Source organism: Euphorbia lathyris, chromosome 5 (genome assembly GCF_963576675.1).
Source record: "Euphorbia lathyris chromosome 5, ddEupLath1.1, whole genome shotgun sequence".
Lineage (NCBI taxonomy): Eukaryota > Viridiplantae > Streptophyta > Magnoliopsida > Malpighiales > Euphorbiaceae > Euphorbia > Euphorbia lathyris.
Genome location: NC_088914.1, coordinates 85938498 through 86010586, shown reverse-complemented (window position 1 = coordinate 86010586; position 72089 = coordinate 85938498). Strand labels below are relative to the sequence as shown.

Below are 72089 nucleotides of genomic sequence, written 5' to 3'. Positions count from 1 at the left end.
AAAGAGTAAAAGGGAGAGATGAAAAGAGAGAAGGGGGTAAAATTGGTATTATAAGTTTTAGATAAAATGAATGAGAGAGAGAACTAGTCATAAAGAGGAGTCAATGGTAATAAAAGCTGGTCAATAGTCATAGTGGCGATCAGTGTAAGAAAGTGTAAAGTTCAATGGCCACAATGTGAAAAGGGTATACTTCAGTGGCCATTGGTGTAATTTACCAAATTGTTTTACAACTTTTTTTTCAAGTCTTATGATTCTTTTTCAAAAAAAAAAAAAAAGTTCCATGGTTCACAATAATCAAATGTAAACATTTAATGTGTTTTTTTTTTAAACGTTAACCTTCTAAGTTGTATTAAGAGGGTGTTTGGTTACATACTTTTCACAGGTTTGCCTTTTCACTTTAAATGGCAGAGTTTTAGGTGTTTTATTAGACACCTCTTGTTCACCTTTTAAAGATAAAATAACCTTTTACAAATGTAGAGAATATCTGCTTTTTGTAAAAGTAGCATTTTTCGAAAAACAAATACCAAATAGGAACAATATACAGCAAGTAGCCAAACAGATCATAACTTTAATTCATTCTTATATATATAAGAGTCTCTTATTCTATTCTATTAAATAATAAATTATATATATATATATATGATATATATATATATATATATAAGTATTTGTATTTAATTAGAAATAATATATTCATACTTATTTAAATAATAATTCTTATTTAATATTACTTTTTAGTAATCTAACAATATTATAGATAACGAAATATGAACATTTTTAATAGACCAGACTTTTAATGTTATTAAATAATAGATTATTGAGTAAATGCAATAAGAAACTAATTTAAACCATTTAATAAAGAAAATGCTAAATTTAATTCTCACATTTAATGAAGACTTTATTAATAAGTTCAAAAGTATGACATTCATCTCATAATTTTTCGGTTCAACTCATACCATATCAGTAGATATGGCATGATCTGAACAGTCTCGAATCAATGTAGATAATTTTTATTTTTAGCAAGTTTTTGAGAATTTAAAAAAAATAATAAAATAAGAATATTTCAATTAAGATATTAATTTTGGACATGATAATATGATTTATATAACTAATGATTATAATTTCTATTCCATTTATATATTATATTTATATATTAGATATAATTATATATAATATACAAATAAAATAATATATTATAGCACGATAATTAAGATATTAATTTTTCTATTCGTATTTCAATGGCAAGTAACAGCGAAATATATTCATAACACATTGAGGAACTCAAATATGATAATATCAAACGTAATCAGACGAATTCAACAAATGGCTTTGGCTAATCATCCTGTGAAAGGTTTATGATATATGGTAGTTGGATTACCTTAGGTAATTTATAAATAATTACTTACTAGCATTAAGCTGGTTTCAAAAAAAAAAACCAAAAAAACAAAAAAAAAGGTTTAAAAAAAATAAGTTGGTTTCAGAAAAAACAAAAGTGATGACCATTAGATCCCACGCATGTCGCCACGTGTAATACATTCAAAAAAATTTCTTCTTTCTTTTCTTGCTGTTACCATATAATACAATCACCTTAATTTATTAATTTAATATATTTTTCCATATATTTTTTTTATTTCCATATATTTTTCAAATATATTCTACAACAGTAACATTGACTCACCAATCTCACCAGCGCCACCATTATGACGCTGGATTGCTCAGGATGTATCATCAATCCTATGCTAAGATGACGGACTCCATCACCTGGATGGGAAAGTCACTCCAGTTCATTCTCAGCGTCATCAGTTTGCATATGGAGATTCCGTCTACAGAAATGGCTGGTGCAATCCAGTTTTTGATGGGCTTAAACAAAGTACATCTCAACTTCAACAATACTCATCTGCCCTGACTCACACTGTTGATTAAGGAGATTCTATGCCGCTGTCCCTCAGCCTATTGATGGTGGCAAAAGGGGGAGAAAGATAAACAGCCGCCTGCTGGAACTCAACCACCCAAATCACAACCTTCTGGTTCCACCTCTGCTGTCCCTCATAGCACTCAACCCCAGCAAAACAAGACCAAGCCTAACCAAGTCTCCTTCAATATTAGGCGATAGATATTTGTTGTCTTGTTTACTTACTCATGTTATGTTATGTGCTAAATATCAATATAAACGTATCTTCATTGACTCAACCTTGTTATTTAATTACTTCGCTTTATGATCGTCTGCTGTGTTGAACTACTATATGTCTTCTTAACTGAATCCTATTGAACAAAGAACCACTCAGTCAACTCTAATACCTAAGAGTTGACCTAACTCTGAGAACTGACTTTAGACTTACTTGATTAAACCTTGAAATGTTTAAAGTAAAACTAATCATCAGCTCAACCCTTATGGGGGAGTATATTAGGAAATCAAGGTCAACTATCATGGGGGAGCTCAACACTGAGTTCCTTACTGAATATTTTTGCCAACATCAAAATGGGGGAGTTTGTTGAAACACCTTTCGAACATGATTTTGATTTGACAAAATTATTTATGTGAATGATAAAAATATTCTAACACATTAAATTTAAATGCTTTGATTTATTCATACTAATGTGTTTGTTCAATGTTGAGTTAATTGTTTTGAAAAGCCAATTCTCTAAATGGACCGAAGGCCCATGTTGAGAGATTTCCGCAAGTGCACGGTATACGCTTGTAGTAATAAAAGATATCGAACCCACATGGAACGCTTTTTAACTAAAAACTTATTTAATTCAGTTTTATTGGCGTGTTTAGGTTTAACAAAAGAAAATCGTTTGATTGATTGAATTGGTTCGGATAAATTAGGATTAGATAAGAATATTATATTGAGTTTAGAGAACAATTCCGTCTTGAGATTCTGATTACAAGACAGATACTTCCGTAATTGGAATAAATAGAAGGTATAAAACTTATTTTCATAAAGCAAAGAAAACAACTTTAACTTTGGTAAGATTATGGACATGTAATAATATAGGAATTTTATTCAATTAAATGGCTTTGAACTGTAGAAATCTCTCTGGATCGGAGCAGATTTCTACCTTAATCAAATTAGTATTTTATATCCGATAAGCTGCGATCAGCGATCATATCATCCATAAAAACTAAATCCGTCAAGTGTTCAACAAAGTTCTTATATGAATAAGATGGAAAAGAACGTTTTAATAAAAACACCAGTTTATCATTTTGAAAATCATTTTGTCAGAACAACATCAAAATAACAACAGGAAGAATGTATTGCATAAAATAAATATATCATTAATGAAATGTGAATCTTCACAAGTTAACAAAGAAGTAGAAACATGGAGAGCATTGCAACGAAAACTTTGAGATCCGGGTTGTCAATCTTTCCCTCAAACTCCGTAGGTTTGTCAGACCCTATACGCTTCAGCCGTTAATTCTTCTCGCTAAATCTTCAGAATAGAGACTCGTCAGTCTACTACCAGAATAAAAACTTGTCTCTGATCAACCTTTGAAACTAAACTAATACTGTGTTTATAACTAATCTAATAACAACTTGTGTACAGCAAGTTTGTTTATACAGAAATGAAATCTAACTTTTTGACTCATTTCTGAGTCAGAAACTCAACATAATAATTCTCTGATTTCTCTAACTTTTCTAACTTAACCAACCACTCTAATTTCTGAAATGGATCACTTATTTATAGTTGTTGAAGGGTTGTAATTGATGGGTCATGTCCGTTGGTGAATGGTCGCTTTTATCCAAACGAACAGACGCGTTTCTCGAATCAAAACATGTGAAATATGTGCAGATTTCTTCGCTGTCTCATATGAGATTCCTAAAATCTCAGTCGCGACAGGGGGTGCAGGGGCGAGTTAAAGATTGCATTTTTTCCCGTGACGGCTTTCGTATGTCGCGACTGAGATTCTGAAAATCTCAGTCACGATAGGGGCTTTTCTCCCCGTCTCTCGACTGCTTCTTGTCCTCCTTGAGCATTCTTCTGACTGATATGCATTCTTGGGACGTTTTTTAGGTTTTTCCTCCATTTTAGCTCCGTTTTAGCTCCTATTCGGATTTAACCAAATAATTAAGTACCTTGCATCAAAGAAGTAAATAAAGACGTAAAAGTACTCTAAATAGATATAAACAACACGATTTCAATGTAAATTTAACGTATTTATATATGATATTTTAGGTATATTTTGGGCTTAACAAACTCCCACACTTAAGCTTTTGCTAGTCCCGAGCAAAATTTCACTAAATTTATTCTTTAATCAATCTCTTTATAAATAGAACATGTATCCATATATTCCTCTTTGAATTGGTTAAATCGAAAGATAAACTTTTCATGGTAAATTTATACGCAAAGTATCAAACTAGCTTGTGTAAAAGAGATATATCATTCATCTTGTATCTCAATTTTTATATTGAAGTATTCAGGACGGTGTAAGCACGCATGTTTTTGAATCTTTCGTCTCAAGGCATTTCTAAGCACAAAATTTCCTTTCCCAAACCTAAACTATTACAAATGTAGATTTATTTAAGAACTTAGGTTTAATATATTTACTTAGTCACACTCGTGATAAGGGTGGTCTCGTCCATGATTTATATGAATTAATTTTCTTTTGTGTTCGTTTAAGAGGTACCGACCATGCCATGGGTGGACGCAATCGTTACTTAAAACTTTAAACACGTTTAATTTTGCTTTAATTTTTAACGTTCCTTTCATACCTCGACCGTGATAAGGGTGGTCGCAATCATGGCCAAAAGTAAACGGTACTTAATGTTCTTCCCTTTTATACCTCGATCGTGATAAGGTTGGTCTCAATCGTGGACAAAAGTTAAGAATACGACTACTTGATTTAAATTAACACGAGTTATAAAATGAAAATTATAAATTGGGAAAAGAAAAATAGTACATTCATCCTATATTGACTTGAAATTCAACATGTATTATGGCTAAAGTTTCCTTAAAAACTTCAATTGGTTTTTAATGTAAGACGAAAAATCATACCGAGCTAAAAAGCTAAATTTGTTAGTTTGATTTATGCCTATAAACCTAATTGAAAATTGAAAATCAGATTTATATTTATCATGAATTCATGATATAAAATAGAGATTTGAAACTAAAGAAATTTTACTTATATACATTTACTCGAGACGTTTTTGATAAAATCGTATAGGAGATTTGTAAAAATATTTCAAAAAGATATTGCCCGTATAGAAATATTATTTCTACCGATAATGATAACCTTAAAATATGTTTAAACATTATTTTGAAAGTAGAATTTATTTGAAACATATGAAATATAGACTAAACAAAAATTCACGTTTATGAAAAATTGTCATTATTTTTGAAAAATGTTGTACTTTATATAAAATGTTGCATTTTTGTTTTGAAAATGTTGCATTATATACTTTACTTTAAACTTGAATAACAACATGCATTTATACTTAAATAAATAACACTCATTCTCATTCATTGCATTCATTCGTACTTAAAATTAAAATGAATATGAAATATCTCCTCCCACACTTAATTTGGACCATGTCCTCATTGGTACAAAAAGCGATAAAACATGAAAAATAGTACGAAATTAAATCATACGAATAAGAAGTAAAAATATGGTACGATATCATCCAAACATAATAATAAAGATAATTGTACCAAACTGAATAAAGCATAATAAGAATGAAAATGAGTTATAGATGGAAAGGATAAAACCTATCAATGTGAACTCGGTGGTGATGTGATATCAAAAGCACAAGAGCATGGAACAAAGGAGCTTGGAGTTAAGGAGCCTAGTAGAAGCATGAGGGATCCATTGGAGCTGTCAATTGGACCTATGACGAAGAATCGTGCAAAGAAAGACCAACAAATGCTTAATGGACTCATCTTGAGCTTCTTTAAACAAGGAATGAATTCTAGCGAAGTCATTAAAGATGGTGTGTTTTTGTGTTGTATCCAAGCCCAAGCCCATAATAGTGATATGTAAAAAGGTTGATCATATTTTAAGAGAAGCTTTGGACTTGCATGTGTTTGGCATGTGCAAAACCCATTGGGACTCATTAAAATTAATGCTATAACCTTATAGGTTTGATTGGGCTTATTTCTAGCTAATTAAAAGGCCCAAATAATGTTAATTAGTGGGCTGAAATTGGGCTCTAAAGGACAAAAACGAATTTAATGTTTTTCCTTGTCTAATTAGGATTTCTTTTACCTTGGTGCACTAGGATTCAACTTCCTTTTTAGTTTAGGTTTAGGTTTATTTTGTAGCCTATATAAAGGCTTGTATTCTTCATTATTTTTATCAATCAGAAATCAATATTTTTATGAACAAAAGTTCTTCTTTTCCTTTGGGAATTATTTTCAATCCGGGATTGAATTCTTTATTGTGAGCTTGAGAGACCGGGTCATCATTCTTGCAATATTATCTTGATCGTGAACAAGTATTTTGGTAAGGTACTTGTGAATCGCCAAACACTCAGGTTCCAATTTAATTATTCGAAGGTGTAAGGTCAGATCTCCTTTCATTGTCTTTAATTCTTTGGGATTGGTTTGTTATCACCAATTTATGTTTGTTATTTGATTCTATTAATTCCTTAAGATAGATCGGGAAAACTTGTTGATTTGGTTATTATCTCTTTTTCATAACCAATATCACATCAATTGGTATCAGAGCTTTGGCTCTTAAGGAATTTGTTGTTTTTGTTTTGTTTGTCGAAATTAAAAAAAAAAAAATTACCCCAATCTAGAGTCTTTAATTATTGATCGAGTTCCTCATATCTTTGCATCTAGTTATTTAGGTTCTTAGTTGTAGCGAACTGATTATTTTTGGATTCTATTCTTACTAGCCAAACCCATTTATGTGTGTGAATTTCTTCAATTTTTTTTGCATGCTAAATCATTAGTGCAAGTTTAATTTGTTCATCAATTCCAATCTAGTTTAAAAAAAGGAAAAAAAAAGAAAAAAAAAGGAAAAAAAAGGAAAAAAAAAAGAGGAAAAAAAAGGAAAAAAAAAAAAAATCGGCTCATTGTTTGTACTAAAGTTACAAGTTTTCTAGAATTTGCATGCTAAACACACATTCTTAAAATTTCTTTCAAACATTTGTCTCTTCTTCGAAAATCGTCTTTTATTCTATTCTTAGTGTGCTAAACTTTGGTTATCGTTACAATATTAGTCTTCTTTGCTTCTAGTTTCTGCTCTACTTTATTTTGTCATTCTTTTGCTTCATTGGCATTTATATTACCCGAGATAATCCTTGTGATCTATCAAGATAATATAAAAGAGTGATTGAACCGGTTGTGAGGTACTTCTTTTACTTTCTTTTTCTTCTTTTCTTGCTTTAGACTAGATTTCACTTTTCTTTCATTCTTTATATATTTTGTCATGTCTAACGAACCTAAAAAGGACAACGTTAACGATGTTGATTCTAAAGAATGGCAACAAGCTATTGTAGGTGAGATGAAGAGGTTAGGGGCTATTGTGGCTGATTTGGTTTCAAACCAAAAGAAATCAAGCCAAAAGAAAGGAGGACGCGGGAGATTGAATTTTGATGATGAACTATCCGAGTCTGAAGAGGAGGAGCAGTTTGGATACCGAAAAAGGGGTAACGATCGAAAAGATAGTAATCTTAATGCTATCAAACTTAAAATGCCTACTTTTCGAGGAGCTAGTGACCCAGAGGCGTATCTTGATTGGGTACGAAAGGTTGAAACAATCTTTGACATACATGAGTATTCCGAGGAGAAGAATGTGAAACTTGTAGTATCCGAACTAACTGAATATGCGGCTGTTTGGTGGGACCAATTAAAGCGCACAAGAAAAAGAGATGGTGATGAACCCATAAGAACATGGGGTGAATTGAAGAAGGTCATGAAAAAGAGATTTGTGCCGGCTCACTATTATAAGGAGTTGTTGAAAGAACTCCAATCCATGTCTCAAGGTAACCAATCTGTTGAAGATTATCACAAACAATTGGAGATGGCACTAATCCGAGCTGATATACAAGAAGATGAGGAAGCTACCATGGTTAGATTTCTCATGGGAATGAAGAGGGAGATTCGCAACCCTCTTGAGCTACAAACTTATTTCCACATGGACGAGATGCTCCATAAAGCGATAAAAATTGAGAGACAACTTCAAGAGGTTGAGAAAGGGAGATCAAAGTTCAAAGGCACTACTTCCACTCCATGGAAGTCAGATCCAAGAGGTAATTTCAAAACTAAATCTGAATTTAGCTCTAAAAGTGACCAAAAGCCTCAGGTTGATTCAAAAGCATTTGGGAAGTTGCAAATTGGTGGAACTACTCCAAAATACAAAACTACTGAAAAACCCACAAGAACTCGTGAAATTGTGTGTTTTAAGTGCCAAGGGAGAGGGCACTATGCAAGAGAGTGTTCGAATCAAAAGGCGATGGTTATGAAGCATGGTGAGTTAATATCCGAAAGTGAGTCCGAACATGAATCAGATGATATGCCCACCTTAAAAGATTGTAGTGATATAGAAGAGGTGGATAGTAAAGGAGGACATGGAGTTAACTTAGTCACTCGTAGAACATTGAAGATGGGAGTGAGTGGTGACATTGAGCAACGAGAGCACATCTTTCATGCTCATTGCAACATACTTGGAAAAACATGCTTACTAATTATTGATGGAGGAAGTTGTTGCAACATGGTAAGCAATGTGTTAGCAAGCCGATTAGGGATATCAACAATTCCACATCCCAATCCTTATCGGTTACAATGGTTGAATGATAGTAACGAACTCAAAGTTACTAAACAGGTGCTTCTGAACTTTTCTATTGGTTCTTTTTCTGATGAGGTATTATGTGATGTAGTACCTATGCAAGCATGTCATGTGTTATTGGGGAGGCCTTGGCAATTCGATCGATCAGCACTACATCATGGTCGAACAAATAAATTTACTATTGCTAAGGATGGGAAGAAGTATATTTTGCCACCTTTATCACCTGCTGAAGTGTTTGAAGATCAGCTCTACATGCAAAGAATGTTACAAGAACAATCTGTGAGAAGGGAAAAGGTTAAGGCGAGAGAAAATAAGAGTGATAAAATCAGTGAGGGTGTGAAGAGAGAAGAGGTGAGTGAAAAGGCATTAGTGAGGTCGAGAAATGAGGGTGAGAGGAGAGAAAAAGAGAGGAGCATTAACAAAAGCCAAAATCTATCTTTATATGCTAAATTGAGGGATGTAAAGCAAGCTGATTTTGAAAACAAAAATTTATTATTATTTTATTGTAAGAGTTTTTGTTTATCTTCTGTAAGTCAGTCTAACCTTCCTTCTAGTATTTCCCCTCTTTTGCAGGAATTCAAGGATTTATTCCCCGAAGAGATGCCTAATAAGTTACCCCCGATTCGAGGAATTGAGCATCAAATTGACTTTGTTCCCGGAGCACAAATTCCAAATCGACCAGCCTATAGAAGTAACCCTGAGGAGACAAAAGAACTACAAAGGCAAGTCGAGGAACTAATGGCAAAAGGGTTGATTCGTGAATCTATGAGTCCGTGTGCTGTACCAGTCATCCTAGTACCAAAGAAAGATGGAACTTGGCGGATGTGCATCGATTGTAGAGCCGTTAATAAAATCACGGTAAAGTATCGTCATCCTATCCCTAGGTTAGATGATATGTTGGATGAATTAAATGAGGCTGTTATTTTCACTAAAATAGATCTTAAGAGTGGGTACCATCAGATTCGCATGTCATTAGGAGATGAATGGAAAACGGCTTTTAAGACTAAGCATGGTTTATATGAGTGGTTAGTTATGCCTTTCGGTTTAACAAATGCACCTAGTACTTTCATGAGATTAATGAATCATGTTTTGAGAGAGTTTATAGGTAAATTTGTTGTTGTTTATTTTGATGACATTCTTATCTATTCTAAATCTGAGGCAGAACACATAGAACATGTTAAGGTTGTATTAGATGTTTTGAGAGAACAGAAATTATACGCTAACCTTTCTAAGTGCTCATTTTGCATGGAGAAAGTTGTGTTTTTGGGTTTTATTGTTTCAGCACAAAGAGTTTCTGTTGATATTGAAAAGGTGAAAGCCATTCAAGAGTGGCCAACGCCAAATTCAGTTACCGAGGTGAGGAGCTTTCATGGCTTGGCGAGTTTCTATAGGAGGTTTGTGAAGAACTTCAGTACCATTGCCGCACCACTAACCGAGGTAATAAAAAAGAATGTTGGCTTTAAGTGGGGCAAAGCACAAGAGGATGCTTTTGAGATGCTTAAGGCAAGACTAACTTCTGCCCCCGTTTTAGCACTTCCAAACTTTGATAAATCGTTTGAAATTGAGTGTGATGCGTCGGGAGTAGGGATTGGTGCTGTTTTAATGCAAGAGGGTCGACCTATAGCCTTCTTTAGTGAAAAACTTAGTGGTGCAACCTTAAACTATCCCACTTATGATAAAGAACTCTATGCATTAGTTAGGGCTTTGCAAATGTGGCAACATTATTTATGGCCTAAAGAGTTTGTGATCCACACCGATCATGAATCCTTGAAACATCTTAAGGGTCAACAAAATTGAACCGAAGACATGCCAAGTGGGTGGAATTTATAGAGACGTTTCCTTATGTGATTAAGTATAAGCAAGGGAAGGAAAACGTAGTTGCTGATGCATTAAGTAGGAGAGTTAGCTTATTGAATGTGATGCATGCTAAGTGTTTAGGATTTGAGTATATCAAAGAATTATATGTTGATGATCTAGACTTTGCATCTATTTATAAAGCTTGTGAACTTACTGCTTTTGGAAAATTTTATAGACATGAGGGCTACTTATTTAGAGATAATCGATTATGCATGCCTAAATGTTCACATAGAGAATTTCTTGTGAGGGAAGCCCACGGTGGAGGCTTGATGGGGCATTTTGGGGTTGCTAAGACTTTGGACATGATTTCTGAACATTTCTTTTGGCCTCATATGAAACGTGATGTGGAAAGAATATGTGCTAGTTGTATTAATTGTAAGAAAGCTAAGTCTAGAGTTATGCCTCATGGTTTATACACTCCATTACCTGTGCCGAATGAACCTTGGACTGCTATATCCATGGATTTTGTGATGGCTTTACCTAGGTCTAAGAGAGGTAATGATTCCATATTTGTGGTTGTAGATCGCTTTTCTAAGATGGCACATTTCATACCATGCCATAAAACTGATGATGCTATTAATATTGCTAACTTGTTCTTTAGAGAGGTTGTTCGTCTGCATGGGATGCCAAAGAGTATAGTTAGTGATAGAGATCCTAAGTTTTTAAGCTATTTTTGGAAGACTTTGTGGAATAAATTGGGGACTAAACTGTTGTTTTCTACTTCTTGTCACCCTCAAACTGATGGTCAAACCGAAGTAGTAAATAGAACTTTAGGACAACTTCTTAGGGCAGTTATTCAAAAGAATCTTAAGTCATGGGAAGAATGCCTACCATTTATTGAGTTCGCTTATAATAGGGCTATACATTCATCTACTAACTTCTCACCATTTGAAATTGTTTATGGTTTTAATCCTTTGACACCATTAGACTTGATCCCTTTGCCTGTTGATGAAAGGAAAAGTTTAGATGGAAAGAAAAAGGCATAAATGGTGCTTAAGTTACATGAACAAGTGAAACAACAACTGGAGAAGAAGAATGAGCATTATGCAAAGCAAGCTAACAAGGGTCGACAATGTGTTCTATTTGAACCCGGTGATTGGGTGTGGTTGCATATGCGCAAGGAAAGGTTCCCCGCTCAGAGAAAATCAAAGCTACATCCTAGAGGCGATGGTCCATTTCAAGTAGTCGCACGAATTGGGGATAATGCCTACAAGCTCGACTTGCCAGGTGAGTATAGTGTGCATGCAACTTTTAATGTGGCTGATTTATCTTTGTTTGATGTAGGAGATGAAGATTTGAGGACAAATCCTTTTCAAGAGAGAGGGAATGATGTGATATCAAAAGCACAAGAGCATGGAACAAAGGAGCTTGGAGTTAAGGAGCCTAGTAGAAGCATGAGGGATCCATTGGAGCTGTCAATTGGACCTATGACGAAGAATCGTGCAAAGAAAGACCAACAAATGCTTAATGGACTCATCTTGAGCTTCTTTAAACAAGGAATGAATTCTAGCGAAGTCATTAAAGATGGTGTGTTTTTGTGTTGTATCCAAGCCCAAGCCCATAATAGTGATATGTAAAAAGGTTGATCATATTTTAAGAGAAGCTTTGGACTTGCATGTGTTTGGCATGTGCAAAACCCATTGGGACTCATTAAAATTAATGTTATAACCTTATAGGTTTGATTGAGCTTATTTCTAGCTAATTAAAAGGCCCAAATAATGTTAATTAGTGGGCTGAAATTGGGCTCTAAAGGACAAAAACGAATTTAATGTTTTTCCTTGTCTAATTAGGATTTCTTTTACCTTGGTGCACTAGGATTCAACTTCCTTTTTAGTTTAGGTTTAGGTTTATTTTGTAGCCTATATAAAGGCTTGTATTCTTCATTATTTTTATCAATCAGAAATCAATATTTTTATGAACAAAAGTTCTTCTTTTCCTTTGGGAATTATTTTCAATCCGGGATTGAATTCTTTATTGTGAGCTTGAGAGACCGGGTCATCATTCTTGCAATATTATCTTGATCGTGAACAAGTATTTTGGTAAGGTACTTGTGAATCGCCAAACACTCAGGTTCCAATTTAATTACTCGAAGGTGTAAGGTCAGATCTCCTTTCATTGTCTTTAATTCTTTGGGATTGGTTTGTTATCACCAATTTGTGTTTGTTATTTGATTCTATTAATTCCTTAAGATAGATCGGGAAAACTTGTTGATTTGGTTATTATCTCTTTTTCATAACCAATATCACATCAGGTGGAGAAGGTGTAGTCGCAATTCATTGTGATATTGACATCCACCGTGTTTATCCTCAAACTCATTTCAGTATTGTTGGCAACGACTTCATCTAACCACAAATTCATGTGACGGTTATGCTCGTTCATTTGGTCCAAAACACATTGTCATCCAACTTGTTCTTCAACATTCGGTTCCACATTTGTTTTCTCGTTGGCATTAACATCAACATGTTCCTCCTCCTCCTCCTCTTCATCAAATTCCTCTTCATCTTCCTCATCATCATCTTGGGCACCTAAACCTTGAGAACTCGAAGCTTCACTACCCAAAGTAGCAAAAACACGTCTTGTACGATCCTCATAGGAGATAAATGCGGGTGGTCCCAATTTCTTCAATAAATTGGCTCTTTGAAGTGTCGTGATATCCAAGGAAGGTAAACCAACATGAGGCATATTTTGATAATCCACTAATTCACCCCGAGCACCCAAAACAATACCGTTAATTAAATTACCCATTGGCACTTGCTTATTACGTGAAGCGGAAGCTCGGACCAAATTAGTAAATATCATTCTGATACTATCAATGGTCAAATTCTTAAAAATGCAATCTAGCACAAACAAATCACGGACTTGCACCTTTGAACTTTCAACCCGACCAAATAAAGAAAAGTATAAAAATTTGTGAAAGAAAAAAATATAATTATCCTTAATTAATTTGCTAGACGTGTTCTTCGGATGAAAAACATCTAGGTCGGTTAAAGATTGCCAAACCGTGTGTGCATTAAAAGTCTTTGGTTTGGAATAAAAATTTCGAGTAGGAAAACCAAACCATCGGTTCATTGCCGCATTCCCGACTTCAAAACAAATCCCATTATTTCGAAAAAGGATAATACATCTCTTCTTATCATAAGTTAGAGTGACGTTTCGGTGTCAAGGAAAGGCATGTCGACGAACTCTATTTGGGTATGTGAAAAGTGGCGAAATTTTCGTCCTTCGGCTTCCGTCGCAATATCAAACAGTGCTCCATATTGAACCCGTAATCTATTGACTTCAGTGGCCTTAGCTTTGTTAGCAACGGCCTTTTGTCTAGGTATTTTTGTTTGTGAAATTTAGTGAAAGAGATGAAGAAATTATGAAAGAATGAAAGGAAGAGTAAAAATAATGGTGGTGAATTAGGGAAGAAGAAGATGAATAGGGTAAAGATTTATGGGGAAGGTGAGTGAATCTTGTTATTGGGAAGAGAAAAGATGATTGATTGGTGCAAAAATAGGTGATTTAAATAGGTGTAAGTAATAGGTATTGATTAGGATAGATGAATAGGTAAGTAATTAGTGTAGGAATAGGAAAAGATGTAAAATTCGCCCCCATATCCCGTCCCTGGAAGTCGCGTGTCGCGACTGAGATTATCAAAATCTCATTCGCGACAGCAAGCTTGCAAGGGGAGTAAAGATGAATAGGGTAAAGATTTATGGGGAAGGTGAGTGAATCTTGTTATTGGGAAGAGAAAAGATGATTGATTGGTGCAAAAATAGGTGATTTAAATAGGTGTAAGTAATAGGTATTGATTAGGATAGATGAATAGGTAAGTAATTAGTGTAGGAATAGGAAAAGATGTAAAATTCGCCCCCATATCCCGTCCCTGGAAGTCGCGTGTCGCGACTGAGATTATCAAAATCTCATTCGCGATAGCAAGCTTGCAAGGGGGGCAAATTTTCCTGAAAATTGCTCTTTTGCTGTCTCAACGGAGATTTCAGAATCTCAACTGAGATTCTGGAATTTCTGGGTAAAAATTGGACTATTTTTAACAATTTGAACATGACTAATTCAATTCCTCTTGTAATTAAGTGACATTAATGCTAAGTTTAATTCCTGAAACTGAGATAAACAAAACTGAAACATTAAATTAAAGGAAAACCAAAGGTTGTTCCTTAAATAAAAGAAATAAAACAAAGAACTAATGTACTTTCATTTATCATGATCAAAATATAAACAATACCTTAATATATATATTTACATAAGATCATCTTACTCATAAAAACTCAAATTATAAACAAACACTCATATACAATAAACAACAGAAACTCAAATTATATCCCTAAGAATTGGAAAAATGACGTGCATTGGCCCTGTTAATCTTCGTTTGAACGAAGATTTCTCTTTCTGTAGGAGAAAGAAATTTTGGACCAGAACGAAACTCTCTTTTCTTTACAAGTTCCTCATTTTCCAGAAACTCGTAATTCATTATGGGAAATGGTTACTTATCAGTCCAAGGAACAGAAACTGATCCTTTGGTTCCTAGGATTATTCCACATATAATACTCTCAAACCCTATTTTCCGGTTCTTCGAACGTGAAGCGGCAACTAATCCCTCCATCAAAATTTTTGAGGAATTAACTGCGTTACCTTGGAAAATATCACCTAGTACATACAAATCAGTATCTTGGACGACACTGCTTCTGACTCGACCAAATAGACTATGATAGAGAAACTTATAAAGAAACAGCATAGAGTTAGAATTTATCGATTTGTTGTCGGCAAGACTTGGATTGAATCGGCAAAATCCCGTCAACATTCTCCATATATTTGTAAAAGTCATATCTCTTCCTAGGATGATGTGGAGTGGTGTCCCGTGGTGGAAAACCAAACCAATTATGAAGTTCAGGATATCCAAAAGTGAACATCTTCCCTTCACAACGAAAACTGAGATGAACACGCCTCTTATTAACGAACCAAACGGTAGACATAGACTCTAATACCCAGTTTCCATTAATAGGAAACTTCATTGATGCAAACTTGGTCCATCCCAAATTTGTCAGATAGCGATTCATGTCATCACTTATCCCGAGTTCTTCGTTCAGGAACTCGTCCAGATACAGCATGCCACAAAATTGTGCATATCTAAACTGCAAATAATGTTTCCCCTCATCATGATTGTAGATTGGAAACCATGCTCCATAGCGATAAGAGATATCAACTCTCTTGCTTCGAGCAGAAGTGTTCTTCCTAACATTTTTTAGAGATTCGGTCATGTTTATGAAATAAAATTGTGCCTGTAGGATTTAGAATTGAAGAAAGAAATTCAAAAATCTGAAAGAGATGAAATGAAATGGAAGAATTCTGAACCTACAGGAATATATAGGTTACATAAGTGAAAGGTTGTGTCTGTTTAAGAATAAAAGATGTCAAATGATACCTCTTGGATTTAAGTGACAAAATTTTTGAAATCAGATGTCTGTAATCTCTTACAGTTACATCAAAATATTAAAATACTGAAAATCTCAACTGAGATTTTCGAAATCTCAACTGAGATTTTCCAAATCCTGAAACATGGAGAATCTCAACTGAGATTTCGAGATATATAATTTTTCTCAAAAACACTTAACACTTTATTAAAATTTTCAAAACATGATTAGATTAGAATTTAATTTTACAAAAACTTATTTGTACACAAAACTAAAAAAAAAATTAAACTAAAAAATGAAAATAAAAATAGATTAATTAAAAAAGAAATAAAAATGAAAACTATGAACAAAAAAATAAGAAAAACTAAAAATTAAAAATATGAAAACTAAATAAATTAATTTTCATAGAACAAAAGATATCTTATTGAAAATTATGCGTGTCATGGTTGAGAAATTGGAATATCGATCGCGACACATCTTGCCCATTTGCAAGGAATGCTTGGCATTGGTCCTACCTAGTTCTATAGAGAATTGTAAAATCTCAGTTGAGAATTAAAAATTCTCAGTAAGTTCAGAAATTTGTAAATGTCAAATAAAAATCACTGTAGAGATTTGTTTTAAAAATCTCTATACAATCAGAAACTTAAATTATGTGTGATTTTAATTCAATTGAGATTTCTTTAAATATAAAGACACTTTTCTCATTAAGTACAAATATTTAAGATACATAGCATATTTTCAATATCTTTCAAAAAAAAAATTTATTTCTAATCTAATCATTATTGATAAACTAAAGATGAATATAAAAATTAATATAAAAATTAAACTAAAATAAAATGTAAAAATTAGAATATGAAATATTAAAAACTAAAAATGTGATAATCCTTAAGAATTCTCAAGGAGAATCAAAATTATGGACAAAGTCAATTACCTAGACCGGTTCTAAATAATGGTTATGTTTACTTACCTGGGAATGATTTCAAGAAGGAATAAAAGAAAGTAGAAATGTACCCCCAACTTGAAATTATTATTATATTTTTTTCTTTTTTTTTCTTTTTTTAAGCGCTTTCTTCTTTTACCGTTTTCTCAATTTAAGGATCTAATGATTTCGGTTGAATGTTCGAACTTCTGGTTCTGGCCTCGAACAAAAACTACGCACATTAACTGAAACTTTCAAAACAATATTAAAAGTATACAATTCCTTCTTGGTGGATAAGGTAATTTCATCCTACTTCTGATATATCTTTCTTGGATTAGCTATTTCTTAGAGAGATAAATGTAGGTATTTGTAAGGAAATGATAAAAAGGGAAATTATTTGGGTTTAGTGTAAGAATTGAATAAATTTCTTAACAAAGAGATATGATGTTTTGGTGAAGGACTAAGTGTATAGAAAAGAGGTAAAGGTTTCTGGAAAGATTTTTTTCTTTGGGAAAAATTATCTGTCTTGTTCCTGCTACTGCAGTTGCGGAACCTGATATGCAATTTGAAAAATTTCCATTCCCTTCTTATGTATTTGCTAGCCGAATTTCTTTTCTGTAGACTCCTTTTGTGAATTTCATTGATAATCAAATGTCCAGTCTATCTTTGAAAAAACTTGAATTTTTTTATCTGCAAACATCTAATTGCAAACGTTAAATAACAACGAGGATTTAGTCCTAGCGACCATCGTCAAAAATAAAAAAAACTATAAAATAAATAAATACACATATTATAAACCAAGGTTCGGAATAAAACACGAAAAATATAAATGTTTGTTAAAAATGTGGCGTTCCCCGGTAACGGCGTCAAAAACTTGTTGAGCGATTTCCGCAAGTGCACAGCATACGCTTGTAGTAATAAAAGATATCGAACCCACATGGAACACTTTTTAACTAAAAACTCATTTAATTCAGTTTTATTGGCGTGTTTAGGTTTAACAAAAGAAAATTGTTTGATTGATTGAATTGGTTCGGATAAATTAGGATTAGATAAGAATATTATATTGAGTTTAGAGAACAATTCCGTCTTGAGATTCTGATTACAAGACAGATACTTCCGTAATTGGAATAAATAGAAGGTATAAAACTTATTTTCACAAAGCAAAGAAAACAACTTTAACTTTGGTAAGATTATGGACATGTAATAATATAGGAATTTTATTCAATTAAATGGCTTTGAACTGTAGAAATCTCTCTGGATCGGAGCAGATTTCTACCTTAATCAAATTAGTATTTTATATCCGATAAGCTGCGATCAACGATCATATCATCCATAAAAACTAAATCCGTCAAGTGTTCAACAAAGTTCTTATATGAATAAGATGGAAAAGAATGTTTTAATAAAAACACCAGTTTATCATTTTGAAAATCATTTTGTCAGAACAACATCAAAATAACAACAGGAAGAATGTATTGCATAAAATAAATATATCATTAATGAAATGTGAATCTTCACAAGTTAATAAAGAAGTAGAAACATGGAGAGCATTGCAACGAAAACTTTGAGATCCGGGTTGTCAATCTTTCCCTCAAACTCCGTAGGTTTGTCAGACCCTATACGCTTCAGCCGTTAATTCTTCTCGCTGAATCTTATGAATAGAGACTGGTCAGTCTACTATCAGAATGAAAACTTGTCTCTGATCAACCTTTGAAACTAAACTAATACTGTGTTTATAACTAATCTAATAACAACTTGTGTACAGCAAGTTTGTTTATACAGAAATGAAATCTAACTTTTTGACTCATTTCTGAGTCAGAAACTCAACATAATAATTCTCTGATTTCTCTAACTTTTCTAACTTAACCAACCACTCTAATTTCTGAAATGGATCACTTATTTATAGTTGTTGAAGGGTTGTAATTGATGGGTCATGTCCGTTGGTGAAGGGTCGCTTTTATCCAAACGAACAGACGCGTTTCTCGGATCAAAACATGTGAAATATGTGCAGATTTCTTCGCTGTCTCATATGAGATTCCTAAAATCTCAATCGCGACAGGGGGTGCAGGGGCGAGTTGAAGATTGCATTTTTTCCTGTGACGGCTTTCGTATGTCGCAACTGAGATTCTGAAAATCTCAGTCATGACAGGGGCTTTTCTCCCCGTCTCTCGACTGCTTCTTGTCCTCCTTGAGCGTTCTTCTGACTGATATGCATTCTTGGTATGTTTTTTAGGTTTTTCCTCCATTTTAGCTCCGTTTTAGCTCCTATTCGGATTTAACCAAATAATTAAGTACCTTGCATCAAAGAAGTAAATAAAGACGTAAAAGTACTCTAAATAGATATAAACAACACGATTTCAATGTAAATTTAACGTATTTATATATGATATTTTAGCTATATTTTGGGCTTAACCGCCCATAAAAGAAAGTCAAAAGCTCACGGCCCAAGAAGACCCAAAATGTCATCGCATTAAGTAAGACTGAATCCCAGCAACAAGAAGAATCGAGAAGCATTCTACAAATTGCTTCAAGATGAAGCTACTGAGTTGAGCGACAAAGAAGTACAAGTCAGCGGCAGAACAGATCAAACTTGGAGACAAAGTATTTATACTTAGGGAAAATTTCAGAGGGCACAGAAAGCTGTCTGGAAGACTTTGCCATAAATGTGGGAACATTCTGTTTCATCTGACGAAAAGCTGCTGAGTACTGTCGAAGAAAGAAGATACAAGAATCTGATTGGCCGAGGACACTGAGCACGTACTGAATGAAAGCGACAGGAAGCCGCTTCCCTCCAACGGTTATATCTAAATTCGAAATCACTAGTGCATCAAGTGTCACTATAAATAGGCCTCTCAAATGCTTCATTCGATGCAGATCTTCAATCAAGTCGAAACGCTGACCAAATTGATATTCGAAGTTTTGTGAGAAAAGCAAAGCAAATCTTACACCAATTCCAATCTTTTGTAAAAGTCTAGAGTGATCTTATTCATCTAAAGTGCCTTAGCAATTGTTGTTTAGGACAAACGCTTATCATTTCGAGAAGTATAGAAAGGAGAAGATGAGTACTCGGTTATAGTACTCAGCGGTAGTAATAGGAGTGAGTAGAGGAATAGAGGAAGGTACTCTTGTATACTCAGCCTCTTTTGTAAAAGGTTTTGTGCTCTACCTTTAAAGAGCTCAGTAGAGGATTCAAAAAGCTCGGAACGAGTTTCAGGGACTGGACGTAGGCGGAGAGGCCGAACCAGGATATGTCTGCTGAGTAACATATTTCTAAACCCTTAACTCCTTTACATATATTGCTTGCTATAAAACTAACTAAGTAACGAACTCACACTGAGTTGAGTGCACTGAGAAGCTGAGTTCGGGAGTAGACTCAAGTGCTATTTCCTGACACAAGAAAAGAAACAGACTTAGTCACTAGTTGACTAAGCTTGTGTCTTAAACTACTCATCACTGCTCTATAAACCTTTTTCTTAAAAAAAGAAGTCAGCCTTAACGGATAAATTTTTTGAATAGTTCATATCCCTCCCCTTGGAACTAATCTTGTCACGTTACACGGGACCAACAATGTAAGTTTTCTAATTTCTATTTATGAATGAATGATGGTAATTTATGAAGTGTTTGATGAGGCTTTATATTCCATTGTTTATGCATGTATGTTAGTATTAGATGAATGACAGGAAACTGCTTTCATTTTCACCGAACTCTTTATCAAACGTCCAACCCCGAAGCAGGAATATTAGGTGGTTGTATCAAGGGTTTTCTCATTTGAAATGCTGCTTCGATCATAATGCAAGAAAGAACCAACCTTAGGGACGTTTATGGTTGTAGTAAGTCCTAGAATCTTAAGAACACATGAGAGTTGACTTAAGTGAGCATTAAAGCAGAGACCTTGACTTTACTTTGCGTCATTCATGAATAAATAGGATGTTTAGAGACTTAAGGTAACCTGTTCCAATGTGCTTAGCCTGTTCTATCTTTCTATCATTATCAAGTAGATGTTTTCTATAAGTAGATCATTGACTTAGTTACTCATCAACAATATCTCTCAATATAAAGAATTCACACACCACAAACACCTTGTTCTGCAACGTTTTCTAGTAAAATTTGAGTATATGTATAGATACTCAAAATCAAAAAAAGGTAGTTGATAAATTACTTACCTCGATTAATTGAAAGAAAATACAATCCGAGTCTCAAAATTTATCTAGAATCTGTCATGTACTAATCTGTCTCGTACAAGCCTATTTCAAAAAAAACTCTAAACCCGGTCTTCGATCCTTAATCTCTCGTGATGAAATTTTGATCGAACTATAAAGATAACTGGAATCGACGTATGAACTATCTTTTCCAAATTCCTTTTCCTCTCACCAAAATTTAAAAATGAAAACTAGAAAAATGCCTCTTCTTTTCTTATTCATAATTAACTCTTTCCCCCGTATCTCTTTTATCCAAGTGATATTTAAATATAGGATTTATATACTACCTATATAAAACTTGACCAAAATAAAAATTATTTATTGAAATATTTATATACCATGTGGCGAAAGGTGATGAAAGGGCATGTATCTACTGGTCGAGTACCCGATCGAGGACTCGACTGACCCATTGTATTTGTATTGGTGGAGCTGCTCGACTGAAAGGAGAGGAACAGGATGCGACTATCAGTTTCACTCTCTCGTTATCGTTATCACTATCACTCAACTCTTTTATTCCCTCAACCACTTTCAATAAATGGTTCTAGCAAGGATGGGCTAGTTGCCTCGCTTAACCCCACATTGAGACAATTAAAAAAAACATATGTCAACCTTATAAAGTCATAGTGGAGTTTTTCCATGAAATTGTCTTAGTGATGGGATTTTATATTGGAGTCCGAGTTCTCCAACTAGAATAAAGAACCTTCCATACAAAATTAGACACGTTAGTAATGAAAAAAGCTCTTTTATACCATTAGTATAATGAATTATATTTAACAGAACAAATAAACCATCCATTATAGAAAACAGAATCAGCAGGCATCTCCATCCAGCCACCGATTTCCATTCATTGTCGCCACCGATCTCCAACTATTCATCAGTGCCGTTCGCTGCTTCAGACCATTCCGACGTGTCTAACCTAGCTTCCGGTGACCTTAACTGTAACTCAGGAAAAAAAAGGCTTTGAATTTGGACAATTTCAGTTTCATATTATGAATCTGCAGATTGTGTATAAATTCCAATTGTGTAATTTTTGAATTATGAATAAAAAAAAATTGTTTGCCGGAATATCTGTGTGCTCCTCTTTTGTTGATTTGTAAATAAATTCCATATTGATTGTCCTTACATATGCAAACCCCATCTTCAATTTTCGAATCCAAAACCATCCCAACATATTCCGGTAAGCCAAAAATTAGAACTAAACCAAAGATAAATGCAACTTAGCAATTATAATTTCCTTCCCCAGAATTAATCCCTCTGCAATTTATCAACCATACTTTATGGTCCATAAAAGACATTGTTTTTTACGGAGTTACGATTTCAGTGGCGGAAGCTGGGTTGAAAACGCCGAAATGATGTGAAGCAGTGACCATCACTCATGGCTAGTATTAGCGGCGGCGACACTGGTTGAAGTTTGGCGGTGGTAGATCTCCAGTGATTCTCTCCTCCGTTTGTAGTGGGTTATTTTATTTAGTATAATTAATTTCTTTTCAGTAAATGAATAAAGAGTATTTTAATTAATTATGTGTCAAATTTTCTATGGAAGGTATTTTATGTGAGATGGAGAACCGAGACTCTAGTATAAAATCCCCTTCTTGATAGGAAGGATTTTTCTTTCCAATAAGGCAAATATCCATTTGATTCCTCTATAATTTAACTTCTTTTAAAACTTATCCCAAACTTTTAATTTTATATTTAAAATACGAAATTAACCTCCAAATTATATCCATATATCCAATTAACTCTCTAATTAATATTTAAGATATAATAATTAAAATTAAGGACACGGATGTAATATAAAATCACTTAAATATTATATAAATAATATAAACCTAAATTTTAAGTCAAACACTTTTATCAGATTATTACTGTTTGTTAGCAAAATATTAACATCCAACCTAAACCAATATATTTAGTTTCGATCGAAGATATCGTTTAGACTCGTAACACTGCTAAGACTCTTCTTAATACTAATTTATCAATATATATAAAATTGAGACTAACAATTTAGTGTCTAACTGGAACTTTATTAAAATAAAATAATATTAAATATTACCTTTTGTAGACTGTTAAGAAACACGGTCTAATGCATCAAGCGTTAGAACTCTTGTCTGTCCATATGAAACCATTTTCTCTAATTCAAGGTCGTTAAATTTGTGTTTAATTGAAGATTCAATCCGGATAAAATTGGACTTATTTTTATCTTGAATTTGTATAATGAAAGTTTCCTATATTCAATAACAAAATAAACTTCCTCCCTTTTGGTTTCATTCCTTTAAAATCATAGAAAATAAAACAATAATTTGAAAAATATTAAAACACAAAACTAATGTTAATGCAAATTGTTTTCTCAAAAGTAAAACAACCATTTCAAATTATTATATTAATAAAATGAGTTGGTACAAATGAAGTTGAAAGATACTCTAAAATTTATATCGAAATTTTTTAGACGCGGATGTGACAGACTTTCTCTTCTCTGCTGCATGAAGACTCTTCAAGAGGTGTGAAGGACGATGTTTTTTTGATGGAGGACGATTAGGTTAAGAAAATGATTTTGATTTTTGTTTATATAATTATATATATATTATAAAGCATTAATAATATATTTATATAATTAATAATAATATTTAAAAATAGCATATATTGTATCAGCCCGGTCTAGCGTGGCCCGATGTAATATGCAAAGCCCAAGCCCGTCCAGTTTTTGACGGGCTTATACGAGCTTGGGCCGGGCCGGACCTGAATGCATTTTTATGTGTCCAGGCCCGGTTAAATGGGTCTGGGCGAGCCGGGCGGGCTCGCCGGTCCATGGCCAGATCTACCTATTCCTAATGGTAACAAGGAAGATAAAATACTTCTCCTTCTTTTAATCACAGTTAAAAATTAACTGCTAACTTATTCTTTACACCCCACACCTGGACTGTCTATCTCTCAATCAATGTATTCATAGCAGATAGAAAGTCCTAGAGGAGATATATTGTCACACCCGACCCTAGACAACCTCAATCGGCATCGAACGTGAAATATAAAGATCATAATCAATACTTAGGAGTCTCCAATTTATCCACATATCATTATATTACAATTGCAATACCAAAGTTCTAACCCTTATTCTAACAATAAACAACCAACTTCCAAACCCCGCCTAATCGGTCGATAACCTTCTCTATATCATGTACTTTCTCACCTTAAAACATTAAAACATTTAAAAACGTGAGACAAAAATCTCAGTAGGAAACTATCCGCCATAAAAACCAACTTTACTTAACATAGCTACATACATACATTTATAAAGGGATTTAATCAAAACCTTATACAATAGACTCAAAACGTAAGTTCATAATATAGTCAAAGTAGTAAACCAAAACCATAAAAATATATAATCTTGTATCCATTCTTGAGTTCGAAACCTTATAAAATATTGTAATCAAATAAGTGTTTTATCACACCAACTCGTATTTAATCAAACGTAAAACCTTATATCCAAATGAATCATAACCGAAAACATAATCCAAATGAACTTAAAACATTGTATCCATCCTCGAGTTTCTCCCCTTAAGTATCAATCCATAACCACATATATAGTCGAGACGTCTCTTAACATTGCCTATCCCATATGGTCTTACCCAACACTTCGCTGCCATACCCAATAGGTCTTCAGACTGTGTACACATGCCATGTCCCTCACTGAACGTGCTCAAATTTCCTTTCACCATCAAATTCCAAACGATTTCATAACCATAAATCATTTGGCTTCAATTAGCCCTTTTGTATCATAAAAATCATATTTGGACTTCAACCCAAAATAATAACAACAATAACCGCAACAGATTTCTCAATCCAAAAACAATTCGTAAGAAATCATCAAATTCATTTTGTTCAATATAGATATATATTGAAACCAAAAATATATATGTAAATCAACTAAATTAAGCCTTAAATCAACATAATCAAGTAAAATATGAAATTCACATAGAAGCATAATCAATAGCTTCATTTGAACCGTAATTTCACAATAAAAAGCAAAATCATGAAAAACCTCAATATTACAAAATTCCTGCATAATCCTAAAATATCAATTTCTGAAACTTCATTGATTATATATATATATATATATATATATATCCATATACATAAAACTCAAAATATAGTTGATAGTTACTTACCTTGGCTACTAATTGAACAAAATACACTCGATCGATTCGCCGCTAAATCTGTCTAAAACGTTAATCTCCAAACACTTCCGAAACTCAAAAAACTCTTTGGTTAGGACTTAGATCTATACCTAAGGATGCTATGTTTTAAATTTCGAGTGATTTGGACGGTCAAAACTCCGTAAATCAAAGAAACGGTGAAGAAACGGTTCAGAGACATTGATGATAAATATGAAAGAAAAAAAAAAGAAAAAAGGAAAGAAAATAATATGTAGATGATGAGGATGATGATAGAGTGATGACAAGCGGAGAAATTCTGATCAACTTTCGTCCCTGTGGGGGCGTCGTTGGGTTCGACGGGGGGAAGCTCCGATGCCAAAGTCAGTAAGGAAGAACAAGAAGGCAAACTGAATTGACAAAGGGTAAGAATGAATGTGTACCTTGATAGCCTGAGACGTAGGCTATATATAGCTAGAAAGTTGTAACTTTCAGTAACTAGAAAGTCTCCATTAATGTTCCATTAATGGCGGTTACAAGTTACCTTTAAGCTGACGGTTAGCTAATTGATAGCTCATTAATGGTCTTTATGGCTGGGTCGGCCCAGCCGTTCTAATGGCGAATGAGTGTTCAAGGAAATTCGCCTCATAGGTTCGCTGGCGGGTCTCTTTTGATGGACCTTGGTGATCCGCCAGTCGGATCCCTTTGGAGGATCAATACGCGGCGTTCTTTAAGTGAATATCCCTTTTGGTCCTCGGGATAATATCTCAATGTTATCAGAAGCCCCCCCCCCCCCCCAAAGTTCCCTTAAAGTCCTTTAGGGCTTTTGAGCTTCTGCGCGCCGTCATTACTACCTGCATTAATGAGCACTCTGTTCGATGCCAATCGCAGAGTGACACGTGTAACGGGTGCACTGTCCAAGGAAAGAGAAGATGCCTTCTTATTCCTTCTATTTCTCTCTCTTCCCCATTTCGTCTTCATTTTCTTTTTCATTGCTCGAAGCTTTTCCTGGGAGTTTCAGAGTTCCTTCAAAGCTTTCGCTTACATGTAAGTTCATCTTTTCCCATTCTATTTTTCTGAATGTTTAGGAGTTCTTCGTCATCCTCTAGATCAACCTCCGAGCTTTTTAATTTGACCCCTTCTCCTGAAATTGAAGTTAGTTTTAGTTGGACCACTTCGTCATCGGGAAATTCATCTTCCACCAAGGACACAGTTAGCTTCGATTTAGCTGAGTTGCGTAACTCGGCGCGTAATCGCTATCGAACCCGTTCCTCTAGGAGTCAAATTCTTTCTACTTCGATCACTGGTATTGCTCCGGTCGTAGATTTTAGGCGTTTTTTAGGGACAATGGCCTCTTCTTCTGCCCAACCTAGGAAAAAGAATCCCCGAGCAGAGTGCACTTCATCTCGTATGAACTTTGCGGATCTAGCGAACCTGGCGGATCGCTTTCCGTGGATTAAAAATTATGAAACCCAACTGGCAGATGCCCATCAGCGACCAGCCTATCCGCTATGCGGATATCTATCCGTGTATAGTAGTCATGTAGAGAGGGGATTTCGTCTACCTCTCCCAAAGATGATGGCGGATATCCTTGCTTGGTTTGATATCACTGCCTGTCAATTGCATCCCAATGGCTGGTTAGATCTGACTCTGGATTGCTACTTAGATTCAAATCTAGGTGTAGTGTGTACACCACGTGTCTTTCGAACCTTTCATAACCCTTCTAAACGAAAGTCCGAATCGTTTATTACCTTTGCCAAATTTGGAGTTTATTCGCCATTTGATGGCAAGATGTCGAATGTCCACTCCTGGGACGAGAGGTTCTTTTATGTGAAGATCAAGGAGAATGAGCCGTTAGGCTTTCCTTCATATTGGAATGCCAGACCTCTACACATGGCGGGTGACATGCGAATAATGACGGATAGTGATGAGGCTGTTGCGGATCTCATGAAGAGTGTTAAGGCGAATACTTGGTCATACGCCGATGCCTTAGACTTTATGATGAACGACATTCCCTTGATACGCTGAGATGGAGACAAGTTCACTTACTCCAAGTTTGCTCAGTTTGATCAAGGTAACTTTAATTTTCTTTAAACCTTGATTATTTGATTGTTCTTCTTGGACAGGGGTGTATCTAAGGCCAATCACGCTCTTGTAGAGATGCGTAAGAAGTTGAAGGAGGAGGAAGCCCGTAGGAAGACGCAGGCGATGGAGCCTCAGAAGAATGCAGGAAAACGTGTTGCGGATCCAGCAATCGATCCACCGCAGAAGAAGAAGAGATAAACCGCTCCGGCCGGGCAAAAGTTGATGGCCGATGCCTTGAGATCCGCCATACCTTCGACGGACAAGGAACAGGTAAATTGCTCTACTTGTTTTGCCTTTCTACATCTTAATTTTAGGTTCTGACCTGGAGATTATGGTGTAGATGGCGAGACCTAATTTGGGCGGTTATTGGGTCGCCAAATATGGAGATGAGGGATCCCTGGAGAATGAGTCGGCAATCAACGATCTGGATGAAGATCTTGGGCAATTAGGTAGAGTTCGAGAGAGTCAAACTCTAATCTCAGGAGCTGCCAACATCCAACTTGGGAAAAAGGAGCTTCTGTCCGTAAGTGCTTTCCCAACCATACGTTTGATTTTTAGGCAATTTCATTTGGGGATAAATATCAACTAAGCTTTTGTTTGTTTTTGTAGGCGTATACTCGCTTACGTGTGGCTGAGGCTGAGCTTCTTCAAGGGGTGGCGGATAAGGCCACCATAGAAAGGTTGGAAAAAGAAGCTGCGGTTGCAAAGGCGAATGCCGATGTAGCTCTTGCTCTTAAAGATGCTGAATCCGCCCGTAAGGATGCTGAGATCCGTCAGTTGAAGGAGAAGATTAGAGTGGATGCTAAGGAGCATGAAGAAGCCTTAGTGGATGCTGAAATTTATGGCTGGAGAGCAAGCCTTCTTCTATGGTGAATGGCTTATAGCGTACTTCCAATTGGAATATCCTGAGATCGATTTTACGGATCCAGAATTCGATGTTCCTGATCCGGATGTAGTTATTAAATATCGCAAAACTCCAAATGTCAAGGACTACATTTGGGATCGTGTTCGGGAATGGATGAAGGGATCCATTCAGGAAAGCAAGCCTATCGTCATCCCTCAAACTGCGGACTCAAGTGAAGTTCCCTTGAAGATAAGTGATGAGCTACCAAAGGACAGTTCTGTTCCTTTAGGAGGAATTATTTTTGTGGAGCCAGTGGTTCCCCCTGAGGGCATACCTGATGCAGTACAAAAGGAGACCCCTTTGGAGGGCGTAGCAGGGGAATCGAGTGCAAAGGAGGATGCTCCTATTAATGTATAACTTTATGTGTAAAGCTTAAGTACAATTTTGAATCCTTTATGACAACTATTTTGTGTTTACTCTATGCAAGTAATAGGTTTTTAGGATTTATTTTGTGAAGTAGGTGGCCAGCCGTACTCCATAGCGGGAACCTTTGTGAAGGTTTTGAAGCTGTTTTATTCCTTTAGAGGAAGTAAAGCTGCGTAGGGGATCAATTTGCTACCTATATTTGAGGTGAAGTGATCCACCCGTAGGACTTGTGAATCCTTCTTTGGGAAGGGTGTAAGAGAGTGTAAAGACCTTGCGTCCAAGGATCGTTTTAACTCTATCTCGAATGGGGATCCTCCAGAGATGGATCCGCCTATGAGATTTGTTCTCCTATCTTTGAGGAGAAAAAGTAGCTATGAGATAGCAATACTTTTTTAATGTGGAGAGCGTTGGATGCCCCCCTTCTTTTTAAGACTGGAATATTGATATTGTTGCAATAAAAACTTTAAAAAGAACATAGATAATAGAACAATTGATGTTTATTGATAGGAGAAATGCTTTACTACAGCAAGCAGGTCTTACATGTGAGCCTCGTTAAAACCTTTAATAAGAAAAACCACATGGGAAAAAGCTTACTAAAGGAAAAAGAGTACTCAAGACCGTTTGTACACTTTATTTTCTGATAAAATATTTGCGGAGATTTTGGAGGTTCCACGTGCGTGGCAATATGTCCCCCTCCATGTCTTGAATCTTAAATGTGGCGAACCCAATCTTGTCCACTATCTGATATGGACCCGTCCAGGTGAGCCCTAGCTTGCCCTTCCCTTCTCGAGACTGGATTTTGTCGGCTTTGCGGAGCACGAGATCTCCCACATTCAGGTCTACAAGTTTGACATTTTTGTCATGGTAAGCGGCGATCCGCTGTTTGTATGCTGCCATACGTACATAAGCCATGTCTCTTCGATCTTCCACTTGATCAAGACTCTCTTTTAATCTGTGGCTGTTATCCTCCTCGTAGTAGAATGCAACTCTATCACTTGGGACCAGTATTTCAACTGGGATTACAGCTTCTACACCATGAGAGAGGGCGAATGGTGTTTCTCCTATGGCCGTTCTAGGAGTGGTGCGATACGCCCATAGGACGCTTGTCAACTGATCCGCCCACTTCTTATCATGCTCACCCAATCTATTCTTTATTCCTTTTACGATCGTCCGATTCGTAACTTCAGTCATACCGTTGGATTGAGGATAATAAACGGAGGCGAATCTGTTCAAAATGCCCAACTTCTCACAGAAAGTTTTGAACTCGCCACAGTTGAACTGCGTTCCATTATCGGTGATGATTGTGTGGGGTACACCATATCTTCCCATGATATTGTCTTTAACAAATTCCACCATTCGTTCTGCAGTGATGGAGGAGACAGCTTCGACTTCTACCCACTTGGTGAAGTGATCTACTGCCACTACCACATACTTCCTTTGTCTACGAGTGGGAGGAAACGGTCCAACGATGTCAATTCCCTAGATGGCAAAGGGTCTCCCTTCAATGATGGGCCTCTGGAGATGTTTGGCAGTATGTGATTCATTCGCATAAATCTGACAACTCTGGCAAGATTCCACCAATTTTTGTGCATCAAACTCGGCAGTGGGCCAATAAAATCATGCTAACCTGGATTTATTCAAGATGGAGGCGGATGCCTCATGGGCCCCACATGATCCCCCGTGCAGCTCCTTGAGGACTTATTGTCCCTCTTCTGGCAGAATACATTTTAACCAAGGATGGCTAAATGATTTTCTATAGAGGCAATCGTTGATTATGGAGAAATAGGCCGCTTTCCTTACGATCCGTCGAGCCTCCTCTTTAACGATGGGTAGAGCTCCATCTGAAAAATACCGGTGAATGGATGTCCGCCAATCATCCTCTATTGTTGTGAGTAGGGATACTTCTTCGGAGGCGAAGGCCGAAGCAGCTTTAACCTCGAATAGACATTGCAGATCTGTCCAGCTCTCTTCACTGGAAGCCATTTTTGCTAGGTGATCTGCTTCGGTGTTTGATCTTCGGGGCACATGGATCAATTCCCATTTAGTTTCTTTAGCTTCGAGGTGATCCATCAATTTTTTGACCTCGTCCACATATTTGGCCAAAATATCATCCTTTACCTCGTAATTTTTTATCACTTGATTAACCATCAACTTGGAGTCACTATAGATCACGATCCGCTCGGGAGTGATTTCTTTGAGCAGGCGCAACCCCAATATTAGAGCCTCATATTCCGCCGCGTTGTTGGTTACATGGAAATCCAACTTCGCTGCGTACCATAATTTTATGTACTAGGGGCCCTTAATCACGATACTTATACCATCTCCATCTGCTGAGGAAGCTCCATCTGTGTACATCGTCCACTCCTCTACTTGAGATTTAGGGAGATTCACTCCTTCTTCGGTGAATTCATTCACAAAGTCTGCCAAGACCTGACTCTTCAAGGCGGTCCTGCTCTCATATCGCACATCAAACTCTCCGAGGCGAATTTCATTTCCATTAATCTCCCTGAAGTGTCCGGCTTTTGCAATACCTTTCTCATGGGTATATTCGTGCGAACTATGACAGTGTGGGCCTAGAAGTATGGCCTAAGGTGGATTTCCGTGGTGACAACGGCCAAAGCCATTTTATCAAGTTTAGAATACCTGGTTTCAGCATCCTTCAATACTTTGCTCACGTAATAGATTGGATACTGCTGGCCATCCTCTTCTCGTATCATGACTGTGCACACAGCTTTATCTGTAACCAAGATATACATGTAGAGATTCTCACCTTTTAGGGGTCGGCTCATCATGGGCGGTTCTATGAGAAATCATTTGATCCCCTCGAAAGCCTTTTCACAATCCTCATTCCACTCGAATGCCTTTTGCTTCTTGATGACCTCATAAAAGGGCTGACACCTACGAGCGGAACAGGAGATAAACCTGCCCAAGGCCACGATCCACCCGTTGAGGCGTTGCACTTCCCTGATGTTCCGCGGTGCTTGCATTTCCAGAACAGCCTTAACCTTATCGGGATTTGGGCTCACTCATTTCTCACTAATCATGAACCCCAAGAACTTTCCATATGTCGCACCAAAGGTACATTTTTCCGGGTTCAACTTAATATTGTGACGTCAGAGTACGTCCAGTACCTCTCTTACATCATCTGCATGCTTTTCCACAGTGGTACTTTTGATGATCATGTCATCCACATAGACAAAGTAGTTATCACCTTTGCTTTCCGCCAATATTTTGTTCATCATTCGCTGATAAGTGGCACCTGCGTTCTTAAGCCCAAAGGGCATGACTTTGAAGCAATAAGTGGCTTGGTGAGTCACAAACGAGGTCTTGATTCTATCTGAAGGCTCCATCGGTATTTGATGATAACTTGACTTTACATCTGTAAAGAAGTACATAGCATGTCCGGCGGTTCCATCTACGAGTATGTCCATACATGGCAATGGATAGTTGTCTTTGGGACAAGCTTTGTTGAGATCCGTAAAGTCAATACACATGCAGTAGGATCCGCCTGCCTTCTTTACCAGAATGACGTTCGCCAACCATTGTGTATAAACTACCTCTTCAATGGTGTCCGCCCGTTGGAGCTTGGTGACCTCTTCCTCTATCACCTTATGCCTTTCAAGGCCATGGTTTCTCCGTTTCTGAGCTACAGGAACTGCGTCTTTGTCGATGTTAAGTTTGTGAGTGATCACGTCTGGACTGATCCCTGGGAGGATCTCATCCTTCCATGCAAAGACGTCTTCTGCTTCATGGAGAACCTTGGTGATTGCTTCTTTAACTTCACCTTTGAGCCCTTTAGCCATTCACACCTGCTTTTCATCCGCCATGAGGTACATTTCTGTCTCGCCCAAGGCCATTGTGACGAGTTCCTCTTCATCTTCGACCTTAGATTGGGGACGAATCATTAGTGATGCCGAATACGTCTCCTGAGCCACCTTTTGGTTCCCTCTCATTATTACACCTCCCTTGGCCGTGGGGATGTAAAGAGTTAAGTGGCGTATGGAGATAAGGGCTACTGCTTCGGAGATAAAAGGCCGTCCGAGAATAATATTGTAGGCTAACTGACCATCCAAGATAGAAAATTCCAGATCGCCCTTCTAGAGCTGATCCTCATCTGCTAACTCACAATCCAATGTTACCTGGCCTTTTGTCTGGATGGTATGTCTAGTCACTTCCAGGATATCCACTACGGTTGGTTCTACTTGGATTGGATCAACCATGAGTTTGGCAAAAGCATCTCTTGTGATGACATTGCACGAGCTCCCTGTATCGATCATCACTCTTTTCATCTCCCAACCTTCCACAATCATAGTAATGACCAAGTCATCTGCATGAGGAGAGATTTCTGGACCTACGTCTGCAAAGGGGCGATTCAACGATGCCCTGTCAAGAGCGGTGGTCTTCGCCTTTTTCAGTATCGGTTGGTACCCAGGTCCGCCTGCTATGACGTTGATGGTACCCTTTCCTTTCTTCTTTGGGTCTTCTCTGGATCTATCACCATCTCCCTTCTTGCCATCATTTTGGATGAACCGATCCAATTTGCCTCTCTCAATGAGACGTTCTATTTTCCGAGCTAACTCCCAGCATGCATCTGTGTCATGACCATTTTTCCTGTGATATTTACAATAATTTTTAGGATTTTTACCAGTATTGGTGTACTCCCCCCTTTTGGTTCGGGGTATGAAATGCTCCGTTTGTGTTGACTGTTCTCGATCCATATAAGTACTTCACTTTTAGAAGTATTGAGAGGCGTGAAAGAGGTGACAAATGAAGATTTGTTCTTAGAACCCCTTCGCCGGCTTCTAGAGGAGGAATCCTGATGCTTGTCTTTTTCTCTATCCCGATGGCGAGATTCTCTTTTGTCCCTTCTAGGCGGAGATGGTGATTCACGGTGAATGTCATCTACCTCCATAAAGTCTTTGCAGCGCTCCATCAATTCTTCCATGCTGGTGGGCTTCTTTCGAATTAGATCCTCCTGTAAACTTTTACAAGTGGTGTTCTTTACCAGAGATTCCACTGCCATGGAGATATCCACATCAACAATTTGTATACACAATTTGTTGAAAGTGTTTACATACTCTCGAAGGGATTCGTTCGCCTTCTACTTTAATTCAAAAAGCTTCCTTGACTTGACCACTGGAGGGATACAGCCGGCGAATTTAGCACAAAATTCTCTGCTTAATTGATCCCAACTGTCTATCAAACCAGGAGGTAGAGATTGGAACCAGCCATAAGCGGGACCTCCTAACGTGGTGACAAACATTTTGTAGAGCACTGGTTCAGTTGCACGGTTGAGGCGAAGCAGTATTCGGTATTTTCTGACGTGGCCTCTGGGTTGTCCGCCCCCGTTTATATAGCGAGATTAGGTATTTTAAAATTCCTATCCGTTTCCTTTGCCTCGATCCAAGACGTGAAGGGCGAATCTCTATTGGCGCATGGGTTATGCCTGGCATTCTCCTCATTCATACGGAGCACCGCAGCTCGAACTCTGTCGTCAAAATTCTCCGGATCCGCCCTTGGGCGGCCCCTTCACGGAGATCTGCTTGGAGAAGATGAAGAACTGGATCCTGATGATGGATCTGAGGGTGATCGTCCGCCTCCGCTTCCTCGTCCGCCTCCGCTTCCTCGTCCGCCTTCGTTTCCATGCCCACCTCCTCCTCCACCTGCACCACCTCCACCCTGTCCGCCCGGGGGAGTTTGACCGCTACCTCCTCCAGAGCCTCCTGCAGGAATGCGCCCATCATTCCCTTGGTGTGACGGTGGTGGTGGTCTATTTGAGCGTGGTGTCTCCACGGGCCTTTTCCTCTGTCTACGTCCAGTAGATGGGGGTGATCTGCCTTGACGAGAGGATTTCGGTCTTCGGGGCGAAGGTGATTCAGACCGTCTACTTTTCTCTTTTCTACGCTTTTTGTGTTTTCGCCCTTCTGATCCGCCCAAGGAGAGATTCGACCGTGGTCGCCTTGGGATATCTGATCCGTCTAGATTTAACCCATGGCTTGCAGATCCACCAGGAAGAGTTTGATCGTTTCTTTGACTTCCTCATGCGCCAGCAGGGAATAACTCCCGATTGATTGGTCGTTCTCCAAATGCCGCCGTGGAAGTTACCATGGATTCCGTATTGTGAGCTTGGAGAAATGAAGAATTGAGGGCGTTTGACCCTAGAGTCATTTGGGGCCAAGATGATACCGTAGATATGGGCGCCATGCTCCAAAGCGGAGGAATGATCATGAATGATCGTAGGCGATTACTCGTCTCAGGGCCAAACTTCTCTCCTATTGCTTCGGCACACATGTTGATGAAAGCATCCGGGGGCATACTACTTTTAGCTTGTGCTGTGGGAGCAGTTGAATCAGCACGCCCAGCACTAGTTACTGGTTAACTCGCTGGTGTTACTAATGGTGTTTCAACCCCTGAGGAGGGATTCTGCTCTCCATTTGTCATATTTTCCCTAACATGAATGGAAACCCTTTATTTGATTAAGGATTCCACCTTCACCGCACCAATTGATGCCAAGCGGAGAAATTCTGATCAACTTCCGTCCCTGTGGGGGCGTCGTTGGGTTCGACGGGGGGAAGCTCCGATGCCAAAGTCAGTAAGGAAGAACAAGAAGGCAAACTGAATTGACAAATGGTAAGAATGAATGTGTACCTTCATAGCCTGAGACGTAGGCTATATATAGCTAGAAAGTTGTAACTTTCAGTAACTAGTAAGTCTCCATTAATGTTCCATTAATGGTAGACCTGTCCACGGGCCCGGGTACCCGCCCGGCCCGCCCAGGCCCGTGTGCCTTGGACCGGGTTTGGACAATAAAAATTGTTCATCGGCCCAGCCCGGCCCAGCCTGTGCACTTGGGATTAATAAAAATAATACGGGCCGGCCCAGCCCGGCCCGCTTATTAATATTAATTAATAAATATATATTTATATATTAAATATTTACTTTTAAGTATAATATTTATTTTTTTTATAATTAACAATTATATATATATATATATATATTTAGGTGGGCTTATATGGGTTGGGCTCGGGATTTGATTTTTAAGCCTGAGCCTAGCCCGGCCCGAGCCCGCCTAAATTAATTGTGGGCTGGGCTGGGCTTGGGCTGAGCATTTTTACTTAAAAACCCGACTGGCCCGGCCCATGGACAGGTCTAATTAATGGCGATTACAAGTTACCTTTAAGCTGGCGGTTAGCTAATTGATAATTCATTAATGGTCTTTATGGCCGGGTCGGCCCAGCCGTTCTAATGGCGAATGAGTGTTCAAGGAGATTCGCCTCATAGGTTTGCTGGCGGGTCTCTTTTGATGGACCTTGGTGATCCGCCAGTCGGATCCCTTTGGAGGATCAATACGCAATGTTCTTTAGGTGAATATCCCTTTTGATCTTCGGGATAATATCTCAATGTTATCATAGCGTATATCACATACTCCGGAAGATTTGAGAAATATTTGGTTAATATCATGTTTGATCCTTCATCTTTTTATAATCTTTTAAACATTACTCTAAATTTTTAATTTACACATAAAACCATCAAATTAACTTCAAACTTATTCCATAGCACCAAATAAAAATTACCTACCTAATAATTATAATATATATTACTATCAAGGTATAAATTCTAGAAATTTAGACCCGGACGTGACAATTCTTCCTACCTTAAGAAATTTCGTCCTCGAAATTCACATTCTCTAATAAACTCCGTAAATCAAAGAAACGGTTCAGAGAAATTGATGATAAATATGAAAGAAAAAAAAAGAAAAAAGGAAAGAAAATAATATATAGATGATGAGGATGATGATCGAGTATATCACATACTCTGGAAGATTTGAGAAATATTTGGTTAATATCATGTTTGATCCTTCATCTTTCTATAATTTTTTAAACATTATTCTAAACTTTTAATTTACACATAAAACCATCAAATTAACTCCAAACTTGTTCCATAGCACCAAATAAAAATCACCCGCCTAATGATTATAATATATATTACTATCAAGGTATAAATTCTAGAAATTTAGACCCGGACGTGACATATATACTTTCATTAGTTCCTTTTCCTGATACGCTTTAAAATTGCTCTTGACTGTTAACGTTAGGTAAAATTGCACTATTTTAAACGCTAGTAGTAAAATTGCTTCTGAATATAAACGTTGAGAGTATTTTTTGCACCTTATCTCTTTCTTTTATATACATCTTTTTTTTCCTTTTCGGTTACCGTGTTGTAATGCTCTGACACATTTTTCATTAATTAAAATACATTGTATATATTAAAATTCGAGTTTAATAGTGTTTAATCAACTTCAAAACAATTAATTAAATTATAAAAAGAAAAAACAAACATTCATGAACCGATATGAGGGATAAATTATATTGATTACGATTGAATTTTACCTTTACTAACATTATAAAAACACTAAACTTTAAAATCAAACATAAAAGTCATTCAACTACGTCATTTACTTATAACAACTTATGAAAGTAAACGATATCAAAGTAACTGTTAATGATTTTAAAATTAAAAAGTCTAAAACTTAAAATTGTTTAGAACCACATTCATCATGGAATCACATTTTTAATTTTTCAAATCATTATTTTTGGAGCACAATTTATTCTAACCAAACAACGTCTGAATTATTTCAAAACTAAAAAATTTAAAGAATTAATATTATTTTCATTAGCTCTATAATGAAGGGTTACTTGCTATTAAAGTTTTCAAAGTTAATTGACTTTTATGTTTCCGTTTGTTTACCAAAAAATATTGGGTAAAAGAATTTTTTTATTGGAAAATAGAAAGAAATAGTGGGTGGCTGATATTTTTAGAAGGGACAGAGAAACGAAGTAGGATGTCATTAAGAAAAAGTTTTACACTTTTTAAAAGTGTAAATATTTTCCTTACTTTCTTTTTAGATTTTTCTATTGATTAATCTAAAATTTTCTATTAACTTATTTTTCTAAACAAATAAACATCGAAAACTCAGAAAAATATTTTTCTAGATAATATTTTTCGGTAAACAAGCAAGAAAAAATTGAGTGACTTTAATGTGAGATTTTAAAGTTGAGTGGTTATAATATGGGGTTTAAATGACTCCTAAAGTTACTATACATAATCAATTTAGTTTAAAACCAAGTTTTAAGGATTAACTCAGCTCCAATGTTGTTAATATTAGTCCAAATTTGGACTAATTTGTCAACTTTAGGGTGATTTGGGCTAAGATAATCATAACTACCATATTCAGGAGCCATTTTGACTCTTAATTCATATTTTTATGTGTCATTTTTTTTATGTGTCATTTATTCATTGAAAATTGTACAAGAAAATATTTTTCTGATTTTTCAATGTTTATTTGATTAGAAAAATAAGTCAACAATAATTTTAGTTTACCATTTTAAAAAGAGTAAAATATATATTTGCCAAAACCTTTAAAAGCCTACTCCATCCCTTACCATTCTTACCCACCACTTCTTTCCCTTTTCCATTATTATAGCCAAACATTTAGAAAATATTTCCATTTTTCAATACAAAATTTTTCATTAATGATATTTTACAAAATACATTTTTCCTGACAAAATAAACATGTTCTAGTCTTTAGTGTCAAAATTCAGTGGTGATGGTGTAATTTACCCCGAGATATACCGATTCATGATTTTGTGTACCGTTTGGTCCATCTAGGCTCATATCTAATAGATTGGGTTTGGAAAAGAAAATAATAATCTTAGACCCACTTCGTCAAAAGCCTGCCTATTACTTGAAATCTATAAAAGATAGTATGGATCGGGGTAGCTCACTTTGTGAATATTAGTTATCAAATTTATGCATATAAATTTATATACAAACTTCAAATTTTAGTTTGAGATAAAGAGCAAATTTAACTCTAATGTTTTAAGGGAAGTGTAAATTTAGCCTTACGTATGAAATGTTACAAATTTAACCCTATCGTTTTCAAACAATATCAATTTTAGTCATTCTCTAACGAAAATTAGAAAAAATTATTTGACTGGTATTTAACTGTCACTTCAGACATTCTAAATATTAATTATGTCTAAGATATTTATTGTATTACTAATAAATTTATAAAAATTATTTGCTAAAAAATAAATATGTTACTGTTGGCCCAAAATAAATAAATTTTATTTTATATATATAATGCTTATTTGTCAATTTTAGGATATAGTTTTCATTGTATCTAGAAAATAATAATGAGAAAATAAAAATAATAAATACATTCGTAAATTCATCCCAAATACGCGAGGCATGCATTTCCATACGCAGGGCGTATACCGCGCATCCGAAGACGTTCCACTTCAGAGACTCGTTTACGCGGGACGTACCCTTCCATACGCCACGCGTAAACGTCATCGACAGAACGCGCAAGCTTTAGAAGCCCTGATACGCAGGGCGTAACCGACATTACGCGGGGCGTATCCTCTCTTCCGGCAGCAGTTGGAAGCAGTCAACAGCAGTTAGTGGAAGTTAAGTTAGTTGATGATGTGGCAAGGTAGTGGTGAGTTAGTGGATGAATAATTACCAAAATGCCACTGAATAATTACCAAAATGCCACTCCAAAATACTATAAATAGACCCCCTCCCCTTCATAAAAAATCATTCAACTCAACACAACAAAACCCCTTCCTAAGGTCCCTTCCAATGCTCTCTAGTTTTTAGTTTTAAGTTTTTAGTTCTTAAGTTCTTTTCTTCTTAGTTCTTCAAGTTCTTCAAAGTTCTTCTTTTCGTTCTTCGTTTTTCTTAGCTTCGATTCCTTCTTTAGTACTTCTTTAGCTCCAATTAAGGTTCCAATAGCCTTTTTCCAAGTTTTTCCAATTCAATTTCGCATTCCAAGCCTTTAATTTGCTCAATTCCTAGCTAAAACTCTGTTTTCAAATTAATTTTCCAGATTCGTCCAACTACTTTCAAAGCTCGATTTCGTCCGTTTAAAGTCATTTTTTGCTTTTAATCCCTTCAACAAAGTTGTTACTGACATCCTGAATTTCAATATAGTGTATTTATTTGCCCAATTCCGTGCCCAGAAACCGTAGTTACAAGCCGATCTTTACAGCCCAAATTCTTTTAGATACTCTATTTTCAGAATTTTCCAGATTCGTCCAGTTATTTCCAACTCCCAATTTCATCTATTTAAATTCCGTTTTAGCCTTCGATCCCTTATAGAAGTTTGTTCCTGACATTCCGAAGTTAAATTTGGCCTATTTACTCGTCCAATTCCGTGTTCATAAGCATCCAAACGAGCCTCCCGAAGTTAAGGTTTAAATCTGCCCCATTTGCCTACCAACGTTTTGCCATTGCCAAGATCATATACCGTACGGGCCCGACCGACCACCGCTCTCCAAGAACTTCTAGCCGACACTAAAATTCAACATCAATCTGAGATAGCTATTGTGGCTCCGAGTTTGTTGTTGAATTCCAATTTATTTTAATTGCATTTCAATTCCTTGTATTTGATTTGTTATTCCATTTCAATTGAATTAGCTATATGTTTAGTATAGAAGTTCTTCAATTGTAATTCATTTTCAATTTCATGCTTACATCAAACACATGTATTCAAACCTTGATTTACATCAATAAAATACCGATTTTTCACCAAATCTCGTGTCAATTTCGTAACTTCAATTTCTTTACTTTTTCCGTCTTTAATCTATACGCTTTTAAATGAAAACAATTTATCTCGCAAAGTTTCTATAACGGCGCGAGAGACCCAAGAGGGACTTTTTCAATACTTGCGTCCCTCGCTAATCGCTTCGATTTAGAAGTCATGTTTTCGGCACACAGTTTCACAAACGTAACCGTTTTTCATAATTGAGGAATAATTTCTCTGGCACGCCCGCACCCTAACCACACGTGACAAGGTTGAAATTAGCATATTTCAAAAATATCGCTAACAATTTTTGGCACGCCCAGTGGGACGTATTTTAAAGCTTTGCCAAAAATTTTAGAACCCGTTTTTGTGCGTATTTCTTCTGTAACCTTTTTCATATCACATTTTTTTTTTCCCCACTTTCACTTTACCAAAATTTATTAGCTAACGCTAACAATTTTTGGCACGCTCGGTGGGACCTTTTGTTTTTTTTAGCTTAGCCAAAAATTCTAAAGCTCGTTTCTTTTTTCAGACATTTTTTAAACCCCTTGTTTTTCATGCTTTGCTTAATTCCATTAATAAGTATTTATTTATTTCTTTGTTCTTTCTTTTTTCAACACTAGATTACTAACTTAATTTCATCATTCTTACTTATAAGTACTCACGGAGGATGCCTCCTAGGAAGAACACCGGGAAAGATACAATTCCATCGGAATCCGAAGAGAGTCAAAATCAGAACCGAGATCATGACAATGAGCCCGGAATGCCCGAAGGCTTTGTGGCCGAGACTGTGAGCCATAGTTGCGATATAAACCAACAACCACCTCAAGGCCGCCCATATTCGACTTGGCACCATTTATAGCAAATATGGAAAAGCAAATCAACCAATTTCTACATGGGTTTTCACAAACCATGAGAGAGAATAATGAGGTTATATATAGCGCAATGCAAGCTAACAACGAGGCGATAAACAATTCCAACAAGGTTCCGGATCTCGAGGAGAGAAAAGTCGATTTAACCGGAGAAATCGGCAAAATCCCAGAAAAATGTGCCGAACTTTTCTCACAAAAGTCAAGATCCCAAGGACCAGCAGGCAATGGAAAAGGAACGCCGATCTCAGGCGCCGGTGAGAGATATACCCCTCCACCGATTCGAGAAGAAAACCTCAGGTTCAATGAGCGCTGCGATAGGGTCAGCCTAGAACCTGTTCAAGTCCCACCGCCTCAACAACAGTTTAGGTCTTATACTGGACCTAGTAACCATACCGAACATTACGAGGAGAGTCATGCTCGTAATGCGGGGGGAAATGGGAGAGCAAGAAGCTTTCACCCACAACGAACGGCACACACACGCGTGGAACCTACCAACAACGTAGGAGAGGCCCAACATATAAAGAACATCATCCAAGAGATTTATGGGCCAGCCGTGAGGGAGGTGTACCAGCCCGAATTCCAAAAGCCATAGCCACGACAGTATGATCAACTATACCCCTTACCTCACAATTTTAGAGTCCCTGATTTCACTTTATTTTCAGGAGAAGAAGGGCAATCCACCGTAGAGCATGTGGCATGATTCACCTTTCAGTGCAGTGGTTTGAGCATGGACATGAACTTCGACATGTTGCGCTTGCGACTTTTTCCAGGATCACTAACGGGACCGGCGTTTTCTTAGTATGCCACCTTGCCCTCAGGATCCATTCATGGATGGGAACAAATGGAAAGACTTTTCCATAACCAATTTTACCGAACGGAGCCCGAGGTTTGTGTTGCGGAGCTGTCCCGAATGACGCAACGACATGGGGAACCGGTTGAAAATTTTATCAACCGATTCAAAAAGATGCGATATCGTTGTCGAATCAATATTCCCGAGGTCGAGTTCGTAAAGATTGCTCAACGTGGATTAGAATTCAAAAACCGGAAGAAATTTCAGGGAATCGATTTTCGCGACTACTGTGAATTGGTGGCCAAAGTTTCAGAGTATAAGGAACTGATGAGGGAAGATCATCGGCGCAAGAAGAACTCGATGGGAAGCTATCAAGGGGATGTCCAAACGCATGAGATAGCCGTCGCCGACTTAACAAACACCGGGTCTCGAACATGCCCTGTGTTGTTAAAAAATCCCAAAACCCCGGAGGTAGTCAAAAGGGTTCCAACCACCCAATATACTTTCGACGTCTCAAAGACGGAAGAGATCTTCGATTACTTGCTAAAAGAGCAGTTCATCACATTACCTCCTAGACATGTGATCCCATCCAAAGATGAAATACGCGGACGAGATTACTGTAAGTATCACGATAACTGGAGCCATAACACTCAAGCTTGTTTTGGTTTTAGAAATGCCGTGCAGGATAGGATTAACCGCGGGATACTCCAATTCCCAGAAAAGAAGGAAAGCATGCTGATCGATGAGGACCCATTCCCGATAGCCAACATGATCAATGCCACTTCACTAGTGTGGGGGGGCAAAGGAAAGGAACATCGCGACCTGAGGACTCGACAAATATGGGTACTAAAAGCGACGCCATCTAAGTTGGAGGAAAGCTCAAAGCAATCGCAGAATATAAAGAAAAGAGACGTGCAACAACGACGACCACGTTTCGTGACACCTTCGAGCGTATCGCCCATCGATCAATGGCAATTGAATAGCCACAAGAAGTTCTCAAGGCCTCTCTCTAAAAATGCGAAAAGAAAATTAAGGAAGAGAGAGGCAGAAAAGAGGAATGATCGAAAGGAATCATCCAGCGTTAACTCTAATGACGCGAAAGGAGGAGGAAAAAACCAAGAGAAAAACCTCCAGATCCGGGTTGGAGATTTCATCATACGGATAGATTGTGCAGCTACCTCTTTAATCTTACCTTCGGATTTTAGAGGTGAAGACACTAAGGAAGAAGTCCCCAAACTCGAGCACAAGAAGCAAGAAGACACGGTACCCAACGCATCAGGTGAAGAGGGCATGAAGAGGGTTTACTTTGACAAGCCCACTCTAAGGATGACTCGCCATATTAAACCTCTATACGTCAAGGCTCGTGTAGATGGCAAACCGGTCTCCAGAGTGCTCATCGACAATGGATCAGCCGTTAACATCATGCCTATGAAGATGGTCCTAGCTTTAGGAAAATCGGAGGAAGATATAATCTCGTCAGAGGTGTCAGTCTCAGCCTTCACGGGAGAAATCACAAAGACTTACGGTGTCCTACCTTTGGAGCTCACTATTGGCTCTCACACCGCCATGGCTGCCTTCTTCGTGGTAAATTCAACTGCGAGCTATCAGGCACTTTTGGGGAGAGATTGGATTCATTCCAACTCATGCATCCCTTCATCATTGCACCAACTCCTTCTATTTTGGAAGGGAGACGATGTGGAAATTGTTCGGGCAAATAAGAAGCCATTCGAAACTTACTCCGATGTGGTCGAAACCAGACTTTACGAGGAATCTGTTGGCCCAATCCGAGTTGGGGCCAATCACAAAGAGCAATCATGTGGCGAAGAGATTAAGAATATTCTGAAACCAACGACAATTGTGCCTCGTCGAAGGCCATTCCACAATGAACCAATAATTGAAGAAGTTCCATGATTAAGACAACATCGAGAAAAGAAGCGGTAGCTTCAGCCGCTATATCAAAACTGAATGCACAACAACTAGTGGAGAAACTGTACCAAGAAAATGACATGAGGGTCTCAGAAGTCAAAACCCCCAAAGGAATAACAGAACTGAATCCCCAAGGAGAAGAAATCCAATTACAAGATCTGAAGAGGGCAAACCCAAAGTTAGAAGATGAAGGTTCCATGGTAGTCGATCCGTTGGACGAAGTGAATCTAGGAACGGAAGAGGAGCCTCGAGTTACATTTGTCAGTAGCCTACTGAAGGAAATTAGGGCTAAGGTAAAGCAGCGGAAATATAAAAATTTTAGCCTATTTCCTTTTAACCATAGAATCCGTTAATCGTTATTTCATATAAAGAGGGATAAGAAGGAATACCTTTCGATGAACAATCTACCGTTGTTAAAGAAGCGCCCATAATTCTTCTCCGAGATTCCAACCACGAAGTTTAACACGGTGAGGTTAAGATAAAATCAACCCTTATGAGATGCAACCAAAATAGATTGCCTCTAATTAACCAACACAAGATCAAGGAGAAAGAGGGATGAATAAGATTAATCAATCGATGGAATGCCGTATGAATTCTTGTCCACGAACTAGGGGATGGAATTCTTTTTCTCTCTCTCTCTTAGCAATTTCGAAAATCACTTTGGGGAAGGGATAGACATGGGTCGAAATTCATTAAGGGGAGGGGTATATATATTATCTTGTATCTAAACCATAGTTAGATAGGAATAGGTTACTTAATAGGAATCCAATTCGGAAAAGGATTCCTAATTATTATCTCACTATATATCTAATATATTTAGGATAATAATAAATAACCTAATTGGATAATAATAGGAGAATATTAATCTGATTAAAATTCCTATTTTAATTATCTCTTAATTAATTTAATTCATAATCCTAATCAAATTAGGATTAATGGAATAAAATCAATTCCTTGGCACTATATACAAATTTCGGCCCCCTCCTTAGATTTGGGCCTTACTGGGCTCAATCGGGCTTCCATCTATTAATCATATCCATCTCTCTTTTGGTTCCAAGTCTTATGTGTGATCCATTAGGTCCTTACTACTTCTGGCCGTATGCAACCTATTAAATTAATTTCTTAAAGAATTATATTTAATCCTTTGCATAACGGAATGATGTACAGAGTATGTTATTGGCAAGTCTGTAATCATTCCCCCAGAGTCCGTTAAGAAGACAGGTTGATTCTGTCGTTAACCCTTCTGTATTAGTTACGGTATAATACGATCCTTTATCAGCTACATCCTTGAACTGAATCTTATGACTATGGGTAATGTCAAGTCACATATAGCGAGACGTTCGTTTTACTTGTTCTTGGCCGAGTCAACTCAAAAAGATAGGTTAAGTGAAATCTGTATTTCTACTCTTAAGCTATCACCTTGCAAGGGTTTAGAGTCAAGTCTTCCACAAGCGATCCTTGGATGTATCTCCCATTAATCGGGAGTGATAAATGCTCAATCCAATGTATAACTACCCTGAAATTACTTCCTGTGACACCCAACCTTTGCAGTTCACACCCCAGAGTCATCTCTGTTAAGGATCTTGGGACTGCAGGATCAAAGTCTCACATTCAGTAATTCAGGATGACCAATTAACATTCTTTTGAGTCTGAGGATTAGTTATACCTAGTAATACCAATGAGATGAACAGTTGACAAAGATGAATCTACCCATCCTGTTATCTTAAATCGGATCCCCAATCCTAATGAACAACGTTTCACCGGATCTATGTAACTGTCCATATATCTATATATGTGAAGCTTGTGAGATCAGCTTTTCGTCAGACAAAAGACATTGTTACATACAAGTCTCAACCGTGATATATCAATCCTAAACATATCACTTGACTTGGGGTGGTTTTAAGTTTATTAGTTTATTATAAAGTTTTGTCTCACTTCATGTTTGTATGAACACTTTATAATCACTTTAAACAAACTTACGGATTTCCTTTTATTAGACTTTATTTAGTGCTTAAAAAGGGATTGCCTTTATATAGTTATAAAACATATATCTCATTAAAACAAATGATATAAAGAACAATTCATTTACAATAAGTTTGTATCCCGCAACAATTGACTATAGGACACTAAACCCCAACATACTCCCACTTGGACTAAAGCCAATTGTTTCTAAAACTTATCCCAGTAGAAGTTAAATGACGATCATGTACTTTCTGGGTTAAAGGCTTTGTCAACGGATCTGCAACGTTGTCCTCTGTAGGTACTCTTTCTATTCTCATATCTCCTCTAGCCACAATCTCTCTTATGATGTGGTATCGCTTTAGGTAGTGCTTAGATGCATTATGAGACCGTGGTTCCTTTGCTTGCGCAATGGCTCCATTGTTATCACATTACAGAGTAATGGGATTGACAATGTCAGGCACCACACCTAGTTCTGTAATGAACTTTCTAATCCAAACTGCTTCCTTTGCTGCTTCCGCAGCAGCGATGTACTCTGACTCGGTCGTAGAGAAAGCTACGCTTCCCTGCTTGGAACTTTTCCAACTGACCGCGCCCCCATTTAGGATAAACAGGTATCCTGATTGGGATTTAAAATCATTCTCATCTGTGAGATGACTAGCGTCTGAAAATCCTTGTATTTTCAGATCTCCTTCTCCGTACACTAGGAACATATCTTTAGTTCTTCTCAAGTACTTAAGAATGTTCTTGATGGTAATCCAATGCTCGTCTCCCGGATTCCCTTGGTAACGACTCATTACAGATAACGCGAACGCCACGTCGGGTCTAGTGTATAGCATAGAATACATAATCGAACCGATCGCGCTGGCGTACGGGACTACAGCCATGCATCGTTTGTCATCATCAGTTTTAGGACATTGATGATTGTTTAACTTTACTCCATGTACCATGGGTAAGTTACCTCGTTTCGATTCAAGCATGCTAAACCGATTTAGCACCTTTTCAATGTATGTAGCCTGTGAAAGACCAAGCAGTCTACGTGATCTATCCCTATAGATCTTTATACTAAGTATATAGGCTGCTTCACCGAGGTCTTTCATTGAGAAGTTACCGGATAACCATATTTTCACTGACTGTAATAGAGCAATGTCATTTCCCATTAACAGTATATCGTCCACATATAGTATGAGAAATGCTATAGAGCTCCCACTTGCTTTCTTGTAAATGCAAGCTTCTTCGCAATTTTGTTCGAAACCAAATTGTTTTATGGTTTCGTCAAAACGCTTGTTCCAGCTTCTAGATGCTTGCTTGAGTCCATAAATGGATCTCTGAAGTTTGCAAACTTTATTTGCATCCTTTGATATGAAACCTTCAGGTTGCATCATGTATACATCCTCAAGCAGGTTTCCATTTAGGAAAGCTGTTTTCACATCCATTTGCCAAATCTCATAATCAAAATGAGCGGCAATTGCAAGCATGATTCTGATTGATTTGGACATAGCAACAGGAGAGAAGGTTTCGTCATAATCAACACCTTGTTTTTGGCGATATCCTTTCACTACCAACCTAGCCTTGTAGGTGCTAACCTTTCCATCCATGTCAGTCTTCTTTTTGAAGATCCATCTGCACCCAATGGGTTTTATCCCTTCGGGTGGATCAACCAAAGTCCAAACTTGGTTAGTATACATGGAATCCATTTCAGAATCCATGGCCTCAAGCCATGCTTTAGAATCTGGACTAGTAAGAACCTCTTCGTAGTTTTCGGGTTCGTCGTCTAACACGGGAACCTCGTCATCATCTCCCACTAGAAAACCATATCTAACTGGGAGTTCACGAACTCTTCGTGATCTACGAATAGGTGCCACAGGAGTCTCATCTAATGGGACTTCTTCGGGTACCTCGACCGCCTCCGTTGTTTCAGTCGGTGTTTCTTCCTCTTGAACTTCATCGAGTTCAATCACGCTTCCCTTTTGTGTTTCTTCGAGAAACTCTTTCTCTAAGAAGGTTGCGTGTTTGGATACGATCACTTTCTGATCATCTGGATGATAGAAGTAATATCCCATAGTTTCTTTAAGGTATCCAATGAAGAAACATTTATCAGATTTAGAATCTAATTTGTCGGACGCAACGCGTTTGACATATGCTGAACAACCCCATACTCTCATGAAAGAGAACGCGGGTTTTCTACCAACGAACAATTCATATAGCGTGGAACTAGCGGATTTAGTTGGTACTCGATTTAGGGTGAAGAGGGCAGTTTCTAAGGCATAGCCCCAGAACGTCTTTGGAAGTAAGGACATGCTCATCATGGATCGTACCATATCTAATAGGGTACGGTTTCTCCTCTCGGATACACCATTGTGTTGTGGCGTATAGGGAGGTGTCCATTGTGAGCATATCCCACATTCAGCTAGATAATTCAGAAAATCATCAGAAAGATATTCGCCACCTCGATCAGATCGAAGTGTTTTTATTTTCTTTCCTAATTGATTTTCCACTTCATTCTTGAAGCATTTGAACTTGTCAAAAGCTTCTGATTTGTGCCTCATCAAGTAGATATAACCATAGCGAGTATGGTCATCTATGAAGCTAATGAAGTATCTGAATCCTCCTCTTGCTTGGACTGACATAGGACCACATACATCTGAATGAATGAGTTCTAGAGTGTCTGATACACGCCCACCTTTATTGCTAAAGGGTGTCTTTGTCATTTTACCTTTTAAACATGATTCGCATGTTTCCAATGATTCAGAATCGATTGGATCTATAAGCCCATCTGAATGTAGCTTTAGCATGCGTCTCTTGTTTATATGGCCTAAACGACAATGCCACAAGTAAGTTGAATTATCTAGCTTATGTCTTTTGGTATCAATTGCAAAAACAAGAGTTTTATCATCTAACACATAAATCCCATTTTGTGATACTCCTGAAAAATAAAAGATCGAATCTTTATAAAAATTGCAACTATTGTTCTTTATTGAAATATGGAAACCGTCGTCAACGAGACGGCTAATAGAAATAATGTTACGAGACATCTCAGGAACGTATAAACAATTCCTTAATTCTATTACAAGCCCAGAGGGCAAAAGTAAAACATAATCTCTAATTGCGAGGGCGGCAACTCTTGCTCCATTTCCCACTCGCAAGTTTATGCTTCCTTTCTTTAGTTCCTTAGTCTGTTTTAGCTCCTGCATATTTGTACAAATATGAGATCCACATCCGGTATCAAGTACCCAAGATTCAGACAATGAAACCGTATTTATTTCAATATAGAACATACCAGACGTAGAAGCACCGCCTTTTCCCTTCTTGAGGGTGGCTAGATACTCCTTGCAGTTTCTCTTCCAATGCCCGTCTTTACCACAGAAGTGGCACTCTCATTTGGGCTTCTTAACTTCCTTTCCCTTGGACACATCTTTCTTACCTTTCTTGGGATGTTTAGAATTGGGAAAGTTCCCTTTTCTTTTCTTCGATCCCTCGATTACAAGAGCCGGTATGGCCTTGTCTTTCTTCATATTGGGCTCAACTGATTTGAGCATGTTTGCAAGCTCTTCAAGAGAGGTTTGCAAGTCATTCATTTGGTAGTTCATGATGAACTGTGAATAACTCTCTGGGAGGGACTGAAGAGCCAAGTCTGTACTTATTTCGTTGTCCATCACAAATCCAATACTAGAAAGTTTGGTAATATAGCCTATCATCTTGACACAATGTGTCATGACAGATGTGCCCTCTTGCATCCTGCAACGATATAACAATTTTGATATCTCGTAGCGTTCGCACCTGGTTTGTTTCCCAAACAATTCCTTTAGGTGCATGATGATGGAATAGGCATTCATCTCCTCATGTTACCTTTGTAATTCCGACGTCATCGATGCAAGTATGATGCAAGCGGCATGATCATCATCAGCCTTGTGCTTCTGATAAGCATCAATTTCCTCGATGGGAGCATCATCTTCAGGGACAGGGGGTATCGATGTATCAAGTACATACCCAATTTTCTCGAACTTCAAAACAATTTTGAGGTTACGAAACCAGTCGGTGAAGTTTGAACCATTCAATTTGTTATCGGTAAGGATATTTTGCAGATTGGTTTTAGTCATGATTTTAAGAGTGTGTGTTTAAACAAAACCTGAGAGTGAGAAAGAGTAAACGTATGTCATTCATTTGCTTTAAAGTTTAACAATCTAAAATTATAGGCCTTTTAATTTATTTCAGATTGCTCCCACTATTTTGCCAAATTAATAACCCTCCATATTAATTCAAAGAATTTCACAAATCCTTTAGTGAGCTAGGATCCTAACTCCTGAGATTTCGCCTTGAGTTTACTCAACAAGCTAGTCTCATTCATTAGGTAGATTCATATAATCAATCACATCTCTAATGTGATTCCTAGGTTATTGGGTTACTAACCACATTAGTAACTAATATGTTATTCATATTAATCCCAACCGTTTTGCCCATTAGTTTATGACAACATGAGTTTACTCATCCAATTATCATAATCTAATTTAAGTATTACCCCATATTCATGAAAAATGATTTTCGATAATTCAGGTGTTACCATAAGACCCCGAGCTTGAGTTTACTCAACAACCTCAAAGGCCCCAGTACTGCCGGCTGAATTATAATATTAGGGAGGGGCAACCGATTTTAATAACTTACTTATTTACTTAACTTTTAATGAGGGATTTTATTTAAGTCTCATAATCTAACTTAGTCTTGATTTGCTTTAGCATACATCAGACATACATACATTCACATACATTGGCATTATGGACACATCATCTAAATTATTCCGTCGAGCCAGAGACGGAATAAAAGGCCAAACCTAAGGAAATACTAACTATTACATATTTCTCTTTAGGTCATCCGTCTTCTCCATGGCGCCTTGAAATTACATTTTAATTTCTATACTACTATAAGAAAACTTCAATTGAATTGAAGGGAATCAGATGAGAGGAGAAATTACAATAGATAGTAGAAAGGCAGGACGCGCATGCCCTATTTCAAAAATACCAAAAGACTAAAAAAGGGTCCAAATATGTCCATAACTCCAAACATGCATAGACTCAATTAAATAAATTTAATTGGTTGAGAAAATCGTTTTTTGGCAACAAGGTTTTGGCAACGACAACAAAAAACGTTGCCAAAAAGTTGCTTTAGTAACGAAAATACTTTGGTCTTTGCCAAAGGTTGTTGCAGTAAATGTCTCTACGCCCTCCTTTAAAGAAAATCGCGAGGCAAGAAATTTCTAAAATAGGTAGCATTTTTTGCAACAAGACATTCGTTGCGATATATTATTTCATTTACAGCTACAAATAACTGTCGATGCTGTAAATGTGTCCATTTACGGCAACGACACCGTGTTGTTGCGGTATATGGAAGAAGTTACAGCAACGACCTCATGTTGTTGTCGTAAAATTTTATTATATTAATTAAAAAATAAATACATTAGTATGTATAGCTACATAGTTTGTCGTTGCAAAACATATTTTTGGTAACAAACATTTTTACGTCGTTATGAAATATAATTTGCCTAAATAATTTCCCCCCATTTTTTTTTTGCGTTCCCTCCACATTCTTTTCGCAGAGGCGGGAATTAGGAATTCAAGCATTATGTTTGGCAACAACGTTGTTGTTGCAGTAAAGTAAGACATATATAACAACGACAGTTTGTTGTTGCGTTTAAAAATTAATTAATGGCTACAATGGCTTGACATTGCCAAACATTAAAAATATAATGTAATTAATTTAATTATTAAAAATATGCACGTTTTTCAATAAAGAAAAAAAGAAAGACATTTTCTCAGATGAGTACTCGTCCCCCATTGAGAACTTCCTTGGAACCGATGCCCTCATCCGTCCTCAACAACCCAGAACCAGATCCCCTTTGGCACCCTTTACCCAAAACTTCCTCAGATAGTCAGCACTTTCTTCCCGCCTTGATGGTTGAAGCTCTCTTCCAGCCTAATACATCTTGCTCTTTCTCCTCCTCTCTCTCCATTTTCCTCTCTCCGATCTCCCCCTTTGCGCCTCTGGTACTGTACAGTTATTCATCATAACAATAACTACCAGGTTAGTTTGAAAAAAGAACAATCCTTGTTCTCCTTTGTTTTGTTTCGATTTGGATTATGTTTCCCCTAAATTAATTTTGGTTAACTGGTGTTAATTGCTTAGCCTTTTATAATCATGTATCTAATATCATTTTGTTTGCAACTGGGCATTTGGTTTTGGTTACTCTAATATGTTTGGTAATTGATTTAATTAGTATGCTAATGTGATTGTTCTATCTATTTGGGTGATAAGTTAGGGTAAAATGTTTGGGGTTTTTTCTTTCCATAAGTTTTTTTTAGAGAATTAAGTTAAGGTTTCGTAATGAGTTTATACTGTGTATTATCGGTTAATGTTGAAACTTTTTTGAAGGCTTTGAGGCTAAAAGACTGGAACGTGGAAGTTAATTACAATGAAGGATTTGAATTTTCTATGACCCAAAGCAGATTCAATTGGATTCTAATAATCTTTCTTGCTGCAATATCATTACTATCCGGTGTTTAGGTTCCATTTGTTATAAACTGGTTTGATAAAACATTCATGTTTCTGTCTCTGCAAAATCGTGATTTCTTGTTGTTAGTATCATTTGTCTATATTTTTGGTTGATGGCATTTTCTATGTGCTTGTTGATTGCTTTAATATACTATGTGCAGCCTATATATCATGTCTTTACATAATTCTTCTTGCTTATTATGTGTTTTATTCGGCATATTTTACCCTTGTTCATATAGTTGTCATATTTGCATAAATTTCTTTAAATATTTTATTATAAACTGAATGTTAATTGTCATGGAGACGGTGTCAGAGAGGGTGGCGGCATGTAGAGGCCACTTGCCTATCAGATGGTCATCCAAATTTATGGGAAATCTTATCGGATCAGGGGCTTCCTTTTGGGAATGACGGTTAAACTAAATTAAAGTTGGAGTCCTATTTCCCCAAATGTCTGGTCACTGGGCAAATTTGTAAAGGAGCAAAAAAGTTTTGAACTAAGGAAAGGTTGCTCACAAGAGGAATTGTAATACCATGTAGAAACAATTGAGAGAATGAGAAGAATGTTGTGAATTCCATTAGAACGATACACTTATTTATACAAGAGTTTAAAGTTAAACTAGGAAAGTCAATGAATGTCTAAGATTATGCTAATTAAGTGTTGTCACAGTTGTATATATTTGTAACTATGACAAAGACCAACTAGATTCAGATGGTTATGCACTTCTAGTGCTCTGATCTTGAGGTACTGATTACTAAAAATCATATTGGCTCCTTTTTGAGATGATTAAAAACTGAGATATTAGCGATAGTTGAGTGCAATTAACATTTGCAATTTCCACTCTTAATTTAAGCCTTATATTTTATTCATATGCTTTGCATATTCTTTCCTTATCCCCAATGTTGAGAAAATCTCCATTTTTATTAGTTCTGCTTGATACCTAATCATACATTTTCTTTTACTTTCTCCCTTTTAATTTGGCTTATTTTTCTTTTCCTAGAGGTTAAAGTTAACGGGCATGATTTGTTGTTCTGCAATTATAAAGTTTCAAACTTACTAGTGCTCTGATCTTGAGGTACTGATTACTAGACTACTTTCTTCATCTCGACATCAACCTGCGGCAGTGGAGATTTTAGAACCAGATATAGCTGAATTAAGAACACAGGTACCATAACTTATCGTTTGTTTTAAGTTATTTTTAATTGATAGAGTTTTTTTTTTTTTGTGAATTTAAACTTCATATGAGAATTTGTTTCATAAATTCTTAGTTAATTTTTCGATTAAGTTTTTTTTTTGTGTTTATACAGGATTGCATTTTAACTGTAAAGTTCAACTTACGAAGCAAAAAAATCCAAAACTTTCGTTAAAATTGGGTGTTTGGTACGTAGCCATACAGGTAATCGGCACATGGAGTAAGTGGGGATTCTTCCGGAAGGCTCAAACATTCTGGAAAGGAACTCTGAATTCTAATTGTTCAAGGTTTGGAATATAAGAATTTTTTTTATTTCTATAATTTCTCATTTATTTTATTTATTTAATAAATTTTGAATTATATATCACACCCATAGGTTGTATGTAATAAGAGAACGTAGAGGTGTTTTAACAGCGTGTTAATGGGATTAAGGATGAGCAGAACCGAATCGAAAACTAAAAAACCAATGAAACCAATCGAACCAAACTCTATTTCAGTTTGGTTCGGTTCTAATTTTTTTGACAGTTCGGTTAACTGAATCAAATTACCATCTATATTTTTTAAAGTTTTTATTTTTTAAACTTAACTAAACTTACTCTCCGCCGGTCTGTCTCTCACTTGGCTTTATAGACGTAATGAGTAGATTATATTTTAGAACTGGGTTTACCTACTAATTGAATATTTCGTGTAGCATCTAATATAAGGGATTATTAGAATAGAATAATTTGCAACTTTCATGTATTCCTCCTATTAATTGAAAACGAAAGGGATATTTCTAAATATGAGAAACATAGGATGTCTCATTTAAGACATTGATAAACCAGAGAATGACCACTACACTTATTTCATTTATTTGATTTAGTGTTGATTTAGCCTAATACAACAATCATTTTAATATTTGTAGTAAGAAGCACTTCAAATGTAACTTGTTCTAACCTGAACTTGAAGCCACATCGTCAGTCCCTTCTTCGATGCTTCTATGGATCTCACGGATTTGAATCCAGTTGATATCTTGGAGATTAATTACAGCCCATACTGTTGTAACTTCATCCTCTTATCTGATTGTTCATTGATTTTACAGTTCTATGATTTTCTTTTCTCCATGTTATTGGGTGTTTCTATCTTGCTTTTAAGCTTGAATTCTTTTGCCTCATGTTCAAAAATTAAATTATTGTCTCTCAATTAGGGCTTCATTTGTTAAACAATCAATGTAGAATCCATTGTAAGACCAGAGAATAAATAATGTGCTTCATATTCTGTCTTGCTTTTTCTTAGTCTTTAATTAAATTGGCTCACCTTGACTAACTGCAGCATCTTCACAGAGTGTTGGGTGAGACTTGGTTGTACTATTATTATTAAGTACTTTTTAAGATTGTTAGTCAATTTTTCTAATTTTGTTGACATATTTGTGATAACGTCGTCATTTATTTTCTTTTACAGGAAACTTTGTTGTACTATTATTAAGTACTTTTTACCAATGATGAAAGCACGGTGGTCAAGTTATAGTTGAGGTTGTCCGGTTGATAGCCGATCATGTTAAAGCTCACAAGAAATTTGAATGAAACTGAAGTATAAAGAGGATCTATGCTTGAGAACAGACCATTTTTTTGTATAGCTTACTAGCATGTGGTTATAATTTTTTTTTGTGAACTTCACACTCAAGTTTTTTGCCATCTTTGATAATTTTTGGACTGTGATGGTGATTCATTAGATTAGTTTTGAATGTAATTAGATATAAGGATTTTCTGTATGTAAAATTACAAGAATATATGTTGAATTGGTATTTAATTATGGTTATTAATGATTAAGCTTCCTATGATGAATTATTGTGAATTATATATATATATTTGTATATTTACAAATAAAAAGAAATTATATATATATATATATTCAGGTGTTTTGTTTATTTTGCAACAACAAGTTAATTGCCAAAAATGAGGCTCTATGGCAACGACAGGATATTGTAGCGAAACAATTGTATATATGGCAACGTCAATGTTGTTGCTAAACGTATGCAATATGGCAACGACAACTCTTGTTGTGAAAAAGGAAATATATGACAACGCTTCATATTCTTGGTAAACATAAAACTATTTATTGCAACGATAACCCTTGTTGCTAAATATAAATATATATAGCAACATCGTTTGTTGTTGCAAAAGGAATACTCTAGTTGTTACGAAATACGTATTTTTGGCAATAACAATGAGGTCGTTGCGGAAATCTTTAGCAACGGAATTTGTCATTACGACAGGATGTCGTTGCAGAACATGATATGTCGTTGCCAAATTTAGTTTTGGCAACGACAACTTGCGTTGCCAAAAAATTATTTTCTTGTAGTGATAACCGGCTTATGTAATATTTAGGTTAATCACATTAACTCGTCAGATTAACTTTCATCCAATTTTACTTCTAATCGTTTTGTATCTTTATATTAATCCTTAAATTAATATAACCATATAAAACGTTGATTATGCACGTCCCAATTATTTTGATTTTAATTCATTTAACACTTTGATTTACATATTGGTAAAAACAAACATTTAAACGAATTTTTCATTCGATAATCAAAACAGAAAACTATTAATCTCTGAAACATATATATATATATTTAATACAAACGATTTTAAACTCATTCAAAATCAAGTGGGTATCGGGCCGGGCCCGAGAGCGGGCTGCTGCCTATTGGCAGCAGCCCTTAGGGCACGCAAGGCGCCGCTGCCTTGCGGCAGCTGCGCCCCTGCACCGCACGCGGCTGCTGCCGCGAGACAGCAGCCACGCGACAGCGGCCAGTCGCGCCGTGAGGCGCGACTCGGGCTGCTGTCGTTTATTATTATTATTATTATTATTATTATATATATATATATATCAGTTCTAAAACAATTTTAAAACGTTTTTCAGAAATAGGAAAAACTACAATAGATTTTCGTTTTATCATTTAGAATTAATAAAACTAATTTTATCAACCTAACTATAAAACTAATAGATTTTATTACAATGATTATCAACCGAAATAATTAGGAACATAAGCATAATCAGTTTTAATTAACAATTAATCAAAACTTTATTTTTCTTTAGAATTAATTAATCAAAACTATTTGTCAATTAATCCTAACCATAAATATTTATTCAATCCTATTGAAAAACTTCTATATTTTCATATATAAAATAACGGATTTAACGATGGCTCTGATACCACTGAAGGAAATTAGGGCTAAGGTAAAGTAGCGGAAATATAAAATTTTTAGCCTATTTCCTTTTAACCATAGAATCTGTTAATCGTTATTTCATATAAAGAGGGATAAGAAGGAATACCTTTCGATGAACAATCTACCGTTGTTAAAGAAGCGCCACTAATTCTTCTCCGAGATTCCAACCACGAAGTTTAACACGGTGAGGTTAAGATAAAATCAACCCTTATGAGATGCAACCAAAATAGATTGTCTCTAATTAACCAACACAAGATCAAGGAGAAAGAGGGATGAATAAGATTAATCAATCGATGGAATGCCGTATGAATTCTTGTCCACGAACTAGGGGATGGAATTCTTTTTCTCTCTCTCTCTTAGCAATTTCGAAAATCACTTTGGGGAAGGGATATGCATGGGTCGAAATTCATTAAGGGGAGGGGTATATATATTAGCTTGTATCTAAACCCTAGTTAGATAGGAATAGGTTACTTAATAGGAATCCAATTCGGAAAAGGATTCCTAATTATTATCTCACTATATATCTAATATATTTAGGATAATAATAAATAACCTAATTGGATAATAATAGGAGAATATTAATGTGATTAAAACTCCTATTTTAATTATCTCTTAATTAATTTAATTCATAATCCTAATCAAATTAGGATTAATGGAATAAAATCAATTCCTTGGCACTATATACAAATTTCGGCCCCCTCTTTAGATTTGGGCCTTACTGGGCTCAATCGGGCTTCCATCTATTAATCATATCCATCTCTCTTTTGGTTCCAAGTCTTATGTGTGATCCATTAGGTCCTTACTACTTCTGGCCGTATGCAACCTATTAAATTAATTTCTTAAAGAATTATATTTAATCCTTTGCATAACGGAATGATGTACAGAGTATGTTATTGGCAAGTCTGTAATCATTCCCCCAGAGTCCGTTAAGAAGACATGTTGATTCTGTCGTTAACCCTTCCGTATTAGTTACGGTATAATACGATCCTTTATCAGCTACATCCTTGAACTGAATCTTATGACTATGGGTAATGTCAAGTCACATATAGCGAGACGTTCGTTTTACTTGTTCTTGGCCGAGTCAACTCAAAAAGATAGGTTAAGTGAAATCTGTATTTCTACTCTTAAGCCATCACCTTGCAAGGGTTTAGAGTCAAGTCTTCCACAAGTGATCCTTGGATGTATCTCCCATTAATCGGGAGTGATAAATGCTCAATCCAATGTATAACTACCCTGAAATTGCTTCCTGTGACACCCAACCTTTGCAGTTCACACCCCAGAGTCATCTCTGTTAAGGATCGTGGGACCACAGGATCAAAGTCTCACATTCAGTAATTCAGGATGACCAATTAACATTCTTTTGAGTCTGAGGATTAGTTATACCTAGTAATACCAATGAGATGAACAGTTGACAAGGATGAATCTACCCATCCTGTTATCTCAAATCGGATCCCCAATCCTAATGAACAACGTTTCACCGGATCTATGTAACTGTCCAGATATCTATATATGTGAAGCTTGTGAGATCAGCTTTCTGTCGGACAGAAGACATTGTTACATACAAGTCTCAACCGTGATATATCAATCCTAAACATATCACTTGACTTGGGGTGGTTTTAAGTTTATTAGTTTATTATAAAGTTTTGTCTCACTTCATGCTTGTATGAAAACTTTATAATCACTTTAAACAAACTTACGGATTTCCTTTTATTAGACTTTATTTAGTGCTTAAAAAGGGATTGCCTTTATATAGTTATAAAACATATATCTCATTAAAACAAATGATATAAATAATAATTCATTTACAATAAGTTTGTATCCGCAACAATTGACTATAGGACACTAAACCCCAACACCTACTACGCCCAACGTTAAAAGAAGCCATTATCAGTTTGCTTCAGGAGTTCAAAGACTGTTTCGCTTGGAATTATGATGAAATGCCCGGGTTGAGCAAGGACGTAGTGGAACATAGATTGCCAATCAAACCGGAGTTCAAACCATTCAAGCAACCAACAAGGAGAATGAGCAAAGAAGTGGAAGGCAAGGTGAAGGAGGAGATAGAAAAAAAATTCAAAGCTAAATTCATCAGACCAGCAAAGTACGCTGTATGGCTATCTAACGTCGTGTCTGTAGTGAAAAAGAACGGCAAACTACGCGTATGCGTAGATTTCCGCGATCTAAATTTGGCAACGCCAAAAGATATTTATGTGATGCCTATAGCCGACATGTTAGTAGATGTTGTGTCTAAAAATGAATTAATATCTCTGTGTGATTGCTATGTGGGATATAACCAAATCCCCATTGCCGAAGAAGACATTGCAAAAACCGCATTTCGATGCCCAGGGTCAATCGGCACGTTCGAATGGGTCGTCATGCCATTCGGTTTAAAGAATGCCGGTGCCACATTCCAAAGAGCGATGAATGCCATTTTTCATGATTTGCTCAGCACCTCTATGGAAGTATACATGGACGACATCGTTATCAAGTCCAAGCGAGAAATGGAACATGTCGGCCATTTGAGGAAGAGCTTCGAACGAATGCGAAAGTATAACTTGAAGCTCAATCCTCTAAAGTGCACCTTCGGAGTCAAAGCGGGAAACTTCCTCGGATTCTTCGTCCATCAAAGAGGGATCGAGATCGACAACCATAAGGCGAAAGCAATCAAAGAAGCACAACCTCCGAAGAATAAAAAAGAGTTACAACGATTCTTGGGCCAAGTAAACTATTTGAGACGATTCATATCCAACTTGGCTGGGAAGTCCAGAGCATTCTCAAATCTGTTGAGACTCAAAGACGAAGAAAGTTTTAAGTGGGACGACAAGCATCAAGCGGCATTTGAGGAGATCAAAACTTACTTGAGTAATCCACCTGTTTTGATGCCACCAAGAGAGGGCACTCCACTCAAGCTCTATATATCAGCAACCGACGAGTCAATTGGGTGTCTACTCGCCCAAGATAATGCAAACCGCCATGAACAAGTCATCTACTACCTAAGACGAACATTACTATCAGCAGAGACAAGATATAGTCCAGTTGAGAAAACGTGCTTAGCTCTTTACTTCGCTTGCACAAAGTTGAGACATTACTTGCTCAAAGCAAGAGTTTACGTAATCGCCAGCACAGACTTGATCAAGTACATGCTAAACCAACCTATCCTCTCAGGGAGAATAGGGAAATGGTCACTAGCAATGGCCGAGTTCACCTTGACATATCTCCCACAATCCTCAGTAAAGGGGAAAGCAATCGCAGATTTTCTAGCAGATCACCCAACCAGTTTCCAATATCCCGAAGAGGCAGAACTTCCAATCTACCTGACACATAAAGAGCCTTGGCAGTTAAAGTTTGATGGGTCAAGCACAGACAGCTCCAACGGAGCAGGAGTAATCATCACAGCCCCATCCGGGACTAAGACGATATTAGCTGTAAACTTGGACTTCGAATGTACGAACAATCAAGCCGAGTATGAAGCTCTGATCATTGGTTTGGAAATCTTAATCGACCTAGGAGCAAAAGAGGTCAAGATTTTCGGAGATTCACAATTGGTCATCCGGCACCTAACAAGAGAATACAAATGCTCAAGTTTATCTCTGTTACCTTATTTCGCATTTGCAATCCAACTTCTGGAAATGTTTGACGAGGTCAGTTTGGAGCATATTCCAAGAAATAACAATTGGGAGGCTGACGAGTTAGCCCAAATCGCTTCTGGAATGAAGATCTCTAAAGAGACAGCATACAAAGTCGTCATCATCAGAAGACAGGGACATCCCTCTGTGGCGGATAGAGGTGTCCAGTTCGAATCATTCGACATCGATATCAACTTAGCTCAGGATTGGAGGAAACCGTTCATCGAGTACCTCAATGACCCATCCAAAAAAGTAAAATATTCACTAAGCATTCAATCTCGAAATTACATATTGATGGCAGGTGATTTGTACCGTAAGTGCTACGACGGAATGATACTTAAATGCCTCGGCTTCCCAAAAGCAATGGAGGTCATGAAGCAAGTCCATGAAGGCATATGCGGAGCTCACCAGTCAGGAAGGAGAATGCGGTGGCTTATTAATCGTCATGGGTACTTCTGGCCCACGATCCTACGAGATTGCATCACATATGCGAAGGGTTGCAAGAAGTGCCAATTGTATGGCCAAGTCCAACGGGTGCCCTCAGAAGAATTACACTCAGTCGTGAAACCATGGCCTTTTAGAGGATGGGCTATCGATCTAATTGGGAAAAAATTTCCAGCTTCATCAAAAGGCCATTGTTTCATCATAGTTGCCACAGATTACTTTTCCAAATGGGTAGAAGCAGCACCAATGAAGCAAGTCGGCCAAGCACAAGTAATCCAGTTCATCAAAGAGAACTTAATTCATAGATTCGGAATTCCAGAATCTATTACCACGGATCGAGGAACCATGTTCACAAGCGAATATATGAATGAGTTCGTGGAAGAATACGGGATTAAATTGATTCATTCCACTCCATTTTATGCACAAGCGAATGGTCAAGCTGAGGCGTCCAATAAGATCCTGATCCAAATCTTGGAGAAGATGCTAGAAGACAATCCTAGGGAGTGGCATAAAGTTCTCTCAGAAACACTTTGGGCTATGCGAACGTCTAAGACACGAGCGACTGGAGTGAGTCCATTTTTCCTAACGTTTGGTCATGATGCAGTAATACCATTAGAAGTCATAGTGCCTTCATTGCGAGTAATGCGTCAGAATGACTTGTAGCCGGACAATTATGTGCAAGCCATGACCATGGAACTAGAAGATTTGGACTACGAAAGGCAGAAATCGCTCGATTGCATGATGATCCAAAAGAAGAAAGTGGAAGACGTGTACAACAAGAAAGTGAAAAAGAAAAGCTTCAGAGAAGGCAAGCTAATTCTACCAATCGGGACGAAGAACCGTGAGCTTGGGAAGTGGTCGCCCAACTAGGAAGGACCATTTCAAATCCACAAGGTGCTTCCCGGGAACGCGTATTGGTTGAAGAGCTTGGGCGGAGAACCACACAGGAGATACATTAATGGCAAATACTTGAAAAAATATTTTCAAAGTATGTGAGACGTAATTAATATAGGAACCAACAAGGGCATTTTGCACCACACAGAGTGTAGCTTATAACACGCGGAGCAGCCAGCCCACGAGATGTAGAAGAAGCTCAACTACACATGGCGTACGCTAGAGACGCCACGCGTAAAACGCATCAATAAGACGCTTCAGGATCAGAAGCACGAACACGCGGGGCGTTCCTTCCTACGTGAAACTTAACATCAGAGACGTCACGTGTAAGCTTTAGCAATAAGGCGCTCCAGGATCAGGAGCACCAACACGCGAGGCGTACACTTCCATACGTGGAGCGTATACCAGACACGCAGGGCGCTTCTCCTATACGCAGGGCGTAAACCAGATGTGCATAGAAGATATACTCCAGGAACCTAACTACGCGCGGCGTAAAACCAAAGACGCTACGCGTAGTCATCAGCGAGAAGGCGCTTCAGGTTCAGGAGCACAAATACGCGGGGCGTATCCAGGTACACGCAGGGCGTATACGCTCTTTTCTGGGCATTCACAATTTTTCAAAGCATTTGTATATTGTTTTTCGCAAGTGCTATGAATGTTCATCAACAAAAGAATAAGTGTGCCATGGCCACACAAAAATATATATATATATAGATGAATTAGCAAATGTTCAGGCAGCCACCAACTCACAAAATAATTTGTGCTACACAAATAAATAAATAAAAGAATCAGCGTACAAACTCAAAACAAAGAGGAAAAGTACGGGCAACCCGTGAACGCACCTCACAGAAACAAACAAAAATCAGGCTTTGGGTATTTCGCCCAAGATTCACAAAGTTTGGAGGCAGCCTCTTTGTGTTGCTCGCTCTGTCGGTGCCATGCCAACATCTCGTCATAATGATTGGCCAATCGATCTTTCTCACGGCCCAGCTCTTCATCCATCCGCGGGAAACAAGCTCTAAACCCGGAACTGGCTCTAACCATTTCCGCTTTAGACGCTCGAGCTTCAGCCACCTCCTTCTCTAATACCAAAAGACGCTCCTCTACAGCTGCAATTTGGGCTAACTGTTGCCTATCCTCTTCTTCAGCGTCAACCAAAGCATTAAATTTCTTGCTATAGGACTCAAGCTCCGCCATGTTTGATCTAACCCGAGCTGCGAGACCCGCTGCCACGTTTTTCTCAGTAACGTAAGACTGATAGCAAAACAACACATGGTTCTTGGCGGATTTCAACGGCTCAGTCTTGAAAGGATGAGCACATGCACCCATCATGAGATCAAAATCAGTCATTGCCCTTTTAATACGGGTGGGAGTCTAGGAGTCAAGAGGAGAAGTGACAACTTACTAAGATTGGCACGAGCGTCACTCAACGAGTCATCACTAGGCAAGGATGAATCAGCTGCAACAGTAGACGGTCCTTTCAAAAATGAAAAATCCAAGCCGGAAAAAGGATTATCAGCTTTAAGACCGACATGGACCAACAAAGGACGCACAAGAGCTGATTCCTGCCATATTTCAGCAATTCAATCAATCAATCTAAACAATTCATCTCAAGCATGGCTCATAAATAACAGATTAGCAAGATCATACAAACCTGAGACAATGGTGCAAGAACCAGTCGGTTCAGGGAAGATGCGGAAGGAAGATGGTTTCATGCCGGAAGTTGTAATGGAGTCATAGCCACCTCAGTCGAGTCCTCACCAAGGGACAAGGTGCCAAGCGAAGACGTCAAGTTCCAACGTTCCCCCAGTTGATCCAGTGTTTCATCCTCAAAACCAAAGTATAGGCCTTCGTCGGAGTCCTCTTCTTCCCTTTGTCTCACGGAAGGCCCTGCAGCAATAGCCACCCGCTCTCCCTCATCCATCATGACTGCTTTTCCTTTTCCCTTGTCGTTAATGTCAAGCACATTCGGGGCTAGGAGAGTCGGATTGTTGTCTTTGCCTGAGCTACCGCTTGAATCTAAAAAAAAAAATAAAAAAAAATAAAAAAATAAATAAAAACAAAGATATATAAAAAAAAATATAAATATATATATATATCTAAATAAAACAAAAGAACTTACCAACAGGTGGGATATAATGTTGGAAAATGGTTTCCCACCAAGCATCAAACGAAGGTTGATCTGATCCAAGTAGAAGTGGTCCCTGATCATATCCCGCATCCATAACCGCAGCCGCTATATCTTCATCACTAGCCCCACACCGCTGAGAAGGGGTGGGAAATGGGAGTTGCCCCGGGATAGATTGGAAAAAGCCTAACTGACGTGCCCAAAGACATGGTGCATACAAGGTCAAACCAGGGTTTGATGAGCGAGAGATTCTGTTTCGGTTCACCCCATGGTGTAACCGACGTGTCGCACATACCGTCATCCACCATTCAGCACCTTTATGGGGGGCAGCAGACAAATAAGAGCGAGCCCAATATGGTAGACACGAGTTATTCTTTTCCCAAAAAAGAAACAGCGTGTTATGAGCAGATGGCACTAAAGTACGAAGAAATCTCACAATCACACTAACAGCCAAACTCGAAGAGCTGTAGCAAAGGTCCATGCCAAGATGCCCCGAAGTCTCCATTGACGATACGGTGGCCAAATGAGGGAAATAGATAAAAAGCCACAGCTGCAACAGCCACAAACCACCTCTAGGTTTTATGAATGGTCTATCCTCAACTGTAAGAGCTAGGCGGTGGAATGTCGAGGCCAACAACATGGTGCCAAGAGCTAAACGGCGGCCCGAAGCCAGAGCCTTAGCGATGATCAATATTTCTGCAGTAGGTCTGAGGCCTAACAGCTCGAAGATATAATTACTAAGCATCATCCACAGAAAATGAACATGATCCTTATCATCCAACTCTCTCTTGTCCAACTTCCTTCTGATCATTTGGACATACGTCCCGGCCTCTTTGGATAAGATAGCCTTCACTTCAGGGAACGCATTTGTCTCGACACAACTCGGGACTTCCTCTCCAATAATAGGCAACCACGTCAAAGCAACTACATCACGTAAAGTGATAGACATGGGACCCAACGGAAGGATCAACGAGTTACATACCGGCGACCAATAATTCAGCATCCCGTCCAGTACATTCACACAAGGAGTAATTTCATGACGGGTCAGACGAATAAAATCCCTAATGCCAACTTGGTTCCAAACACTCGCATATCTCGGCTCTAGGCGATCTACAAGGTCATTCCATCCAATGTAACAGCGAGGAAATATCAGCCCTTTCTTACTTGCAGGGAATGGATAAGTTTTTCTATGGAGGGCCAATTCGGTAGAACTGCTCATGGGATATGGGGGTAAATGGGAATTATTCGCAGCAACAGGGCTAATAGTAAAGACACTATCCTGAAATTGAAGTATAAAAACGATCAATTAAAGCCTATCGATGCTACCTTCAAACACATGATCAGGAAATTGCAAAGTTCATTGAAAATTACCTCCTGCAAGCCAAGTGTTATGCCTAAGCGAGAATCAGCGTGAATGGTGTCAGAATAGGAACACGCTGCTAAGACAGACAGACACGAAATTTCAGCAATACAATCCCATTCACACATGGTAGTTCTAAAAATTCTCACATTAAATTTCAATTCAATTTATCAGCTTTTCAATGAATATAATTCTACATATACAAAAGCAAAAGAAACAGAGAAAGAAAATATAGAAGGAAAATAGCTTGCATACCCATGTTTGAAAAGATTGAGAGCTTGATTCCGAATGCTTCTTGAGCTTTGGGGAAAGAAAATGGTAGAAACAAAAATAACAAAAGAGGAAGAAGAGCCGTAAATTGATTAAGATAGAGAGAGTTCCTAGGCAATTCAAATTCTAAAAATCCTGCAGGATTCTCTCTCTATTATCTTGATAATTAAAAAAAAAAAGAAAAAAATATACTCAATAAAACTTCTTTTATGCATAAATTTTATTTTTGTTAAATCATTTATGCACAAAAAAGGGGGGCAATTGTTGGCCCAAAATAAATAAATTTTATTTTATATATATATAATGCTTATTTGTCAATTTTAGGATATAGTTTTCATTGTATCTAGAAAATAATAATGAGAAAATAAAAATAATAAATACTTTCGTAAATTCATCCCAAATACACGAGGCGTGTATTTCCATACGCAGGGCGTATGCCGCGCATCCGAAGACGTTCCACTTCAGAGACTCGTTTACGCGGGACGTACCCTTCCATACGCCACGCGTAAACATCATCGACAGAACGCGCAAGCTTTAGAAGCCCTGATACGCAGGGCGTAACCGAAATTACGCGGGGCGTATCCTCTCTTTCGGCAGCAGTTGGAAGCAGTCAGCAGCAGTTAGTGGAAGTTAAGTTAGTTGATGATGTGGCAAGGTAGTGGTGAGTTAGTGGATGAATAATTACCAAAATGCCACTGAATAATTACCAAAATGCCACTCCAAAATACTATAAATAGACCCCCTCCCCTTCATAAAAAATCACTCAACTCAACATAACAAAACCCCTTCCTAAGGTCCCTTCCAATGCTCTCTAGTTTTTAGTTTTAAGTTCTTAGTTCTTAAGTTCTTTTCTTCTTAGTTCTTCAAGTTCTTCAAAGTTTTTCTTTTCGTTCTTCGTTTTTCTTAGCTTCGATTCCTCCTTTAGTACTTCTTTAGCTCCAATTAAGGTTCCAATAGCCTTTTTCCAAGTTTTTCCAATTCAATTTCGCATTCCAAGCCTTTAATTTGCTCAATTCCTAGCTAAAACTCTGTTTTCAAATTAATTTTCCAGATTCGTCCAACTACTTTCAAAGCCCAATTTCGTCCGTTTAAAATCATTTTTTGCTTTCAATCCCTTCAACAAAGTTGTTACTGACATCCTGAATTTCAATCTAGTGTATTTATTTGCCCAATTCCGTGCCCAGAAACCATAGTTACAAGCCGATCTTTACAGTCCAAATTCTTTTAGATACTCTGTTTCCAGAATTTTCCACATTCGTCCAGTTATTTCCAACTCCCAATTTCGTCTATTTAAAGTCCGTTTTAGCCTTCGATCCCTTATAGAAGTTTGTTCCTGACATTTCGAAGTTAAATTTGGCCTATTTACTCGTCCAATTCCGTGTCCATAAGCATCCAAACGAGCCTCCCGAAGTTAAGGTTTAAATCTTCCCCATTTGCCTACCAACATTTTGCCATTGCCAAGATCATATACCGTACGGGCCCGACCGACCCCCGCTCTCCAAGAACTTCTAGCCGACACTAAAATTCAACATCAATCCGAGATAGCTATTGTGGCTCCGAGTTTGTTGTTGAATTCTAATTTATTTTAATTGCATTTCAATTCCTTGTATTTGATTTGTTATTCCATTTCAATTGAATTAGCTATATGTTTAGTATAGAAGTTCTTCAATTGTAATTCATTTTCAATTTCATGCTTACCTCAAACACATGTATTCAAACCTTGATTTACATCAATAAAATACCGATTTTTCACCAAATCTCGTGTCAATTTCGTAACTTCAATTTCTTTACTTTTTCCGTCTTTAATCTATACGCTTTTAAATGAAAACAATTTATCTCGCAAAGTTTCTATAACGGCGCGAGAGACCCAAGATGGACTTTTTCAATCCTTACGTCCCTCGCCAATCGCTTCGATTTAGAAGTCATGTTTTCGGCGCACAGTTTCACAAACGTAACCGTTTTTCATAATTGAGGAATAATTCCTCTGGCATGCCCGCACCCTAACCACACGTGACAAGGTTGAAATTAGCATATTTCAAAAATATCGCTAACAGTTACATATAAGTTAATCATATTTTTTTTTTGTTAAATTTAAAAAATTACTATATTAATATAGTTACAAAAAAGCCAACAATTTTTTTATAAAACTACTTTAATTTATCGACAAACTTGTTTAAAATGTAGATATAATGTGACAGTTAAATAACAGTCAAACCAGTCTTTTCAGATTTTTGGTAATGTAAAGCTAAAATTGATCTTACTTGAAAATATTAGAATTAAAGTTACACTATTTCATATATAGGTGGCAAAAATACATACGACACGATTACACGATAAGAAATCGACATACAATTTTAATGTTTGAATTTAGCTTAGTAGATAATATGTCATTTTTGGGTTGACACGAAATTGAATGGCAAATTTTTGGGTTGAGTTAGAGTTGATATGCTAACCCGAAAACAATAATAAAATTATTGTTATATTTTTTCGTATTTTTATATGTCAATTTATTAATAAAGATTATAAAATTATAATTATTACTTGCAAATATGATTCGAACCTCCTAAATTATTATAAACATATTATATGACCCTCGAACATGATATTAACGAACTTTTCGATTGTTAGTCTTAACATATTAATCTAAAAATTGACATAAACTATTTAAAAATAGCACTATATCGTCTTATATTTTTAAAAGTCATCGTTAATATATACATAACAAAATTACATGTAATGCAAAAACACGATACCGAATCGACACTAACCCGAACATGTTAACATGACTATGACACAATTGTTTTTGAATTAGGTTTGAATTTACTCTTTTTAACAAGAACCCGGAATAACACGACACGAACACGATTGATTCATATATTTTAGATTGGATAAATTACACTCATGGCCACTGAACTTCAATTCTTATCAGTATGAGCACTGAACTTTACACTTTTTAACATCGGTGACAACTCAACTTTAACTAACTCCTCAAAATGCCCGTTAAGGACCTCAAAAATATTCAAGAATTAAAGTTGTTCAGAACGACATTTACAATGAAACCACATATTTTATTTTCTTAAATCACATTTTTTGGAGCTTTCTCTCTTTAAAAATTCATTTTCTCTCTCCTAACCAAACAACACCGAAATGATCTCAAAACGAAAAATTTCAAGAATTAAAGTTCCTTAACATTTTTATTTTCAGACCATCAGTGGTCGTTTTGAGGCGTTGAGTGGCCACCGGTGTCAAAAAAAAGTGTAAAGTTGAGTGGCCATACTGTTAAGAATTAAACTTGAGTGACTATAATGTTAAATTGATAAAGTTCAGTGGCCATGGGTGTAATTTACCCCATGAATAGGTTTAACTCTGAGATAACCGTTAACTCCCCTGCATGTCGCCACATGTAATAATTTGTCTTAGCATGTAAGGACAAGCTAAACCATTCAATTCAAGAATCCTTCTCTTTCGATTCAAGCTAAACCCTAAATTCATATTAATTTATTAAATTTTTACCTGTTTCCATATATTTTCTTGCCTTTTCTACAACGGTAACATTGACCAAATCTTGCTATATATATTTTCACCATCCATCCCTTTCCTTCTCACATTCACAGCTAAAATTCCAATTACAAGTTCATACATTGCCAGATTTGTTTTATTTTTTTGATTCATTATGGGGTTTCAGAGATTTATTGAATCTTTGATTTTGATTATGGTGTTCCTTTTTGAGATATCTCAGTGTTACCAGTTCTATGTTGGAGGTAAAGATGGGTGGGTTTTGAATCCTTCTGAGAATTATACTCTTTGGCCTCACAGACACAGATTTCAAGTCAATGATACTCTTTGTATGTCTCTCTTCTCTTTTCCTATTTATCTAATTTTCATTTTATATATAAAACGTGTTCGAGTCAGAAAAGAGTTCGTTTGAGTGGAGGGACCACTACTGGTCCCGATCCACATTAGAATTTCTCCTGTATGTGCATTCTTTCTTTGTCAATGATACTCTTTGTATGTGTCTTTTTTTTCGTATTTATGTAATTTTGATTTCATATTTAAAACGTGTTCGAGTCAGAAAAGAGTTCGTTTGAGTGGATTGATCACTACTGATCCCGATCCACAGTAGAATTTCTCCTATATGTGCACTCTTTGTTTGCCATTGATACTCTTTGTATGTCTCTCTTCTCTTTTCCTATTTATTTAATTTTCATTTCATATATAAAACGTGTGAGTCAGGAAAAGAGTTTGTTTGAGTGGAGGGACCACTATTAATCCCGATCAGCATTAGAATTTCTTTTGTATGTGTACTTTTTCTTTGTCACTGTTGTTCAATCTCAGGTAGTTGATAGTGGTGGATGTTACATTAAAGCATGCGTATTCAGTAAAAAACGAAAAAAAATGACAATTGTATTATTAATTGTGCTGTCGTATTAAAAATTGACGACGAAATGAGATTAATTGTGCTGTCGTATTATTTTCATGTTAATTTTGGCATGTTGAATTTAACATATTCCTTCCTTTTACAAGACTATATTTATTTGAAGGAAATTTTCCTTGGTGTTTTTTTTTTGAAGAAAATTTATTTTCTAGTGCTTGTGACTGAAAAAGAAATGAGCTTAGAAAAGAATTAAATTTCTGTTAAAGGATTTGTTTAAAGGTTTCATATTTCGAGTTCAAATTTTATTGTAGGGAAGAAATTTTAATTAAAAAATGATTCACTTTTGTTTTTTTAACAAACCCAGAATTATCGTTGAATAAGATCAGTAGCCAATACATCACAAAAAAAAAGAGGGTGGGCAATCCCACTCTCCATGAACAGACTTCGATCTAACTGCCTGAGCTAAATCGTGAGCAGTTAGATTCGCTCAATGTTTAACAAACGAGATAGAAACAGAATCTAAATCTCTAAGCAAACTTCGACATACCAAAATAATATCAGAAAGATAAGAGAAACCAGCAATTTGATTGTTAATGGCATTGACGACCACCAAACAGTCAGACCTGATATCCACATGGTGAAAATTCTGAAGCTTCAACCAACTAAGAGCTTCCGTGTTAGAGAGGGCCTCGGCTAAAAACAAATCAACAATCCCATCCACCATGTTTAGCAGCAATGCAAATACCAAGATACGCATATGAACAGTAATTCCCAAGAATGAACGCCATGGCATCAACATTGTAGGCACGAAATGACTCAGCAGGGTAACAACCATCTAGACGATATAGACTGCGAAGAAATAGAAGACTTTGCCTTTAATTCTCGCGCCTTATTCTAGTCAGCCAACATCCTTCTGCTATTAGCAAGCACAATAATTGGTGTATCAATCATTTTTTCCCAAAAACCCTTATTCCTATGACTCCATAATGCAAAAAGCAAATAAACAACAGATATTGTTAACTCAATTGAAGCACTAATAAGAAGATCAGCAAACCAGCCAAAGAAATCTGCAGAATAAGCCATTCGATCATCATTAAAGAAAAGCAACCAAACTTGTTGAGCAAAACTGCAGCCCACAAAAACATGAAATTCATCCTCTCCATCAGCCTAACAAACAGGACAAGAGACAAGAATATTAGCACAAGGGTAAAGCAAATTATTAACTGTGGGCAAACAATTACTGAATATCCACAATAAGCAATTTCTGATCTTAGGTGCCACATTTAACTTCCACAGAACCTTCTACTTTATAGAATGGGAATTTGATTCATATTTTCAAACACACCTAGCTCCACCAGATAACCACTTTTAACAGTAAAAATACCCTTGCTATCAGCAATCCAATATCAGGAATCAGAAAGACATGGATGACATCTCGGGATAGATAAAATTAGACGTGAATCTTGTTCATTAAAAATATCCCGAATAACATCCTGCCGCCAAAGACCATTCGAGTTAATAAGATCACTTACCATACCAATAGGCAGTGATACATTTAGCAGGCTGGTTGGATAAGAATTGCCAATTTGAGGAAGCCATGGATCCGTCCATATATGAGTAGTACATCCATCACCCACCTTTTTAACCAGGCATTTTCTCAATAATTCTCGACCCTCAAGGATGCTTCGCCATACAAACGAAGGATTATGCCCAAGTTCAACATTTAATAAATTATTCCCTCTAAAATATTTTGCCTGTAAAATGCGAAAAACTGGGAATCTGGTTGTGAAACTAACCTCCAAGATTGTTTAGCCAAAAGAGCTAGGTTAAAAAAAATGATTCACTTAATAAGCCTTGAATTGAGGAAAGATTTTTTTTAAGAGATCGAAGAAATCAAATTAACATTAATTTCTTTTGCCCTAGTATAATTTCTTCTAAAATTATTCTTTTTCCCAAACAAAAACATAATTTCTTTTTCTATAAAATATTTTTTTAGAAAATATTTACTAAAGCAAAATTATTTTTCTTAAAATGAATGGAGCTTAAATATATATATTTTTATAATTTAATAACATAAATTAATTTGATATATACGTTATAGGAAAGTAAAAAAAAAATTGTGGTTTGATTGATTTGTAAAAACAGCCTTTGTGAACTTTACCGTTAAAGGATATGCGAGTCAAATTTTCGATAAACAATACTTGTAGTTTAGTTAATTTGCAAAGTTAGGTCTTGAATTTTAGATAATTTGCGAAATCAAGTTTCTTAATTGCTCCAAATTGCTCCCTTTTGGAGTAAA

General features: G+C 36.9%; 1 long non-coding RNA gene across 2 annotated transcripts; it reads left to right on the top strand.

The window, feature by feature from the left end:
• Positions 1–51573: 51573 nt before the first annotated feature.
• Positions 51574–55300, top strand: LOC136228934 (uncharacterized). Of its 2 annotated transcripts, XR_010688890.1 has the most exons (5): positions 51574–51829; positions 53296–53460; positions 53603–53774; positions 54392–54527; positions 54928–55300. It is a non-coding gene; the product is annotated as an uncharacterized lncRNA (long non-coding RNA). The 2 variants fall into 2 exon arrangements; XR_010688889.1 differs by lacking the exon at positions 54392–54527.
• Positions 55301–72089: the final 16789 nt, after the last annotated feature.